This window comes from Sycon ciliatum, chromosome 8, assembly GCF_964019385.1.
Source record: "Sycon ciliatum chromosome 8, ocSycCili1.1, whole genome shotgun sequence".
Classification (NCBI taxonomy): Eukaryota; Metazoa; Porifera; class Calcarea; order Leucosolenida; family Sycettidae; genus Sycon; species Sycon ciliatum.
The window spans coordinates 541,335-606,538 of record NC_088650.1 but is presented as its reverse complement, the minus strand read 5'-3'; the positions used below and the strand labels follow the sequence as shown (position 1 = coordinate 606,538).

The 65,204-nt window shown below is 46.8% G+C and overlaps 2 protein-coding genes across 4 annotated transcripts in view; one reads left to right on the top strand and one right to left on the bottom strand.

Annotated features, from left to right (window-relative positions):
- LOC135823065 (polyamine-modulated factor 1-binding protein 1-like) overlaps positions 1 to 3,275 on the top strand; it is a 19,013-nt gene extending 15,738 nt beyond the window's left edge. Inside the window, exons 10-11 of the mRNA XM_065335895.1 lie at positions 39 to 356; positions 2,039 to 3,275. Of these exons, the coding sequence (XP_065191967.1) occupies positions 39 to 356; positions 2,039 to 2,161 (441 nt within the window). The 3' untranslated portion in view covers positions 2,162 to 3,275. The remainder of the gene's footprint in view (positions 1 to 38; positions 357 to 2,038) is intronic.
- A 1,443-nt stretch (positions 3,276 to 4,718) lies between these two features.
- LOC135823345 (sushi, von Willebrand factor type A, EGF and pentraxin domain-containing protein 1-like) lies at positions 4,719 to 44,740 on the bottom strand. 3 transcript variants are annotated; one of them, XM_065336197.1, is made up of 8 exons: positions 44,441 to 44,740; positions 35,494 to 35,647; positions 30,429 to 31,034; positions 26,247 to 26,630; positions 21,026 to 21,400; positions 19,668 to 20,042; positions 15,774 to 16,154; positions 4,719 to 6,105 (listed from the first exon to the last, which is right to left on the bottom strand). In XM_065336197.1, exons 2-8 carry the CDS (start codon positions 35,570 to 35,572, stop codon positions 5,783 to 5,785), a joined length of 2,523 nt encoding a protein of 840 aa, XP_065192269.1. In that variant the 5' UTR covers positions 35,573 to 35,647; positions 44,441 to 44,740; the 3' UTR covers positions 4,719 to 5,782. The 3 variants fall into 3 exon arrangements, with proteins under 3 accessions (XP_065192269.1, XP_065192270.1, XP_065192271.1); XM_065336198.1 differs by having other exon boundaries at positions 35,494 to 35,624; XM_065336199.1 differs by lacking the exon at positions 21,026 to 21,400.
- Positions 44,741 to 65,204: the final 20,464 nt, after the last annotated feature.

Genomic DNA, 65,204 nt, shown 5'->3' with positions numbered 1-65,204 from the left:
AGATAATCATTCTGCTGTGTAATATTCATCACACTCAGGAAGCATCACCGACCTCAAGGTCTACTAGCCATACAGGTGGTGAAGGAGCACACACTGCTTACTCCTCTCCAGCGGGAACATGGACTCATGGAGACTTCCACTCCAATCCTGTTAGTCTTCCTACACATAGTCATGGTGCTGAAGCTAGTGCTGGTGCACAACGTGCAGCCGGCTTGGCTGCCTCCTCTTCTAGACAGCTTTCTGCGAGCTCGGATTCAGCAGCAGCAGCACCAGCAGTAAGTCAGTTACCACAGCCTCAGCTGCAGCACAAGCACCAGCAGCAGCAACGCCATGTTCCTCTGGATGAGCCCACACAGGTACTGTTGTTGCTCCTGTGTCTCTAGCCGTGTGTGTGTGTGTGTGTGTGTGTGTGTGTGTGTGTGTGTGTGTGTGTGTGTGTGTGTGTGTGTGTGCGTGTGTGTAAATCGTCATTTTACTTAAAGGGGAAGTTAAGGCAAAAATTAAAATTTCACCAGTTGTAGTCTTCGGGGTGCTGAGTCGAATGGTCGTGGTCCGAGGAAGCTGAGATGCTCCCTTCCTACTTGAATCCCAATCGAACTCGCGCACTTCCACCGAAACTGGGTGACTGCGCCCTACTAGATGGGGATTTGTATGCAAAATGTCACTAAAAGCACCATTTCGTTCTTATAAAAGCATGAATGACCGCGATTGGCCAATATGTTGTAGTCTTTTGGACGCTGAGTCGATTGGTTTTGGTCCGAAAAGGCTGCGATGCAGCATTCCTCCTTTATTCCCAATCGAACATGGTTGAACAAGCGGTCACGTGCTCCTGCGTACGCCAGTCACCTGGTCACCGTGCCTGCAGGGTGCAACTATTACTTACTAGCCTGTTTGACCTTTTTTGGGTGCAGTCCTGTCACTCGAGTTGAACCTTGGTGTGAAAGTTGTCGCCTGCTGGCGTGGTGACCAGGTGATTTGGGCACCCAGGAGCACGTGACCGCTTGTTCAACCATGTTCGATTGGGAATAAAGGAGGAACGCTGCATCGCAGCCTTTTCGGACCAAAACCAGTCGACTCGGCGTCCAAAAGAGTACAACATGTGGGCCAGTCGCGGTCATCCGTGCTTTTATAAGAACGAAATGGCGCTTTTAGTGACATTTTGCATACAAATCATCTAGTAGGGCGCAGTCACCCAGTTTCGGTGGAAGTGCGCGAGTTCGATTAGGATTCAAGTAGGAAGGGAGCGTCTAAGCTTTCTCGGATTAAGACCATTCGACTCAGCACCCCGAAGACTACAACTGGTGAAATTTTAATTTTTGCCTTAACTTCCCCTTTAAGGACGGAAACCCTTACACCCACACCATCTTCAATCCAAGTGGTCTCTTCGCTGCAAATTACAATAATTCTCAATCAAATTTTTGGCCAGGAGCCGAAAATTTGATTGAGAATTATTGTAATGTGCAGCTAAGCGACCACTTGGATTGAAGATGGTGTGGGCGTAAGGGTTTCCATTTGATGAAGTGGCTGCAGTGGCACTTGCGCACATTGAGAAATGTATTACTTAAGGACATTGCTACAATTGTTGTGTCCCCGGCGTTTGTTTAAGGAACAAACTGTGAAGCTTATAGTGCAATGAAAGAGCTTTTAAAGCAGGCCATAAAACAGTCACTGTTCCTGTAATACGTAATCAGACAGAGTCTCTTCATTACGAAAACAGCCTTTTTTAAATACCATTTTTGGATTCTTAAAACTCAACACTTGTTCTTTCAGCAGTGTGGATCTCCACATTTTGCAGTAGCTTCATCGTGTGTTGAACGCTCGCTCTCCTGGGTCTTCTTCAACTGATTATGTGACACATTTTTCTTCATTGTTATCTCTCTTTCTCTATTTCTCTCTCTCTCTCTCTCTCTCTCTCTCTCTCTTTCTACTGTGTGAAAAGCTCTGATCCACACTTTAATTGAGATTGTGATTCAGCCAGTGGATGGCTCTACTTGCCAGCTAATCTCTGTCCCCTTACTCCGCACTGTGGTTTGTACAGGATGGTCGCTTTTACAGGAACATTCTGCCAACGGATAGTCCAGAGTTCACCTGTCCAAAGTGTGGCAGTGATTACCCCGATCTCAATACCCTACAGATACATGTACTGGATTGTATCAGGTAAATAGGTGCTGGCACTTACACGGAGTTGCTCCACGGTTCACAATGGAGTGTTCAGTGGAGTGTTCAATGGCGTGTTCAGTGGACATAAGCAAGTGTGTGTGTAGTTGCTTACCCCGTACCTATTTGTAGCTGGTTAAGCTGAGCACTTAGTGTCCATATCTCTGCTGAAACCTGTATCTACTTGCTACCCGTACGCAGGTGGGGACGCTCTGAGATGAGTGCTCGCCGCAGAATATTCCTTGTCAGTGTTAGTTAGCTTGCTTGCCAATTGCCATTGCTCTCTCATTAGACCGCCATGTTCAGAGCATGTATAGCCAGGATCTTTGGTTTACTACACTACAAATTCTCAGTTTTTTATCGCCTTGCGAAGACTTTTGTTGTCTGTTGGCCATTGCATCATCAGATCATGCTGTTCTACTGTCTAGGGTGGTATAGCTAGAGGCGGGCCTGACGAGTTCTCTTCAGATCTGAGAATGGGGGATGAAAACGTTCTCTTTTTTTCCTTACTCAATTTTTTACTGTTTCTACCTTTTCTAAGTGCTCTCATACTCCATTGCTGCTATATACATGCTTTTTATCTTGTATACAATACTTGTAATTATATTCATTGTTTACTGTGGGCGCATGCCTGACTACATGAATCACATGTCAATCATACTCTGCTAATACTGGCAATGTTTGATGTCTTCCGTTGTCATGTTTCTCTATCTGATACACAACATACACAAGTACACACGCACGCACCCCAGTGCACACACAACACTAACACACACACACACACAACACTAACACACACACGCACACGCACACACACACACACACACACACACGTACGCAAATACACGCACGCAGCAGGTGTGCGTTGGCTGGCTCTGCCGCTACAGTTTACGTGCTGTGACGTGAAGGGCATGTAGACAATAACAGTATTGCATGGCACTGGGAGAAATGTTTACTTCTAGCTTTGCTATGCGCCACTTCTGCAAGAGAATTCTTTGCTTTGATATTATATCCCTTTATCGATGTATTTTCCATTTTTTTTGCTAGAGCATTAAATTAGACTGATTATTGGTGTTTATCAGTGATTTGTGAATGAAGGCTTCGCCCATCCAATTATATTCTGGTGAAAACTGTGGGCATTGTATGGGATCTCCGTGTGTGGAAAGCTTTGGACGTAGAGTCTATGGCACATCTATGTACAGGTAGGCTAGCCTGTGGAGTGGTTTGCCACATCCCTGCAGGATTGTGTGGAATCGTTTGCGACTGGGATCTTCATCCCTGACGTCTTGTATGGAATGGTGTCATGGGGATCCCCGGACATTGTTGACGCAGTGCCGTCTTAGTCTTACATCGGTGGAAAGCTGTAGGACTGGAATTACTATCCCGGCATTCTTGTGTGGAAAGCTGTAGGACTGGAGTTACTATCCCGGCATTCTTGTGTGGAAAGCTGTAGGACTGGAATTACTATCCCGGCCTTCTTGGGTGGAAAGCTGTCTGACTGGAATTACTATCCCGGCATTCTAGTGTGGAAAGGTCTGACTGGAGTTACTATCCCGGCATTCTAGTGTGGAAAGCTGTCTGACTGGAGTTACTATCCCGGCATTCTAGTGTGGAAAGCTGTCTGACTGGAGTTACTATCCCGGCATTCTTGTGTGGAAAGCTGTAGGACTGGAATTACTATCCCGGCATTCTAGTGTGGAAAGCTGTCTGACTGGAGTTACTATCCCGGCAGTCTTGTGTGGAAAGCTGTAGGACTGGACTGGGATCCCCGTCCCGTTATGCTGCAATCCTGCATGGGACGCTGTGCGACTGGTAGGTTTAATTAATTCGTGTAATGCTACCAGGGTAACACGGTACTGAAACCTCCCGTGGGTGTTATTCCGATCGCCAGCGGTTAATCCTATGTTTTATCTTTGCCTCTTCGCACACCCTGAACTCGGCCGTAGCACAGGAATTTCAGCTGGTCTGGCCAAATGGAATTCTTTCACCGGAAATAAATATTATTCATAACCCCCCCCCCCCCCTAGTTTTCACTCAACGGGTGGGTGACGTTTGTTCAACATAAGGTCCAACCATGGCCTGACCGGGTGCTACACCCCTGAGTCCTGAACAGCTGGTCCGGGTGCTACGGCCCTAGCCTTGGTGCTAAGGCCCTAGCCTTGGTGCTACGTCCCTAGCCTGCGTGCTACGGCCCTAGCCTGGGTGGTACGGCCCTAACCTTGGTGCAACGGCCTTAGCCTGGGTGCTACGGCCCTAACCTAGGTGCTACGACCCTAGCCTGGGTGCAACGGCCCTAGCCTGGGTGCTACGGCCCTAGCATGGGTGCAACGGCCCTAGCCTGGGTGCAATGGCCCAAGCCTGGGTGCAACGGCCCTAGCATGGGTGCAATGGCCCTACCCTGGGTGCTAAGGCCATGGCCTGAACAGCTGGACCGGGGACTACGACCCTAAGTCTAAGACCTGCTGACATTCTACCTGAATGTGCTTTAACAAGCCGTATGAAATGAACGAAATGTTTGGTTTTGACCCTCCCTACCCATCCACACACCTGAACGAAACATATAATGACTTGACAGCTAGAATGGATTGACCCTTCAGCTATCAATAATTTCAGAATGAAGCAAACTCTCCTCAACCCACCTACCCGCAAATGAAACTTTTGCGTTTCGCATAAGAGATCGATAGCTATGGAGGGCATTTGCCTTGAAAAAGTGTGCAATGCAAAAAGGATCTGCTTTATGACGTTGTCGTCAAAATAATAAACTGACCCTGTAAAAGCATGAATAAGTACATGTACATGTACATGTATTCGCATGTGCGTGTGTGCAAGTGTGCGTGTGTGCAAGTGTGCGTGTGTATGTGTGTGTGTTTGTGTGTATGTGTGCATGGGTGTGTGGTGAGTGTGTGTATGTTTGTTTGGGTTGTGTGTGTTTGCAAGAACCTAGGCATATTTAGACTCGGGTGGAGAGCCAAGCATTGATTAATAAGAAGAAAGAGGACCAAAGAGCGACAAGTTGCGCATAACATCCGCTAACAGCGCCAGCCACTTTACAATCAGCTCATGCGATAACATTGCACGACACGAGAGCAGCTAGAGCTGATTGCAAGTTAGGTTAGAACGCCAGTACCGTCAATTCGTCGGGTTTCACCTAGGAACAGCCCAGGTTTCACCTAGCAACAGACCTAGCAACATGCCTAGCAACAGATCTAGCACAGCTCAGCAAGGTACATATAAGGTACGAGTAAGCACAGTTGAGACATGCGGTGTAACGCCGGTATTCAGTGCTCTAAGCAAGCAACGGTGTAACGCCGGTATTCAGTGCTCTAAGCAAGCAATTTAGAAGTACAATATTTAAAAAAAAAACATCTCAAAGCCTATAATTATATAATTAACGATTCGGGATCTTAGTTTATGCAAAGAAGATCTCTGTGTCGCTCCCTACGTGGGAGATGGTGCCATTCCTGCCCGCTCAAAGAAGATCTCACAGCCTAATTCTAACTGAACTGGATATGTGTGTATGAGAGGCTGTAAATCTGAAACAAAAACAAAACAACAAATGCTGACAAGGTTAGGAGATGACCGCCCCTAGGCCTGAGGTATGAAGTAAGCGGCAATCTTCGCCAGGTCACCCATCGGTAGAGGGGTTCATTTGTACTACATCCTCTCCAGCAGATGACTGTTGGCCAGTGTTGGTAGTGCTGTGCCGACCGTCGTCTCTGCCACCGTCTGATGTGTTATTGTCAATTCTGGTCTCAGTGTACCCCTGTTGCATGACGCTGAGTTGCGGCATGCTCTGGCGAGAGACAAGACGCGATTTGCGACTATTGCGCTGTATCACAGATCGGTGAACGAGAATCGAAACCAGCACGATGGCAAGAAGTGCAAGGATCAACAAGACGACGAGTAGAGTGAGATAGATTGGATTGGACAGTGCACCTTTGAATGTACCTGCAACACACACACACACACACACACACACACACACACACAAACACATCAATGCGCAACACCAATCATCACATACCGTCATGTACACCAGGGGCGTAGGAAGCAGTTTAATATTGGTGCGGCGAAATTGTGAGAGGGGGGGGGGGGGGGTCCGGGGGTCGTCCCGCGGGATGTTTTTGAAAATTGGGCCTAAAAGGCTATATTTTAATGCTACAGAATAATATGAGAAATAAGAATATGCATGCTGATGATACACCGCATTGTCGATGTAAAACTTGGTACCTGTACAAGAGTCGACAAGCCATCAACAAGGTTGAAATGTTTTAAAAAAAATTGAAAATTATTGGTCCGGCGACCGCCGGGCCTGCCGGACCGGTTCCTACGCCCATGTACACACATAAGCTCAAACAAGTAGTTAAATAACTACTCCGCACAATATGAATGTGCAGTTAGAAGAAACAGTCAGGCATAGTGGGATGGTCTAAGACCATGATTGAGAAACGAGAGGTACTAGGTTCAAGTCCTGCTTGGAAGCGGAAGGATTTTTCCAACCATGCTGCGACCCACAGTTATTTGCGAACTCGTGGCTTGGCATGAGTAATACACGGATGTGGCAAATGGGATTGAGGCCTTTGACCTCTGGTTGGTGGATCTGACCTATCCTCCCCCACCGTTTAGGAGCCGCATCTGACGCTTGATCATGGGGTGGTGGCGTCCCACGGAAGCGGAAAGGTGGTTCTTGACCAGGGAGTTGTACGACTCCTTGTTCTTGACCTGCCCGGTACGCGAACCCGTCGAATTTATTACTTTTAGTTAGAAGAAAGAGTTGGCAGCTGTGAGCACAGTGCCTCGCTGTCACTATTGATGAACATGTGACAGCCATTGTCCCAAAGGTCTCCCGGAAGGTTGGTGGTGCTCTTTGACGAGCCTGACCCGTGTCTGACTCTCACTGTCTGAATGGCCCTCATACTGGCAATGATAATGCCTGCCCTACTCTATGGCTTGAGCTGGCAATGATAATGCCTACCCTACTCTATGGCTTGAACTGGCAATGATAATGCCTACCCTACTCTATGGCTTGAACTGGCAATGATAATGCCTGCCCTACTCTATGGCTTGAACTGGCAATGATAATGCCTACCCTACTCTATGGCTTGAACTGGCAATGATAATGCCTGCCCTACTCTATGGCTTGAACTGGCAATGATAATGCCTGCCCTACTCTATGGCTTGAACTGGCAATGATAATGCCTGCCCTACTCTATGGCTTGAGCTGGCAATGATAATGCCTACCCTACTCTATGGCTTGAACTGGCAATGATAATGCCTACCCTACTCTATGGCTTGAACTGGCAATGATAATGCCTGCCCTACTCTATGGCTTGAACTGGCAATGATAATGCCTACCCTACTCTATGGCTTGAACTGGCAATGATAATGCCTGCCCTACTCTATGGCTTGAACTGGCAATGATAATGCCTGCCCTACTCTATGGCTTGAACTGGCAATGATAATGCCTGCCCTACTCTATGGCTTGAGCTGGCAATGATAATGCCTACCCTACTCTATGGCTTGAACTGGCAATGATAATGCCTACCCTACTCTATGGCTTGAACTGGCAATGATAATGCCTACCCTACTCTATGGCTTGAATTGCACTTAACCTGCACCAAGAGTACATGTACATGAAGCGAAGTGTGTGTGCAGTTATGATGGGTTGATGTCATACCAAATTCTGGGATTACATCATTTTAGCGAAGTAGTGTGGACAAGCAGGATTCAAGCGGACATCTATATGTATGTACTCTTGTTAGCAACGCTCTACAGTTCATAGCAACCCTGGACAGTCCATAGCAACCCTGGACAGTCCATAGCAACCCTGGACAGTCCATAGCAACCCTGGACAGTCCATAGCAACCCTGGACAGTCCATAGCAACCATATTCAGTCCATAGTTCATGTACTCATCAGGCGCGTACGCAGGGGAGGGGAGGGGGAGGGGGGGGGGAGGGGTTGGGGAGGGGAGAGGGGGGTTCCTGTAACAGTTTTCCCCTGTTCTCTATAACTTTACACTCCCTCGCACCTCGTGCGTCTTACGCCTGTCTATTAGCACCTTCATTGGCGCCATTGCCACATGTATACTATCACATTTTGCATATAACTGGTCGAGGCACGCTCAACCAGGTCTCTTACTTTTCAAGTTTGATTAAACCTGTTACACTGGTAGCAGAGGATGGTTACTACTCTGCTTTTGGCAGGTGTTCTGGTCGCTCTGCTTACGCTCCTCGTACTCGTCGTTCGGCTGATAAACGATATCAAGACCGCTCAGCGCGTTAGCCAAGGACACCGAACGATACATCCGAACTCGGAACCGTGGGAGCCAACACCCCGCCTTACGAAAGAGCCGCCTGTGTTTGGAGGAGATTCCGCTACATTCAAAGAATGGACGTTTGCAATGGACATGGCCCTACGGTCGTTGGCACTCCCAAATGCGGCACAGAGGGTCGACTACGCGGCAGGATTTTTGACTGGAAACGCTCGTCTTTGGTTGATAGCGGCATTGGAAGCTAACCAAGTGTTTTCCGACTGGCCTGCTCTGAAAGCGGCACTTGGCGATGTGTACGGACCACGGCACAACGAGGAAACATCGCGTATGGGACTAATTTCCGCAGCGCAGCGCGGGTCGCTGGACGCATACATTGCTGCTTTCACTCGCCTCAGCCTGCAAGTGCCGGAAATCGACCACCACACCAGAGCGCTGCTGTTCGTCAGGGGTCTAGTGCCGCACATCCAGCGACAGGTCATGCGTGAGCATCCACGTACCCTGGAGCAAGCTGTCATGGCAGCAAACACCGTGGAGCAGTCGTCAGGGCCACCGGCGTCGGGGCCACCAGCCAGTAGAGAGTCGCGTTCCGTGCCCAGCTTCCGTGGTCAGGGCCTCCGCAAGCTGACGGACCAAGAGCGTGTCCAACTGCGAGCAATGGGACACTGCTTTGCTTGCAGGAAGCCAGGCCACCTCGCTAAAGACTGTACTGAGGGTGGACAGCGCTACCCAAACGCTGGTCGCCAGTAAGAAAGGGGGTGCGCTTACTGGCGACGACCCAAGCGCCCACGCCGGTACCAGTCGCTAACCGGTTCGGAGCTCTGGAGGTTGAAGACGTTGCTCTCCAGGAACCTACGGAGCCGGAGACACCCATAGCTGTAGGAAATTGTCCCGTTGCAGAAAGGTGTCATGTCAGCAACGTCAGCGTCGGCAATGAACCTGAACACGACCTACTGCGCATACAGGGAAAGATCGGCGGTCGCCGTGCAGTGATGCTGATAGATTCCGGTTCGACGCATGACTTCATTGCAGACAGTTTTGTTCGAAAGCATCATCTTGACACGGATGCAAGCTCAGCAGTGCTGAGCGTAACATTGGCGGACGGCTCGACCAGCGAGGTCCCGCAGATTTCCACACGCACGCTAAGGGTGACAGTCGGGGGCTTCAGTGAGGAACAGCACTTTACTGTGTATCCCCTGACTCGCTACGACGCTATTCTTGGCAAGCCGTGGCTTACAAGGAACAACCCCAGCATCAACTTCCGTACGAACGAAGTTCAGTTGGACGGTGAGCCCTTTGTTGCCAAATTGCCTTCAGCTAACCCGCCGACAGCCGACCGGCCATCTGTGGAAAGCATGTTTATCAGTGGCCGACAAGCTCGTCATGCCCTGAGGAGTGGAGCCGAGGGGTTTCTTGCATGGGTCACTGCTGCAAACGAGGAGAATCGTTCCGGGCCACAACTCCAGGAATCAGAGCAACAAGACATCCAGAACCTGCTCAAGAGGTACCAGGATTTATTTCCAGACGAGCTGCCGAATGAGCTTCCACCGAAGAGACCAGTCGACCATGAAATCCAGATAGAAGATGGAGCCAGACCACCGTCTCGACCCGCCTACCGCCTGCCGAAACCAGAGATGGACGAGCTCCAGTCACAGCTATCAGAATTACTTGAGAAGGGATTCATTGAGCCAAGTAAGTCGCCATACGGTGCACCTGTGTTTTTTGTGAAAAAGTCGGATGGTACTCTGAGAATGGTGTGCGATTGGCGAGAATTGAATAGAATTACGATCAAAAACAAAGCTTGTCTTCCTAATATTGATGACTTATTCGACACGATCCAGGGCAGTGCATATTTCTCCAAGTTGGACTTGCGGTCAGGCTACAATCAAATCAGAATTCAAGACTCGGATGTTTCTAAGACGGCCATTAATACGCCGTTCGGCCACTTCCAATTTAGAGTCATGGGATTCGGGCTGACTAATGCCCCGGCCACCTTTCAGTCTCTCATGAACTCTATTCTGCAACCGCATCTCCGAAAATTCGTTGTAGTATTCTTGGATGACATTCTAGTTTTCAGCAAGACCTGGGAAGATCATCAGCATCATCTTCAAACAGTTCTAGAAACACTTAGAAATAGTGAGCTGTATTGCAAACAGTCTAAATGCGAATTCGGCGTGAGAGAAGTTCTCTTCTTGGGGCATAAAATCAACGGCACATCAATTTCCCCTGATCCCAAGAAGATAAGTGCTGTGGAAACATGGCCAACTCCGTCGTCAGTAACTGATGTGAGGAAGTTTCTTGGCTTTGCAAACTATTTCCGAAGGTTCATAGATCGACACTCGACCATCTCTCGTCCATTAGAAGAAATCACCGGAAAAAATTCACGCTTTGAATGGAGCGCTGCTAGACAGAAGGCATTCGAGTCTCTAAAATCAGCATTACTCGAGGCGCCAGTGTTGCAACTGGCCGATGTTGAGAAAAGCTTCATGGTAGAAACTGACGCAAGTGACTTTGCCGTGGCGGGTGTGCTCCTGCAGCAGGGAGAAGATATGGATTTGCATCCCGTAGCCTATTGTAGTCGGAAACTGTCAGCTGCAGAACGCAACTATACTGCGGCCGAGAGGGAAACGTTGGCTGTGGTATTTGCATTAAAGTGCTGGAGAATCTATCTATTCCGCCACTTTGACCTGATGACTGATAATATGGGTGTTGTCTATTTACGAACCAAACCGACTCTCACCAAGCGTGAGGCAAGATGGGTAGAGTTTTTAGCTGACTATGACTTTACGGTCTTTCACAAACCAGGAAAGAAAAACATTGCCGACCCGCTTTCACGCCGTCCAGATCTGTTCAGTGATTCTGAAATAGGCGGGTCATCCTATCCTCCTAACATTCAGTTGAATGCCATAGAGCATACCCTAGAGATTAATCCAGACTTAGCGCAGTTAATTGTCAACGGTTACAAGTGCGACAAGGATCTTGCTCCCATTATCAGGAGACTGAAAAATTCAAGCCATGACAATCTGCACGACCGTTACCTTCTAAATGAAACACCCGGTTATCTTTATCTCAGATCTTCACCACAGAACAGGTTATGCATTCCAAAGAGTAGCAAACTCCGACTCGCCCTGCTTCAAGAATACCATGACTGTGTGACTGCGGGGCATCCCGGTCGAGATCGCACCTATTTCAGACTCTCTAGATATTTCTATTGGCCCAGAATGGGACTGGATGTAAAGGCGTTTGTCAAGTCATGTGACGTCTGCCAACGAGTTAAAGGCGGCCAGCTAAAAACTGGTCTCTTGCAGAATTTACCAGTGCCCAGTCAGCCGTGGGCAGATATCTCGATGGATTTTATCATGGGTTTGCCTAGGACCGATACAGGTCATGATGCTATATATGTATTTGTAGACCGCTTGACAAAGTGTGTACATTTAGCACCTACTTCCTCTACTATTGACGCTAAAGGAAGTGCTGATCTGTATATTCAACATGTATTTCGACTTCATGGTTTGAGTTCTAGTATTGTATGTGATCGTGATCCAAGATTTACGGCAGCATTTTTTCAGGAATTGTTTGATCGCTTAGGAACGAAACTAGCATTTAGTACTGCCAATCACCCTCAGACAGATGGCCTAACTGAACGAGTAAACAGAATAGTAGAGGATGTGCTGAGGGCTTTTGTAAATCATAAACAAGATAACTGGGATATGCTCCTACCTCTCTGTGAGTTTTCTATCAACAGCGCTACTCAATCATCTACAGGAAACACACCGTTCTTCTTAAATTACGGTCTAAATCCCAGAGCGCCACCCGACTTCCTCAACCCTATTCAGGGAGGCAGAGATTCAGCTGATTGGTTGCAAGCAAGACAAGACGCGGTCAAGATCTCACAAGATGCGCTAGTGGCAGCTCAAGCTCGTCAGGCCTTCTATGCAGATCGGACAAGGGTCGAGGGAAAGCTGAAGGTGGGAGATTTGGTAATGGTCTACCGGGATTTCCTCCTGACTCCTGAAGCTCGGGACCGACCATCCCATAAATTACGCCCCAAGTGGTTTGGCCCCTTTCCTATAACCCATGTGGTCGGCCCGAATGCCTACAAGCTCAAGTTGCCTCATACCAGCCGCTGTCACCCGGTATTTAATGTGTCGGCACTCCGTGCCTACGAGAAGAACGCTATTCCTAATAGGAGACAGCCTACGCCTCCGCCTATCACGGACCTTGATGGTCATGCCCGCTATGTGGTGGAGAACATTCTCAGTCACCGCCGTCGGCAGAATCAGCTTCAGTACCTAGTCAAGTGGCAAGGCTACTCTGATGCCACTTGGGAGCCTGAACATTATTTGTTGGATGAATCTGGTAATGACATTGTTCCACTTCAGAAGTACAAAACCTTGGCTTCTGCCCGCTGAGTTTTGCAGTTGAACTTCTAGTTTCACCTTACACATTTGTTGAGCTTATTACACTTTATTTGCATGGAGTTTCAGTCGTCTTATTGTGTTACTTCAGTGCGAAGCCTTTTTTCGTCTCGCACGTGTTTGCGCTTATTGTACTCTATTCCACTTGAGCATTTGGGTTATAAGCTCCTTCCTCTCCATAGGAGGGGGATGATGTAACAGTTTTCCCCTGTTCTCTATAACTTTACACTCCCTCGCACCTCGTGCGTCTTACGCCTGTCTATTAGCACCTTCATTGGCGCCATTGCCACATGTATACTATCACATTTTGCATATAACTGGTCGAGGCACGCTCAACCAGGTCTCTTACTTTTCAAGTTTGATTAAACCTGTTACAGTTCCTGTCGTTGTGTAATTAATGGCCGGCGTGTTTTTACAGCCATATTGCCAAGTGCGTGTTTACCACCATAATTATGAATAAAGTTTTGTGTCCCGTTGCCCGGAAACTCCCCAAATGTTGCAAACGAGCAACGTTTTGGGCATTTTTTGGTAGGGTGCGCGATCGGTCTGACAAGAATGCAAAACTTCCACAGATCATTACGCAGTCAAACTCAGTCAAATCTCGCTCAAATGCAACGATCCAAATATCCAGGTCGAATAGAAAACAGCTGCCTCGAAGCGCTGCGAGCAATGTTTCTTGAGTTAAATCATTCGTAAGTTGAGCCGCGATCTCGGCAATTTCAAAAGTGCACAGTGCGACTTGAGTATCGAGAATTTGAGACTTTTCGTCACTCTGACTTACTCAAATTTGCACGGGCTTCACGTGTGATATTCGCAAAAGAACACAGCAACAATTCGAAACCCTGAGATCGAGAAAAACGAAATCGCTCTGGCAGGACGCTTTTGGGCCTTTGGGGCATTTTTCGCACCATCGCTGCACTCTAGCGCTGGATACTCATATACAGTGTCCTGGCTATCATGGTCCGCCTCATTCTCTTCCTCTCCCAGGTACCTTTCCACTTCAAGGAAGCCAAAGATTGTGAGTATTGAGTGAGTAGAACTGAAGTTATGATCCAAAACAAAATTCACGGTTCGCGTGAGACTACGCCAAAAGCCGAGTTTTCCGCATCCGCAGGAACGCCACCAACTTCTTGGATTATAGCGCAGATGCAGCTCCTAAGCGGTGGGATCCAAGGAACACGAAAAATTGCATAATTTTCCAAAAATCGTAGAGCTCTTTAAAAAAAAGAAAGGGTCATGTTTTTTAGGGTTAAAACTAATGGTTTGTGATTCGTTTGGAAGCCCCCCCCCCAGAGGTGACCCTGCGTACGCGCCTGCTCATACCCCTTTACCCTGGCCACGAGTTCCCAGTTCACAGTGAGTAGCGACACAGACAGATAGCCGATCCCACACTAATGATAAATTTGGTATAGCAGTGCTGCCAACCAACTGGGTTTGTTTTGCATGCTTCAATTTCTGATTTTCTGTACAAGTAGTTTACAGTGAACTGCCAATGTACTGCCAGTGTACTGGCAATGTACTGCTGTGTGCATTGATTTTTTTGACACTCACATGCCTGTCGGTGGCTGGATTAGGTAGTGCAAAACATGTGGGACTCGTATCACAACATGATATTGTGTTCCACGTATAATCATGTAGTCGAAGCATGGAATGCACTCTCTTTGGCATGGGGACATACATAGCTCAGCTTGCACTTGCCATGCTTCTACATACATGTACATATCTGTAGCTGATCAATACCCTTAAATTTTCCGCCTTTTTTTCTCAAATTCCGTACTGCGGACGAAAGTTTGGCAGCATTGTTATACAGTCAAATCTGCCGTTAGCGACCTCTGCTGTAGGCGACCATCTACCGTTAGCGACCGATTTTCCGTGCACCAACGGTTTCACACACAAACTGATCTGTCCAGAGCGACCATCTGCTGTGCGCGACCAGCGACCGCGATTTCATGCACGGTGGCTGCATTCAAATCTGCTGTAAGCGACCGCGACCCAGCAGGCCCAGGTTCAGTATGGTGCGAAACTGTACTTGCCAGTGCGCTGTCAACTGCAAAGTGTGAAAATGCGCTGTCTTGCAAGTGCGATCGACTGGCGCCTGGCCTGTACCATGTGTACTGAGGCTGTGCTGTAGCTCTCAAGTCCAGGCGGTAGTGTCGATCTACTGCCGTGTCGCATACGCGTAATAGTATACGGGTATGGTCGTCGTTGAATATCCAATAAAATGATATTAAAAATTACATTATTCTCGTCGATTTGAGTACATGGAAGCATATACCTGGTATGCCGGATTTACCATACATCTGCCGTAAGAGACCATCTGCCGTAAGCGACCGCTTTTTCTTGCACCAAGGGGCGGTCGCTTACGACAGATTTGACTGTAGTGTAATTCCGCCACCTGTCATGTGTAGGCACGTTTATAAACACACACGGTATACACACACACACACACACACACACACACACACACACACACAGATACAAGGACAAAGCCTACACGCATAAAGTGCCGTAAATACGCCCCGGGCATAAACAGAACAAGGGTCTGAAAACTGGGCGTATACTTGGGCATGGGCATTATTTCAGGACCGGGCCTATGCAAGGTGCATATTGCATCGCTTGCGTTTTCATATGCATGCATAACATTTTGCACACATACACATACGCATACACAGGTACAGCATCACCCTGGGCGGTTTTCGGGCATGGGCGAACTCACAGGCGTTGAGTGTGGATGTCGATTCGATGGGCGTTTTTTCGGGCATGGGCGTTATTTCGAGTGGGCGTATACACGGAACTTTACAGTATGCAAAAACACATACACACACACATAAGCACACACATGTGCACGCACACATGTACACTCATGTGACAAGAGCTATGCCTATGTGCAGTATCGGTGACATCAGCAACAGCACTACCAGAACCTACCTCTGCACTCCACGGCTGTAGACCAATGGCCAGTTTCAGTACACATGATCTGGTAAGTACTGGGTGATTTGCCAAATCCAGAATCACAGGTCAGTGAACGTATTGATCCAACCGATGTGTTGTGTGCTAGTCCAACCTCGCCATTCTCTATCTCAATCTTGCCACTGTTGCAAGTGATGACGTCACACCTTGAACTGGCACTGATATTGCTCCAAACAGAGCCGATTTCACACGTGACATTGGTCCTGGATGACAACTTGTACCCACGTTGGCAGGATATGGGGACGTTGTCACCAACAGCCAAAGTGTCTGTCTGCTGATGTATTTCAAACTTGCCCGGAGATATCTTTGTCTTCAATTCGTCCAACTTGCAAGGAATCGCTGAATATACATACAAAAATAAATTTAAATAATACAACAAAAATACAGGACACAAAATATACTCTAAACTTCTAACAACAGCTAATGTGATGAAAATTTCTATTTTTACTAGAACAAAAGCTCAATTCACAGGAAAAGGAAGAAGGTTGTAGCATTCATTCGACTTCTCCTACTTTGCCGTGATTTAGTCAACTCAACACTTCAGGGACAGCCAGGCGCATGCACAGATGCCTCTCAACCGAACTTGCAATTTCAAAGGTATGCTCTTTGGCCCCAAACCTCTTGTCAAAGATGTGGTTCATTACCTAGTATAGATGTTGCAGTATGCCAATCTATGGCATTTCCGGAGAAAACACTGCCTACTTTTGAAGTACAACAATGGCTATCTCTAAACTTCACTTCTCAACTCCAAAAACGGCTTCTTCACTGCGATTCAAACCAAAATTAAAATTAACATTACACAATGGCTATCAATGTTTTTAATCCCTCCAAGTCTCTACCATCGCTTTGTAAATGAGTTTCTTTGCCTTTGATATGAGTTAGTGCTAAAACAGCACCAGCATCAACATCTTAACCTCTTGAGCGCGGATGATGTGCCACTATAGCGGACATGGAAATCCAGTCGATAGACCGGGGCCAGCGCCGTCAGCGCTTACAGAACGCTGCGTCCAGTGCACATGTTGATCCGATGCGACCAGCGCGCTGCAGCGCATAAATGCATGTGTGTGCCGCTTATCCACTGCTGCATGGCCAGCGCCCTGGGGCTAGGCTTTCCCCAAATCGCCTGGCTGAAAAATTTGCCGAAAATGAGACTTATCGAAAATCGCTAAACTTTTCGTCGATTTTGGAGGGTTCCTTTGAGAATCGCCGAAAATCTAACAAAATATTGTTGCAATGTGCGTTTACAAACGAAAGATGTTGCTGTATGTAAGCATGACCGCTCGATAGGCTTTCCCCAAATCGGCCGGTAGCCCTTTCCCAAAAGGTGTTCGCCCTTTTTCGCCCTTTTTGGCCCTTTTTTGCAAAAGCCCGTTTCTTTTGCCCTTTATTGCGTTTTTGGTGAATATCGCCCTTTTTTGAGCTTTTTGAGCTGAAAAAGTGCTAAAATCTGTTTGCTCATGCATGCAATGACAGTTTCCGAGTGCTCGATGGACCTCGGCACGCCGCTTTTTTGGGGGGGGGGGGGGGAAGGGGCAACAAGTTGGTGAAGCTTGTACACAATGCTGTAAAAAGTGAGGTTTTTGAACTTTACTTCCTGTTTTGCCTTTCGTGGACCCATAAATGGAAGAGTGCGTATTCAGTTCTCAGCTTGGGTTCATATCTGAACATGTATCATGGCTATGCTTCATTGAAAAAAGAGCACTTTTTGCCTATTTTCACTGAAAAACGAGCACTTTTCAGCATATTTTGAGGGACGCGAAAAGCACTAAGTGGGAATTAAAAGAGCACCTGTGGGAAAGGGCTATCGGCCGGCCAAACAAAATTTGCCGAAAACGAGCCCGGAAGGAAAAATGCTCATCCAAACACAGGGCGAAAAATTGACCCGAGGAGAGAGTGTCCGCGACTCAAGGTCGCATAAAGTAGCAAATCTAGCATATTGTACCAAATGTAGCATATTTTGCCACAAGGAGCAAAGAATTCGCATAATTATCACTGATATCAGTTCATAATTCGAGCATATTTCGCGCATATTTCGAGCATATTTTTCTGCTTTTGTGTGATTTCGAAGCATATTTTGAAGCGAGTGGCCAATATGCGAAAAGAATAATATGCGAAATTTTTGAGCATGTTTGGGCCCTCCTAAGGGCGCGTTCAGACTACCGATAAAAAGTGACCGATTGGGAAAGTCGCCAAGGTGATTTGATCACGTGATGTTACTGGCACGTTACCGGTGGGAAAGTTTTACTGCCGCGGCTGCTGCGGCAGTAAACTTTTACCGGCAGTAAAAAAAGTGCTCAGGCTGCATGCGCGCTGCGAAAAAAGGGAAAATCCCTTGTCAGTGCCGCGGTGAGAGCTGAAAACTTCACGGTCACGTTAGTTTGTTATCGGTAGTGTGAATGTCCTTCACGGTTTATCGGCATTCACGGTTTGACGGGGTTCACGGTAGTCTGAACGCGCCCTTAGCGAAAAGCCGAACAGGCGAAAAAAACGGGCCGATTTGTGGAAAACCTACATGTACCTGGGGCCGCTAGACGTGCGACCGGATTTCCATGTCCACGACAGTAGTACGTCATAAGACCCACACAGTGCCTCACGGATGACGTGCTAGTATGTCATGAGCTTATAATTATGCAAACTAATGGCCTATAGCTTCAGTCTTCTTTTTTTCTCGTTTCAAAACTCTTGTTTTTTGAAAACGTAAAAATGTTTGGCACCTATGAAATCAGGGGATGGCCCACGCCTGGTAAAAACATAAATATGTACATGAATACATAATGATCTTCACTAGTTTGAATACATATAACTTTCTAATAAGGGAACTGCACAGTTCCAACAATGATGTACATGTACATAATTATACACGGAAATGTATTTCATTGCGAAGAGCTGCGCTTCGGTCCTCTGAGCTGTGCTGAGGAGCTCTAACAGAGCGAAACAGTTGCTGTCCACAGATTTGAGTAATTCTACATAATACATGTACAAAGGTCAACATTGTTGTTGAATATCACAGCAACCACCAAGGTAGGAGGTGACCTGGAGTCCAACTGCATCGGTTGCAGATTCCGAGATCCGCGCAAGCACATAACACTTGACCGCAGAAGGGCAAAACTCAAATTGCACCTGATGCAAGCCATAACAGAGCTGTACGCTTCCCCGCTCTTCGCCGCTTGGAGCGATTCAATCTGCTTGTAGAGCGCATCAGCGTGTTTACCCAAACCACCAGTGGTAGAGAAAACGGCGGGAACAAATGACGAGTGCTCAATATCGCGGATGCGCTGCTCATAGCGACGCTTCTTCTCCTTCTCATGCTTCACGTAGCAAGAAGCCGTGGAGTCTTCAGGCTTGTTAGCCGAGTGGTAGTGTTTATGCCTAGTGTACGAGAGGTCTAGGGTACAGTTCCCAGCTGTCGATGTTCAGCAAACAGTACACCTCCTTTTTTCTCTTTTTTACGCTCGCATACCACGCAATTGGAGCAATTTCTCAAAAAAGGACCTGAGTATGCCGCTCGGCCTGGCGTGCCTTGGCCGATTTTGACTTTTGTTCTCGTTGTCGAGTGCTGGTCTGGGTGATACGTACCACTGCCTGTGGTTGTGGCTCCAAAAGATTTCACGACTTGACATGTTCAGGAATGGCGAAAGTTTGAAAATTTTCAAAAAGATGACCATTTTCTTACGTGGTGCACTGACAAACAGCCCCGCGCTCAAGGGGATAAAAATAATACAAAAATCATCACTAGTAACAGTAGCATCAACAGCAGCAGTAGCAGAAGCAGCGGGAGCACTACCACCAGCAGTAGCAGCAGCAGAAGCAGCAGAAAGAAAAGCAATGTTAAAATCAGTGCCGTCCCCATACCTTTACAGATCAGTAGCTCTCCGTCCCATTTTCCCTCATTGCCATTCACACCACATGTCCTAGTTGTCTGACCTCCTGCTATCTCGTACGCCTCATTACAGGAATACATCACGGTGGAATTATAGGTAAAATTCGTTCCATTGTAGCTACCGTTGGAGATGTTTGAAGGTTGTCCACAGGAGATAATGTCACATGTTATATTAGTGGTCTGCCAAATCTCGCCAAGAAGACACTGCACTGATTCGTTGGCAGTGCTTGGTGTGTAACCATAGCGACAGGTGATGGGCAGAGACTTGTTTACCTCGACCGTGTGATGAACCCTAATAATTTGACCATTAACAGGTGTTGGAAAGCTGGATGTATTGCACGGAATAGCTGGAACAAGAAAATAAGAACGGATGTTCAGGAATGGATAAAAAGAAGGACAACACATTACGAGTTCTGACTAACTGGGTGTACTCGAATAGAATGTAGCCCAAAAGAAACTGTGATTCCCTTTGAAAGTCTGCTACAGAAGCCCAGGAATGCTGTATTTACGCCTTATTTCCAAATTACCCCCCCCCCCCCCTCCCGGACCTTTCTCCTAGTAACATTTGGCCGTTGTCGTACCAATTTTAAAATCTCTCCTACGCACCTGTCTTCTGAGCTGATTTCATCTACAGATGCGTTAAGCCCGTGAATTGTACCTTGAGTGACGTGTGAACCGGATTTACTCTTATCATTGTTGAGCTGGTTTTGCTCGCGGCTGCAACGCACGGGGTAGTGAACCCAGGACAGAAGCGGACCAGGCATCATGACTTTGCACATCTATCGTTATGCTGCTTCATTACGCGACCTGTTTTATTATTATTATTATTATTGTTATTCGAATTTAGAAATGTGAAGTGAAACATGGATGCAAGTTATGAGGAATATCACACTTCATTTCTAGGACACTATGATGGACGAGTTGACTACAATAACAAGTAGTTTCACAGCGATTTGGAAATGCGTTAGAGCTAGGTACTGTATCAGGTTGTTTGACGTCTCAGTACTCTGTCAGGTTTGTGACTACAAATGTAGCTTTTGTACTAAGGTCAAAGCCTCGTAACATTTTGTCCCTCTCCTTTTTTACAATAATCAAAAATAATGTTGTCCCCATGTGAGTTCAATTCTGTTGTCTGAGTAACTTATTTCCCTTGGTCATTTCACATGTTTACAATATACTAGTTGTGTGCTGACGTTCACAGGCTGGACTAGCAGCAGCAGCAGCAGCAGCAGCAGCAGCAGCAGCAGCAGCAGCAGCAGCAGCGGCGGCGGCGGCAGCAGCAGCAGCAGCAGAAAGAAAATCAATGTCCAAATCAGTGCCGTCCCCATACCTTTACAGATAAGTGGCTCTCCTTCCCATTTTCCCTCATTGCCATTCACACCACATGTCCTAGTTGTCTGACCTCCTGCTATCTCGTACGCATCATCACAGGAATACGTCACGGTGGAATTATAGGTAAAATTCGTTCCATTGTAGCTACCGTTGGAGATGTTTGAAGGTTGTCCACATGAGATAATTTCACATGTTATGTTATTGGTCTGCCAAATCTCGCCAAGAAGACATTGCACTGATGCGTTGGCAGTGCTTGGTGTGTAACCATAGCGACAGGTGATGGGCAGAGACTTGTTTACCTCGACCGTGTGATGAACCCTAACAATTTGACCATTAACAGGTGTTCGAAAGCTGGATGTATTGCACGGAATAGCTGGAACAAGAATACAAGAATGGATGTTCAGGAATGGATAAAAAGAAGGACAACACGTTACGAGTTCTGACTAACTGGATGTGCTCGAATAGAATGTAGCTCAAAAGAAACTTTAATTCCCCTTGAAACTCTGCTACAGAAGCCCAAGAATGCTGTATTTATGCCTTATTTCCAAATTACCCCCCCCCCCCCCCCCCGCCTCCTGGCCCTTTCTCATAGTAACATTTGGCCGGTGTTGCACCAATTTTAAAAGCTCATTAAATGCCCCTGTCTTCTGACCTGATTTCATGGACAGATGCGTTAAGCCCGTGAGTTGTTGCATGAGTGACATGTGAACCAAATTTACTTTTATCATTGTTATTCGAGTTTAGAAATGTGAAGTGAAACTTGGATGCAAGTTATGAGGAATGTCACACTTCATTTCTAGGATACTATGATGGACGAGTTGACTTCAATAACAAGTAGTGTTGAAACGATCTCACCGGATACTCGTTAGCTCGCTCGCCAGAAAATCGGCTCGTTTGTGCGACCAGCTCGTTTGCACTAACGAACACCGTACACCGTACTCCGTACACATGGCAGTACATGTCGACCGGGGAGTCGTAAAATATTTTACGACTCCCTGGCCCTGGTCGATCGAGAGTCCAGTCCCGCGCAAAGTGAAAATCACTCGCAGTTACAGTGACTGTATGCCTGCACGACACTTGAGTTGTTTCAGTTGTCGTTGCAGCTTTGGTGGACTCTACTGATGTCTTGTTCCGCATCTGCTGACCTGTCGCAGGATATGCTTCGGTCACCTCTCCATTCGAGTGAAAGTTACGCTCAGTCGTTTGGAAGTGTTCTCCCGCGATGCAGCGAAGACCAGGGCTACTTGCAATCTTTCCAAAACGGTCTATCCTTACAAAGGCTGATCGACGACGGCGCTGAAAAGACATCTCGACACCAAACAGCAGTCCGAAGTGAAGCAGCAGCAACCCCGAATGCCGGCGGTGATAATTTGAACCAGCTGAAAAAAATCGAACTTAGAAAAAAATTGCACTTGAAAACACCGCCATTCCGGCAACAGGCTCTCAGCTGCACCAAATAAAAAAATTAGAAAAAAATTATTCAAAAAAATCATATTTGCCACATCAATGAAACTCGTTAGCTCGCTCGATAGCTTGCTCGATAGCTTGCTCGTTAGTGGAACTGATCGCTCGTTTGTTATAGATACGCTCGTTTCAACACTAATAACAAGTAGTTTCACAGCGATTTGGAAATGCGTATGAGCTAGGTACTGTATCAGGTTATTTGATGTGTCAGTACTCTGTCAGGTTTGTGCCTACAAAATTAATGTAGTTGTTGCACTACCTACCTGTACACTAGTATCTCGTTACAGTGTTAGACAGTTACTCTTAACCCTTTGTGGACGGACTGTACGAGTTTCGATCTAATAAGATCGAAAGTCTGCAGGCGGTAAAATCTTCGTAACTCCATCGTTTCTTGAGCAAATTCCACAATCGAAGGGTCTACGTGGTAGCGGAAACTCCAAGCTGTCCAATGCAACAATCGCCGAAGAGTTACGATGTCGGACGCCAGAGATATCGCACGCCGTATTCTTACCTCGGCAAATTCAAATTTTTGATCGATCATTTCGCCATTTTGGGGGAAAACCCCTTTTCGTGTGCTCTTTGAGCGACTGAGCACATGATAATGACGTAGCCGGCTGAAGTTTGAATCGTCTCAAACAGATTTGAGCGTTCTGCGATGAAGGAGAGTGGAATGGCGTTGATGGGACGAATTTGCTTGCATATCAGGCTTGGAGACGACTTTGCTGTATTACCGCGCCTGATTTGTGGCGGCTGGATAATGGAGATTGGTACCCTGGCGTTGCTCTCGTCAAGAGCTTTCCAATGAGCCCTTGATTGTGAAAATCAAGTGAAGGACACCAAAGTTTTGACATGGTAAAGTTGAAAATTGTACTGACATTTTGTAATTCTGGTGCGTACTGTGCTAGTAATCCGTCCATAAAGGGTTAACTCGTGTCCATGCATGTGTTCCACTCCTTCTCTGTTTTACATATTTTTCTTAGGGCTGAAACAATTATACCGATAACTCGCATATCGATCGTTAAGATTGCAATCAATAGTCGTTAGTGTTTAAAACGAGTGCTAACGATTTATTATGCATGCATATCAGTGACCGTATTCTAGCCCTTGCACTCCATCCAATAGTGAATACGAGTACAATCATGTACTTCCAAGTGCGGTAAAATTGATTTGTGGCTTTGAAAGAGATCGGGAGAGAAGACTTTGTCTTTTTGGTTCATTTGTGTGAGAGGTTGGAGATAAGAGCAGTTGCCAGAGGGTGATGACAAGATTCTTTGCTGTAGAAACAACATGAAATTCTCTAGTTCATGTTGATAAACCAGCCAGATTTCCACAGATGTCAACAGTGCGGTGCCACAAATTTCTAATGTACCAAAGGTATTATGGGAGGGGGGGGGGGGGGGGTGGGGGGTTCTTCATAAACTGGTGTGCGAGGTACACGAGTAGAGCCGACAAGAATCGATAAAATCAATATATCGATCGTTAATGATATTGGTTGATCGTCAGGAGTTATTGAATGATCGTTTCAGCCCTAATTTTTTTATATTAGGAGCTCAACATCCGGGGGTCCAATTATTAGAGAAGATAATTATTGTGTTGAATAGTTTGCAGGTAACCTGCCTACTCTCAAGAGAGTACGGCATTTCACACAAATCCATTAGAGGTATCGTTTCAACGTTTCAGTCTTCATGACCACCATCAAGAATGAAGTGAACATAGACAAAACAGCAGTATAAAACAAGGAAACAAAGCACGGTACCTAGTGAGAGCACACATAGAGAAGTGCAAACGGCACGTCATGGTGGCTGCATTACTACAAAGTCATGTACATGACAACACAGACACATAAGACGAAGAAAGTAGATATTGCACTACAGCAGTGATACAAGCACAACTCCAGTCTCACACATCCAATGAGGTGTGTAGAACCCCGCGGCACTCGCAGTAAATGACAGTGATATTGATACGGGCAGAACGCACGGGTTAGTTCCACAACATCCCATGCATGATGGTGTAGGTAACTGAGTATTGTAGACCATGGTAGAATGTGGTGGGGAATACCCCATAAGAGTGGTAGCCTAGGTACGTGAAGTCATGCATTGCCCACACACATGTACCGAGTGTATCACCCAGAACGCATGCTAGAAGCTAATAATAATGGCCGCACAGGAAGGGTCATAGCAGGTCCCAGCCCCTGTTGTTGTTGATTTCTGGGGATCGCTCCCTGATCTTGATGGCCTCTCGGATCCTCCTCCTAGGGTGGTCACGCTCAGAACCAAGAACCCGGATACCCGAGAAGACTGTTGTTCCCAATGGTAATGTCTCTGATAAATGCTTGGCTGCAAAATGGTCACCCAGCGCGGTGCCCATCACTGCGTTGCGTGAGTCAGCAATGTGTTCTTTTGTTCTGGTGCCGAGGCTGCGGTAAGTCTCCCCGACATATCTATCACCACATTTGCACTCGAGGTGGTATATTAGTACCGTGTCACTCTCAATCTACCGTTTCTCACCGAATTTGTCCACAACAAAATTCATAAATTACTCCGTAAGCACAAGATAAATGCCCAGCTCATCTACAGAAACCGCCGTCTAAGTTCGATGATTTGCATAGCTGCCCTCAGCAAGCCACCATGCCGCAGGTATGTAGACCCGTCCAAGCCCCGTAAACGGGGGCGGCCCAAAGCAGCTTGTGTCGCCTGCATGTCTGGTTCAGAAGCATGCACAAAGCGAAACGTCATAATTATACCACCTCGAGTGCAAATGTGATGATAGATATGTCGGGGAGACTTACCGCAGCCTCGCCACCAGAACAAAAGAACACAACGACGACTCGCGCAAGGCAGTGAGTGGTACCGCGCTGGGTGACCATTTTATAGCCAAGCATTCATCAGAGACATTACCATTGGGAGCAACAGCCTTCTCGGGTATCCAAGTTCTTGGTTCTGAGCGTGACCGCCCCAGGAGGAGGATCCGAGAGGCCATCAAGATCAGGGAGCGATCCCCGGAAATCAACAACAACAGAGGCTGGGACCTGCTATGACCCTTCCTGTGCTGCCATTATTATTAGCTTCTAGCATGCGTTCTGGGTGATACACTCGGCACATGTGTGTGGGCAATGCATGACTTCACGTACCTAGGCTACCACTCTTATGGGGTATTCCCCACCACATTCTACCATGGTCTACAATACTCAGTTACCTACAGCATCATGCATGGGATGTTATGATACTGACTGTGCGTTCTGTGCGTTCTGCCCGCATCAATAATTATCACTGTTATTATTTTACTGCGAGTGGCACGGGGTTCTACACACCTCACTGGATGTATCTGACTGGAGTTGTGCTTGTATCACTGCTGTAGTGTAATATCTACTTTCCTCGTCGTTTGCGTCTGTGTTGTCAGGTACATGTACATGTAGCATTGTACCCGCCATGATGTGCTTTGCACTTTTCTACCCGCACTCTCACTTAACACTAGGTACCGCGCTTTGTTTCCTTGTTTTGTACTGTTGTTTTTTCCATGTCTACTTTATTCTGGATGATGGTCATGAAGACCGAAACGTTGACGCGATGCTTCTAATGGATTGGTGTGAAATGCAGTGCTCTCTTCAGTGTAGGCAGGTTGCCTGCAAACTATTCAAGTGCAATGAAGCTGCTTAAAGAGTCCTTCAAAATTTTGTATTATTTTGTTTCTGAGTAAATTATTTCCCTCGATCATTTTACATGTTTACAATCTATTAGTTGTGTGCTGGTACGTACGTTGACAGACTGGACAATGGGTAGATGAGGTTGCATTGGCATTGCAAGTTAGATAACCAGGTTTAAGCAAATTGTATTCTGGTTGACAAGACAGCGACACATTTGTTCCATAGTCAAACGAAACTGCTGGATCTGGAGGCGTAGATCCTCGGCATTCTGTATCCGAGGACACGTTACACTGTACCAAGGCACATGAGGGTGGTGATGGAGGTCGAAACGTTTCATTGGCAATGCACAACTGCAGGGCTGTTCCATTCAAGACGTATCCCTCGGAGCATTCATACGCCATACCGAGTAAGTAGGACGCTGAGTTGACGATTGCTTGCAACTCCTTAATACTCATTGCAGTATTGTCAGAGATGACCGGTCTTTGGCAAATTGGTTCTGAAAAAGACAAGACCACAAGCATCATAAAATAACTCTGCATAAAATTGAATTCACGGCCACTTGGAAGTATGACTGCAAGAGAAAGAGGGAGAGGGACAGAGAGGGAGAGATACAGAGAGAGAGAGAGAGAGAGAGAGAGAGAGAGAGAGAGAGAGAGAGAGAGAGAGAGAGAGAGAGAGAGAGAGAGAGAGAGAGAGAGAGAGAGAGAGAGAGAGAGAGAGAGAGAGAGAGAGAGAGAGAGAGAGAGAGAGAGAGAGAGAGAGAGAGACAGAGAGAGACAGAGACAGAGACAGAGACAGAGACAGAGACAGAGAGAGACAGAGACAGAGACAGAGACAGAGAGAGAGACAGAGACAGAGACAGAGAGAGAGACAGAGACAGAGACAGAGACAGAGACAGAGAGAGAGAGAGAGAGAGAGAGAGAGAGAGAGAGAGAGAGAGAGAGAGAGAGAGAGAGAGAGAGAGAGCCAGAGAGAGACAGAGCCACACACAGAGAGAGAGAGAGAGAGAGAGAGAGAGAGAGAGAGAGAGAGTGAGAGAGGGATACAGAGAGAAACAGAGAGAAGCAGAGAGAGAGAGAGAGAGAGAGACAGACAGACAGACAGACAGACAGACAGACAGACAGAGCGAGAGGGAGAGAGAAAGAGAGAGAGAGAGAGAGAGAGAGAGAGAGAGAGAGAGAGAGAGAGAGAGAGAGAGCGAGAGAGAAAGAGAGAGAGAGAGAGAGATAGAGAGAGATAGAGACAGAGAGACAGAGAGAGAGACAGTGAGAGAGACAGAGACACAAGGAGACATCAGGATACAGAGGCACAGAGAGACACAGAGAGAAACATTGAGGACAGACAGCCACAGACAGAGACAGAGACACAGAGAGACACAGAGGCAGAGAGAGGGACACAGAGAGAGAAAGAAAGAGAGAGAGACAGAGAGAGAGAGAGAGAGAGAGAGAGAGAGAGAGAGAGAGAGAGAGAGAGAGAGAGAGAGAGAGAGAGAGAGAGAGAGAGAGAGAGAGAGAGAGAGAGAGAGGGAGAGAGAGAGAAAGAGAGAAAGAGAGAGAGAGAGAGACAGAGAGAGACAAAGAGAGACAGAGAGAGAGACAGAGAGAGAGAAAGCGAGAAAGTAAGTTACATTTATAAAGACAGGTAAGTCTAACAAATGAGGACTGAGACCTCTACAACAGGGTTTTTACGCCTGAAAGCAGGTGCATGATTTAACAAGCAGGTTGTCAGTCTAGATTTTATGCGCAGATGGAGAAAAAAATGCGCAGAATTTTTTAATGAGATAAAAAGCAGAAATAATAAGAAATAATAAGAAAAGATGAAATGAAAGCCTGCTCACAACCCCGCCCAGCCTTGCGAACTGGGTATGGTGGATTAAGAACCCGGTTCAACACTCGAGCAAGCGCTCTCCACTCAAGGTGTTCACAGCAACTGATAGGAACTCATATGGGGAAATTATAGAAAAGAAATAATAAGATAAAGAGAATAAATTTCAACGCACCTCAATAAACGGAGCCCCACATACAGTACCTCAGAAAAGTGGATCTTCCGACCAGTGTTTTTGTTGACGTCGCAACCAGATGATGTAGCTGCTTCGCAGAGACGTCTTACTGCACAAATTACAAATAAATTTTATTCTTCGATTAGAAAACCCAAGCGCTTTCAGAGCCCTCCGAAGAGAGTCCGGGATGAAACCACGCACACCTACCTCAACCGAAAAAGAAACGACCTGCCACCCGTTTGCTCGGCATTGATCGGCCAGATCCGCATACCGCCTGTCCTTCCGCGAGTTACTGACACTGAATCTGTCCTCAGCACAAACTGTCAACTCCATCCAGAATACAATCCTACGACTCGTAGAGTACAGAACTATATCTGGTCTTAGGGTGGTAAGTGCAACACAGCTAGGGAAAGAAATCTTTGCACTAACTGAGTCGACAAGAAGTTTCCAGTCTGAGGCCGCTGACAGGAGATCAGTCGTAACCAACTTCCGTCTGGGCTGAACGCGAACTGGCTTCTCTCCCGCCTTGCAAAACGAGATGAAGTCAAGCTCATTTGAATTTTCGGTTTGTACGGAGAGAGAGAGAGAGAGAGAGAGAGAGAGAGAGAGAGAGAGAGAGAGAGAGAAAGAGAGGAAGAGAGAGAGAGAAAAAGAAAGAGGGAGAGAGACAGAGAGAGAGAGTCAGAGGGAGAGAGAGAGAGAGAGAGAGAGAGAGAGAGAGAGAGAGAGAAAGAGAAAGAGAGATAAAGAGAAAGGGAGAGAGAGAGACAGACAGAAAGGCAGAGAGAGAGAGACAGAGAGAGACAGATTGACATGGCCAGCAATCGAGCATATCTGGGAGTTGTAATTCTTGTACCACTCCGAGGTGTGATTATGGACCTAGGCCAAGCACAAGGAAAAGCTTTCTTCCGAAAAAACTGAAGAAAATGGTTCTTGTTTGATCCTTTGATGTAAACTTTGTAGCTAGTCAAAGTTAGTTGCTGTTCGGAGCAGAAACACTGAAATTGACTATTTACTGCATGACTCCACTCATGTGCTCATGTACTCAGGCATGCAGGTTTACTTGTATTTTAGCTGTTTGGCCGGAATGGATGATGCTCTGTGGCCCTTGGTGAACATTGCCTGCGCTCGTGGAGCAGCTGAAAGGGACCACTAGTATGTCTTGTTCCCGGTTTGAAAGTGGAGAGACGACTTTCGTGCCTTGAAAAAGGAGTAAAGGTACGTCTGTAGCTGATTTTTAAGTGCTCCTGGTACATTTTGATGGGAAAAGAAAATTTTCAGGCCAAAGTCAGCGCGGCGGCAGGCGTACAGTTTTCTTGTGTATTTTTTAGTTGACTCAGATGGAGAGCCAAGGATTAATTTATAGGAACTAAAAAAGGACCAAGGAACTACAAGTTATGCTATAAAGTCCACTAACACCACTAGTTGGACATAATAGCGTAACTTGTAGGTCCTTGGTCCTTTTTCTTTTCAATTTTTTTAGTTGTTTCGTGTTGTACCTATGTCAGTATCATGATGTTGAAGTGGAGAGGATGATCCTCTTCCTCTAGGCTCCGTTTGGCCGACTTTGCTTTGTTCTCGTTGAAAAGTGATACTGAAGAAAGGTCGATTCGCAAAATTGTGTTGATTTTCAATGTACATTTACATCAAGAGTAGATAAACAAGAGTGTGCAACTCCGGATCTCTCCTGCACAATCTGCAGATACCCCGCGCCCACGGCGGAATTTTTTGTTTACGTCACCTTTTTTCAGAGAAACGCGGCTTTGCCGCAGAGCAGTGTGAGAGCACGTGCTGGGCACCGACCTTGTAGTGTAAAGCCCAGCCAAGTGCACGAGGGAAAACTCTCCAAAAGGCTCGCAGCGCGTGCGTCGTCGAAAAGATTACGTCAACAAAAAATTCCGCCGTGGGCCAATCCATCCGGAGTTGCACACTCTTGTTTATCTACTCTTGTTTACATGTAATTTGATGCATATTCTGTGTTCATCAGAAAACATGGTGTTGGGGCGGGGGCGAGGGCGGGGAGGGAGGAGGAGAGATGTGGTCCGCATGCTGGAATGTGTACATGAGGAAGTCGCAGCAAACGTATACAACACGGATAACTGTTACACTCAATCATGTGGGTTATTTCTCCTGAGCATGGTGTGTCAGTTAAACTTGGTGCAGGGCTGATCTTTTGATTTGTACATAAGGCATCGCTGTCTAGTTATCATTGGATTAAAGCTGCCATCACAAGTTGCATAGACCATGAGCCATTCTTCCGTGTTCTAAGAATTGCCCCTGTTGTTCTGAACTCACCTTCCACAAAGACGGTGACATTTGATGAGGACACTCCATTACGAAGGGCAGTGATGTTATACATGCCAGTGCTATCAGGAAACCTTAGTCCTTCAGCATTATCCTCAACAATTACGTTGACAGTGAACGGATTGTCCAGTTGTAGGTCAGCACTTGGTAGCTCCCACTTCATCTTGACATCCTTTCCCATGGCTGTTACTGTTACATTTTGAAGTGCTGGGTTGCTAAGCAACACACTCACGTTACGAATGAGTGTTGCCGGCTTGGATAGATTTGTGCTGATGGAAATCCCATCAAGGAAAAGCTGAGACAGGGTTACGGACAATCTCTCTTGTGTCACAATAGGTGCAGCTCGGGAAATCAAGTCGAGTCGAAAGGTGTAGCTAGTGCGCTCTGCATCCTCTACCACTGCTATAATGGTTATCTTGCTGTTCACAGCAACATCCTTAGTCGTAACAAAGTCAACCATGTTTGGATGGCCTGTCTGTTGTATAGCATAACCCGCTGCTACGAATGGTGTTGCCATGTGGGCCTTTTCCAGTGTAAATGTTGACAACACGGTCCCACTTTCCACGAAGGTAGGGGTAGCAATGTGCCTATTGACATCTGAACGGGAAGGTGCACGCATACATACACTGAGATGAAGAGCGATTGACAGATAGAGAAATTGAGAGGGAGAAAATGTGAGAGAGAATGAGAGAGACTGAGAAAGACAGAGAGGCAGTCTAAAATTCCTCCGCCATTGATACCAGAGTGTGAACAAGGCCCTTTCTGACACTGCATTTCGCTTCGTGCAGACACGTTAGTGTCTTTTCAACCCCGCATACACACACATGTACACACACAAATACACACACCAACATATTGCCCCGCCATTCTTCCACCCTCTGTACATGGTGCTACTCAACCAAACCGTACCCCCCTCCTCCCCCATAGATGCAGTTTATGGGATTTCAGTCTTTGTCCACTTTGTGGTGGGTCTGATCTATTCACCTCCCACCGCTTAGGAGCTGCATCTGCGCCTTGATCCATTGAGGGTGGTGGCATTCCTACGAATGCGGGAAACTCGACTTCCAGCCCAGTCTCACGAGAACCATGAAAATAAATTTAGGATGTTTAGGCCCCTTGCACACTACGTACATGTAGAATGCAACCAACTTGCGCATGCGCAGCCTATGCGTAAACCTGTTCATGTGCAGTGGCACTCTGACAAAGGATGTGCTTTTTACGTGTTCATTGACTGAAGAAAACGACTGAAAATTCAAAAGATTCGATACAAAAACGAGATGCTTTCTGTTTGTTGTCTTTTACTTCGTTAAGTGTCGTTCATGTTGTACCCATACTCATGAACCTCAGGTTGACTCCGGCAAGGAGATGGAGGCAACGTAGAATTGTTGCCGCCATGATCACTGATGTTGCAGAACCTCCAGAAGCTACTAATATCGTTAAATGGCGGTCTATTTCCCTGTCCTTGACATTTGAAATTTTCAAGGCGATCGATCACAGATGATCAAGTTTCAAGCTACCGACAATGTTCGCCATGCTGTTGCAGAACGGTACTGTTACATACAGCTGTGGATTGCTTTGCATCGTGTCACACTCAGCAAAGAAGAACTACAGTACAGTCTTCTACGGTCTGAACAAAAAGAGTTTGCACCCAAAAATTCCCATGGAAAGCTGAAGCAGGAAACAGGACGCCGACAGACATCCACACACCGCCAAAACAGCAAAAGGTATGAAAACACAGAAAGAAGTTGCTACATGTGTATCCGAAAGAGTAGGACTGGCTAAAAGCTAAAAAGCAACCTTGTATCTCTTTGTCCGTCACCAGTTAATCCTAGATATAGGATTAAACTTCAAGACGCATTTGCAGCCTCGAAAAAGGTCGAAGTGGAAGCAATGATATTGAAGATGCATTTCGGATCTTTCCTACTTGTACAATGCATCTCCTTCTTTAACATGAATGAATAGAGGTTACCCAATGGCTAAGAACCCCAGGAAAGGTCTGTGTGTGCAATTATTGCTGGCGAATTGCAATTACAAGTCGTATAAATAGACTGGGAGTGGAATAGATGAATATTAGCACCATCGTAGCATTGGAGTCGTGTTGCAAAGTGCTCGCAGATCAATATGAACTAGAGACACTACATGTATGGGGCATCTACTAAATCAGTTGTGTTAAAATATGTACACATACTAATAGTGGAATACTCTTGGGGTACTAGCCTAGGAGGTGCATAGAATTGTTTTGTTAACTCCATATGGGCCACGTCTAGGCTTGGATATTACCAACTAGGGTTTTTATTGGCGGGGGAAACTAGGAAGTACAAAACCAAATTTTGAAGAGGCCAACTCCTTATACGATTTTGAAAATTCCGGACACCTTTGCACAAGAGGGCCTGTTACAGAAAAAGTAAAGCCCTTGTGCTGGTGAAACTTCGCAGACATCATCTGTGATAAACACAGAATGCACACTCAAACAGGTTTTGAAGAAAGAATTTTACTTTGGAAGGTGTGATCTACCCTTTCCCAAAAATTGGGAAATCCTTTAAAGAGGATTTGACTGACAAAGAGATACCCGTCCGCGGTCTGCTGAATACGTTTTCGATACATGTATTTTTTACTTTTTCCGCCAAATGACGTCAGTTGACATGACAACTTAAAAGTCTTTTATAACAAGCGGTTCTCTACGCAGTGTGCAAGGGGCCTAACACCACTTCGCCATGCAACCACATCCCCCACTACTCCCTTCTATCAATAAACTGTCGCTCCATAACCAACACGGTACTGCTACATGAACTCAGCATCTTTGCACAAACTTTGGTACCAGACATCATTATGCCATTTGTCCTCCCCACGTTCCGTCAAGTCTGGAGTACCCCAGGGTTCCCACCTCGGGCCATTGCTTTTCCTGGTACACATCAACAGCCTACCCAGTGCCTCGAAACGCAACCAGCAGGGGGATGTTTACCTGTTCGCGGATGATCCCGCCGTCGGCAAAGCACGAACCAAAGGTACCAGCCCAATGGAGACTGCCCTGCAGGCCACATTTTCCTGAGCTGACCGAGTAGGCGGAACCTTCAACCCATCGAAAACCGTTGTTATCTCATTTGCTGAGGAAGGAGCTGCAGAGACCATCCGTGGTATCCATCGGTCAACCAGTCACCGTCACCTGGGAGTGTTGTTGAGTGAAACACTTAGCTTCCAGGAGCATATTGAACAGACAATAAGCAAGTTTAGAAAGCGCTGTGCTCTTGTGTGCCATATGGCTGACCATTTAACAGGAGACATCATCAGGAAGCTGTACCTTACTTATGTCCGCCTCACAGCAGAATACGCCGCCCCAGTTTGGGAGTCCACCCTCTCTGCTGCACAGCGGCTCACCCTTGATTGGCTGCAAGCCAGAGTAGCTCGCACAGTCATGCGGCTTGAGAGATGCCCTTGCCCATCAGACGAGCCCCAGTCATCATTGTTTAAATTAAACAGCTGGGGTGGCCAAGTCTATCCTGGCGTAGGAAGATCGCCTGCCTTATGGAATTCTTCCGTCTAGTCCCCACCCAACCAGAACATTTTGAAGCAGCAGGATACTGCCCTACTCGTAGTCGCCGCCGCCAAGTTGCATTCACTCTGCCACGGGTTGGGAAACACGCCAGGAGGTCATTTCTCTTCCGCATAGCTACTGTCTGGGATGCCTTGCCCGCAGAGTGAGAGCCACAGTCTCGCAGTCCCTGTTTCACAGTCACATTTGCACGCACTTCTCTGACACCAAACACGATGCCACTCCTCACTGACATGCCTCTGTCCTCCTCCTTTGAGCCCTGCACATATTCTTATTTTGTGTTTCTGTTTCGGTATATTTCGTCCTTCAAAGTATTTCAACGCATACCCGAGGCTATAGGTATTATTGAGTAAAGGACCATTCTGGAACATTCACCGGAATAATAATATTATATGTATTTTTCTAGCTAGGCTGTTCATTAGCCATCCACTTTCTGCTATCTCAACCCTACAGCCTCCCATTATAATGGAACTCCCTTCAATTTAGACTAAGTCTTTGGGAAATCCTCAAATATATATAATAAAAAATAATAATGCCTCCGTGACAGTCCGTTATCCCCATTCTTCATCACCAGGTATACATGCTTCCCGCGGTACTGGCCACAAACTTCCTGCTAGCAGTGCAGTCATGGCAGCATTGCTGTCCTTGCTAGGAAAATCCAGCTACGTGCAAACTTCATTAGCCCCACTGAAGAGTCCAATTGCTTGAGCTCCCTTCTCTCGGAGCCACTGATTGTCTGCTCCACATATCGACCGCCCTATTCTTCCATCGCAGACATCACTGCATCCTGCAGTGAATTTCCAGTCACCTATGAATAAATCAAACGAAGCTGAGTAGGGGTAAGCGGATTATGCCGGCATAATTTTTGGCATAATCAGCTCCTTTTTGAAAAGAGCATAAAATAGCATTCGGAAAACAAGGGCAGATGCCCACTGAGGCTGTTATACACACCTTTTATTCAAGGCATAATTGAAGTCATAAATTTTGGCATAATCAGGTCCCTTTTGAGAAGGAGAATAAAGCCACTACAGGACATGTCCCAAAAGTGCGTTTGCTTTTGAATTTTGGCATTCCTCTTGCATATAATTGTCTTGTACTTCCACAAAGCTCCCAGTCCACATCATGACAGTGCTCTGAGTCCTTTTTTCATGACGATTACCTGTTCTTTTGGTCGTTTTGGTGAAGCATATACCGTATTTTCCGGAGTATAGTGCGCACTTTAGATGTGCTATTTTAGGCCCGAAATCGCAGGTGTGCACTATGCTCCGAATATGAAATGCATGTACATCAATGAATATTGAAGTGCGCACCCCCAATGAAGATTGGGGGTGCGCGTTATACAAAGGTGCGCACTATACTCCAAAAACTACGGTAATAGCATAATTGGCTGTTTTCTCGAGCATCCTGCGAGCATCTGCTAGAGCATAATCTAATCACTTTCCGAGCGGAGTGAGGCGTCCCTCAGAATTTTGAAATAAAATTAACATAATAACACATGTAGCTTACCAACACCGGCAATGCATATCACACTTCCCAGTAGACACAGAGAGAAAAGCAAGAGACTAGTAGCAGATGATGTCTTCATGTTGCCTGGGTAACAATTCCGTCGTTTCCTTGGGTAACAGTTTCGGTGTTGCCTAGGTAACAGTTTCGGTGTTGCCTGGTTAATTGAACATCAGCCGACACAAAGATACACACATGTATCCTATTAAGAATATTAGTGACATGAACAGAGAGTGTAAACACGTCACTGGTTCTGTTTTTGTCTTTCTTAGGGACCATTGCAAAACTTCACAGAATTCCAGAAGCCTACAAAATGAACAAAATTGGTTCTGGGATGGGGAGGGAGGGGCTTGCACTTGAAAATTGCAAAGCACAAATGTACACATGCATGCAGGGTGCAAAACTTGAATTGCAAAAATATGTTCATTGGGGGGGGGGGAAGGGGGTTAAGGGGTGATCTTGCCCGAAAATCACTCTGTTAGTTTCGTGGGCTTCTGCAAACTTTTTCCATGGTCCCATTTTGTTATTAGTTTTGCTTGAATAGCTCAGAGAATACTGTTATGGAGAACACAATGCAAGCATGTGAACACAATATTCAAACAAACGAGTTCACGCACATGCATACATATGTGTACCATGGGCCCATACACACACGCATTCACACACAAGTATATGCACAGAAACAAATCTACCTACATATACACGTAGCAATGCTTGTCGTTATTAGTAACGCAGACTTTGAGAGGGTAAAGTGGGTTTAGTGGAATACTAGCAGATAGGGTCCAGCGGATAATGCTCCGGAAATGTTCGCTTCTTACATGACACGTGATCATTGCCGGGGCCATGGCCAATAGGCGATCTTCCCGCCGCGGGCATAATCAGGCCATCAGGACCGTTTGACGTCATTTCGGGAGTTTCAGGACCGTTTGACGTCATTTCAGGAATGTTCGGACCGTTTGACGTCATTTCAGGAATAATTTTTCGACCTTTCGACCTTTGACCTTCCCTAATATGTTGCTTCGCGATGTAAGAAAAATCAAGCACGCTCTGTCTGTCATGATGGCTGAATCCTGCCCTTGCCTGCAGCCCTCGGGCCTACGGCCCTTGGGCTGCAGGCTAGGGCAAGATTCAGCCATCATGACCTCCTGAGCGTGCTTGATTACATACTTCTTACATGACACGTGATCGTTGCCGGGGACATGGCCAATACTGAATAGGTGACAGGCGGGCATAATCAGGCCATCAGGACCGTTTGACGTCATTTCGGGAGTTCAGGACCGTTTGACATCATTTCGGTAATGTCACGACCGTTTGACGTCATTTCGGGAATCATTTTTTGACCTTTGACCTTCCCTAATACGTTGCTTCGCGCTGTAAGAAATCAAATCAAGCACGCTCTGTCTGTCATGATGGCTGAATCTTGCCCTTGCCTGCAGCCCTCGGGCCTACGCCCTTGGGCTGCATGCTCAGCAAGATTCAGCCATTATGATCTCCTGAGCATGCTTGATTACATACATAACGCTAATCATAATGCTCCCAAAACTACCTCATAATGCTGATTATAATGCTTCTACAAGGGCTATGATGCTCTTGGTTTGGGTTAGAAAGGAAAAAAAGACTGTACATGTTAAATCTGCCGCTGAATCCGGTGCAATATTTTCCACAAGCTACACCACCTTGTAGCACTATAAGACATAATTTGCCAGTGGCTGCTCGCCACTGCAGCTTTGACGCAGGACTATGGCTGAATCCAGTGTAGTGTGTATCATATAATATCCCGGCATTACCCAGGGAGTGACTGGTATAAACTATGCTAGGAATCATTCGGATGAGGGTTATCATGGCAACTGGTAGTCCTGCCTACAGGCAAGCTGCTACTGCATTGGCTCTGTGAATAGTCTTTCACCTGAAACAGCAGGTATTAGGCTGATCTTGGATGCACATCCCTTCTATTTGCGATTATTATTATTATAAGCACTATCGCGCTGTAAGCGGGGATGCCTACTTCACTTGTGCCATTCAGGATGATGATAAAGAGAAAGACAAACAGAAAGCTCACCATCTTGAGGAACAATGCTGTAGAGCAGAATAGCTGGGATCGATTGGATGCACTACAGAAAGGTGAAAATTATTAGTTCATTGATAATAGCTGGTGAGTTGTCTCGTCATTTCTGAATATTCGGTCTGGAGTGGTTTGAACAGTTTGGTTTTGGCAAGTTGCCTTCAGGGTGCGCCAGCCTTTTCTGTCTTGGGCTCTGGTGCGCCAGGTCTCAAGATCGGTCTGCGTCCGGGTGGGGATACCATGGCTGGTCAGGTCGGCGATGACGGTGGTTGCAAGGGTGGTACGCGGCCGGCCGCGGAAGCGTTGTGCAGCCGGGTCACTGGCCCGGCGGAAGTACGCACCCATAGCGAGTTGTGCCGGGGTGTCGACTGGTGAGCGCAGAACGTGCCCAAGGAGTTCGATCCGCAGGCGGTTGATGGTGACGCTTAATGGCTGGGTTTTGCACCTCCTGTACAGGGTCTCATTCGATATGTGCCGGGGATGATGCATGTCAATGATTGAGCGTAGCTGTCGTCGGTGGAAACTGTCCATTCACACCATTTCAGTTTTGCAAAGACCCCAGGTGCCACTGTTGTACGTGAGGACAGGTATGATGTACGCCTCATACAGTCGCAGCCTGAGACGCTCGCTGATTTCGCCTCGTCGGAACTAGATGAGGTACATGGACCGGAATGCGCAGCCAGCAAGTTGTCTCCGTCTCGCAGCGTCTTCAGCATCCCCTAGCTCTATTTGCGATGAGCGTTAAAAAATGTGGCCTGATTATTTTGCTGCTCTACTTCCTTTACTTTTATAGTCCTCTTCTCCTTGTGATGTTGCATAGACAACTGGGTGGCAATACTCTTCTTTGTTGATAGCACTTGATTCAGTCACTGCTGTCTTGGGAGTACAGCTCTCCACCTCCACATCTATCTGTACTTCGAAGTACGTGTTTCACCAGGAAACTCAGACACGCGCTGCTGCGGAATGCTCATAACGACTTGGTGCTGAATCCATGAGTAATTCTAGCTCCTTTCGACTAAGAAATTTCGAGCCAGTTCGGCTGGACTCCGAAAAGGCAGTTCGTCGGAACAACATGCATATTTTCTGCTTGTAGCTGCTCTTTCAGCCTGGTCCAAATTTATCAAAGGATCGGCATCTACGTCAGTATTGCTACTAGCCTAGTCACGCTATCTTCAGAGCCTGAGGCACAACGAAAATCTTCTCTTCGGCTTTTCGATATTTACTTCGTCTCCATGCCTCTCTGCGTTTTCGAAAAAAACATTTTCCTCCTTGCAAATCTTTGTTGCGATTTTTGCAACAGCTTTGGTTGGGCGGACGTAGATACCGTAGTCATGGCTACTGTACATCACGTGCTAAACAGTGCTACGTGTCTACGCAAAGGGATCCACGATCAGGTAACCTGGTAACATGAGGAGGGTTGCACCTACCTCATGAGTGTAGCCGACTGTTGCCAAAAAGCTGGGATTTCCCGATATTATCCACTATGAAGCCCCCAAAGCCGTTCAAATCTCATAATATTCTCGTTTTGTTCCTTTCTAATGCTCCACAATACTCTGATTTTCCGATAGACCCATAATGCCGAATAAAATGCCGATCCGCTCGACCCTACTAGCAGACAATGAATCTGCAGTTCCCATTGGAATTATATTTAAATAGCAGTTTCAATAGTTAGTTTGTTTGGAGAAGTAACGTTTCTCCGTGCTCTCCTTTGGGAGAGTGAACATTTTATCAAATGGAGAGAAGGGGGGAAGGGAGCGAGGGATGAGAGCGCAAGGACGGCCAGTGTTGAGTCGCGACGTGCAGCTGTTCGGCTGGTTGGGCACCCGGAGCTCCGTCAACGCGGGCATGGAGCTGATGCGAGCGCGTGGCCGAGGTTGCGCATACTAGTACATGTAATATTATGTAGTTGGCGGTGGCTAGCCGAGCTCGACGACGTGTACTGTACAGCCTCAGTAACGAAACTGCCACCCCGACACCAGCAACGCAATGGCTGCAGAAAGTTGAAGTCTGGCTTGTTCGTCCAGTCCTGCCAATGTGTCATGCAAGTAATGTCTTTTTCCTGAACATTCGAACCTTTTTGCATCTGTACATGCGAAAATAGTTAACCGGTACCCATGTTGTGTAGCTTTCGATTACTTGGTTCTCGGTCGTAGTCTATACAGTAAGTAGAATTGTACTCTCATGTATGCTCTCGTGTTATGACGCTTTGCCACTCAGTGCTGTCAGCTGTTATGATAGCTGTATTCATCCGTTTCCAGTTTTTTTTGTTGAAGTTGACATTTCGTGTGTTTTTAGGATGGTCTTATTTATTCCTTTTGCCTTTTCTGCCGTTGCACGCGTGTGTTCACCTCATTGGCCTCGTTCAGTACTCTTTTCTTTAGTTCATTTGGCTTATGCGAAGACTAGCCAAGCTTGCTTGGTGATGTCAACGCGAACAAGCAAACTAATCAGTTACCAAATCAGAGTTCCTGGAGCACAACAGTTACCATGGTTACCACCGAAAGATCTGACGCATTCAGGAACAGTGAAAGCAATATTCCGCTTCAACATTTGTATCAACTATTATCAAGAGGGCATACACAAGAATATGCAACTGTGGTTATGGGTCAGTGCACGACGCACTGCCTTCATTACGTAACTTGCATTATACACGAGTCACAGAAAACCACGCGTTTTGATTGTCGTAACTTAAAGTTTCATGCCATATAGCAATCTTCAGACAACTGATTACAGTGATGCACAGCTAGTATGGTATTTATACAGCAGCATAGGAAGGAATCTGTGAAGGTTTGAGGTCTGGTGGGTGCAAAAAATGCCAAACTCGCATGGTGGGAGGACTCAGCTCTCTGTAACTTGCATTATATAATATTGCTGGGATTGTCACCCAGTTCAGCACCATCAATATCAGCCGACCGTTTCAGCACTCTTAGTTCAGCGCACCCCATTTCACCCTTGTCCTAAGGCCGATTCCACACTACGCCGAAAGTGGCTTTGCCTTGAAGGCATAAAGTGGCTTATAAAGTGAAGCTGCATTCACACCTACAAGTGTCGATCACGGGACTTTGCTTTGAAGGTTAGACTGTGAGGCTTTCCTGTGCTTGATCTAGCAACGGCGGTAGTGGAGAGGCTCTTTGTTGGGCCAAATCCTCGAATATCACCCATTTTCGCGTGCCCAATCTTGAAATTTGACCACGCTAGCGCGCGCTGTGTAGGCGGATTCCAGATCATAGGTCGAATATTTGTCAACCTCGCCAACAGACATTCCGGTGGCAGTTTTCGTTGTGTATATCTCGTACAGTCCTTTCGCCTTCGTTTTCATGTTGTCGATTTTGGAATGGACGATCGACGCAGTATATTGCCTTCTCCCGGAGCTGTTCAGCAAACAAATTCAGCTTGATGGCGATCTCCTCCGGCGTAGCTCCTGCGAACTGTACCGGCCGGAGGTCGCCTCAAATATCCGCTCCAAAGCTCGATCAGCTTGCCCTCAAGCTCCTGGCTAAACATGACCCTAGGCATTATTGACAGCTCACAACTCACCACAACTGAAACACATACATGTACGACAGGGAACACATTCGGAAAAAAATCGAAAGGCTGAAGAAAAGTCAGAAAGTGTCCTGAAAAGGTAAAAAGTTGCCTTGAAAGAGGGTGCTGGTGTTGCTTTGTAGACAACAAGCACTTTTCACTTTCGCGCGTTTCTCAAAGTGATCGCCATGGCAACTTGCCTGAAAAGTGCCTGAAAAATGGCTTTTAGGCAGGATTTGGTGTAGTGTGGAATCGGCCTAACACAGCGCCCGCCATTTCAGGTCTGTGCTAACATAGCGCAACCTATTTCATACATTACACAATATAACCGGCTCAATTCCTTGAAAATGGCTGCTGAGAACATTGAAGACATAGAGTGGGCGTTATTGACGGTAACCATGGTGACGCAATGAGGAGACAGCAGAACAATATACATGATGGATTTGCGTACGGGATGGACGAGAGGAAGTGGTCTACTCTCTTGATCTTGTACCAAAGTACCTACACTGTAATTTCTTACGTTCGGGCTAGTCTTCTTGTTCTACAGTGTACAATGTACATGTACATGTATTACGGGACGATGTGTTCGCAGCTCGAAGTCTAAGTCTAAGGCATGGTTTTTCACGTAACTTAAACAAAAGGAAGGCGGAGGGTTTGTTTGTTTGTTTGAAGTTTTATTTTACATCGCAAACCGAAGGGGCATTGATGCCAATATTATGATGGCAATAGAATGGGGCCGTATGTCTTGTGTCGGGTTGTATCAGGCGTTTGGAATCGTGGCTGCTGTTCTCGTTGATGGATAGGATGTTCCACAATCTGAGACAAGAACAGCACCAGAATTTGGCGCTACTGAACGTAGAGGTTCAGTACTTTGCAACGAATTGGATCGATGGGTGTCCATTGTCTCGATGGAACGTCCGACATCTTGGAACCCGAACGAACAACCACGTCGAAGGATGGCACACACGGTTCGCCTCAGTAGTTAGACGTTTCCATCCGGACTTGTGGCGACTCAATGAAGGGCTGCAAAAAGAGCAAGCATCATCGGAAACTGCTCTTCACCAAATAGCAGCGGGCCAACAGACACACCGGATTGTACGGAAATATGCGCATCTGAACGCCCGAGTCTCAACGCTACAGCGTAGACTCGAAGATCAAGAGATCACTGTGCGGGAGTTCCTCAACGGTGTTGGGCATAACTTGCTTCAGTAGCGTAATAATGTTATTTTGTTTATTCTCTGCCTCATGAGATTTTGAGTTTGAGTTGAAATAAGTGGAGTTGAGTCAGGAGCTATTTGAGTCACGCTTTAATAGGAGACATTCGATTCGGGTCATGCCGAATTGAGTCCGGTGCGACGTGGGGTATGCTCATGAGAGGGGCGCTGGTGTCAACCTCGCTGAAATAGGTTTCGCTGATATAGGAGCACACCATTGCTGGGTGCATTGCTTGTACAATACCGGTATTGTGGTTTTCCACACTCACATGCTTGTGGGGGGCTGGGTTTGCCAGTTCAAAAAATGTGTGACTTGTACCATGACATAATTAATTTTGTTGTGTTACATGTACATCCACTCGCTTTGGCACAGGGTTATTCATCACTCGCAGGGTTATTCATCACTCAGCTTGCCCTTGCCATGCTTCTACGCACATAACTGTAGCTGATCGATAGGCCTCTTCAATTTTCCGTACCATTCGTCTCGAATTCCGTAGTGCGGACGAAGGAGTGATTTTCCGTACCAATACGGAAAAATATGGAAAGTTGGCAGCACCGGTGATAGGTAGAACAATACACGTTCAAGCAGCCGAGCCCTTTGGGAACAAACCCAACACTATCTGACTTTTTAGAGTGTACATACCAACCGAACTAGGTGACACACACACAAACCATGTACATGTACCATGTACAGTCGAATGTCACTTATCCGACCATTTCGGGAATCAGGCATGTTGGATAACTGATATCATTTTTTATGTGCATACAGTGTATATGGCTGGATTTCACTAATTAATGTACACAATACCCAAATATATTCATGCATATTCCATGTACACATACATGTTAGCATACTTGACCACATCTACTTCAAGTAAATGCATATTACACCGTATAATATACAAAAAACAAAAAAAGAAGTTTCTTTTCATTTATTTTTTAGAATTTTACTGTTGAGAGTCTGGTCTGCAGAACACGGAGTACATCGGAATAGGACGGCCAAGACAGTTACCTATGCACATCCTACACTTGCTGGGGTAACCAGTGTAGACAGCACGCTGCTTTGATAGAAGCAGACACTAGATTCACTGGGACAGTGTACAGAACCTTGAAGTGGCATTGGACAGCCACACCCACACACATCACACACACACATCACACCCACACACATCACACACACATCACACCCACACACATCACACACACACACACACACACACACACACACACACACACACACACACACACACACACACACACACACACACACACACACACACACACACACACCATGTGCCATGTATACGCCTGTTGCAAGAGAAGCAAGCAAATCAGCAAATGCACTGGATGTGCACCCACAGATTTTCTCTTATACTTATAGCAACGATTGAGGATCTGATTCTGAATGAAACCGATCAAGTCTAGCGCCAGATAACTGCCTAATACACACATCTGGCGAAGTCATGTCAACCCCCAATGCACACCTGGTCTACACCACACGGCGCACGGAGTACATGGTAATAGGACGGCCAGGACAGGTACCTATGCACACCTGGTCTACACCACACGGCACACGGAGTACATGGTAATAGGACGGCCAGGACAGGTACCTATGCACAGCCTACACTGGACTAGGTAGCCAGTATATACAGCACGCTGGTTTGATAGCGGCACACACTAGATATGCTGGTACATTGAAGCTAAATTGGAGTTACTTTACCAACCAGCCTCGGCTGCTGAGTACTGGGAACCCAGGGCTGACAGGCGTACCTACAACCTCCATGGCCATAAACGCCTCATCAGTACAGCTACGAGCTAAATAGACCGAGCTGCCAGCCATAGTGCAAAGGAGGCATCGTAGACATTAATATAGCTCGCCGCTCTAGCGCCAGAGTGCTCAAACTACAAGTACGAAAAGTAGCGGGCAATGCGTGATGCCGCAGCACTAGAGCAGTCTACCAAGAGTGCTCAGCAAGACGAAAGCCGAGGAGCGTAATACCCACTGCTGTAGACAGCAAGCTGTTTCGGCCATAACGGCCTCATCAGTACAGCTATGAGCTAAATAGGCCATGATATGTATTATACACCCACCCATGAGGGAGGTGATCAATGCCCTATGGCTCACTCCAAGTCACACACTTCTTCTTACCTCTATCCAATTCGCTTGTCTTCTTGCTTTGCGTAACTGCGAAGAACTGCAACTCCGGAGGGACAACTATATGAGTAGCTCTTCTATTTTGCCGACGGAGAGAAGTCTTCCCGACAATGAGCAAACAGGTGCATTCCCTCTGCGACACCAACTCTAGAAACGCACTGTCCGTACTAGTCTAAGTAGTAGTGAGAGTAAGGAACTTACTTGCACGGAGGACCTGTAGCACCATGCGGACTACAAACTAACTTGCTTGGACCACTGTGGACGCTCAGACGCAAAGTGCGGCGAAGTGCCAAACCACTGTGTGTGTGTGTGTGACTTTGCGTGCCTGGGACTGATATGGCTTGATGTTTGCAAGAAGTACGGGATGCACTGGGTGGTGTGCGGAGGCTGCGCTTCGCGTGTATAGGAACGGATCTGACGTACGTGCACTTCCTTCCATTCAAATGTTCGCCCTGGCCTAGGCCTGTGTGTTTTGTTTGGCCCGGAACCTTGCGACGGTTGACGAGTACTCGTACTCGGAGTAGCTAGCTGGCTTGAGCTGATCAACACTCGCTCGCCAACCGTCGGTGTCACTCAGGAATTGTCAAATAATTCCGAGTAGCCGTCAACCTGTCAGAGTTGGACTGGCTGCTACTATAACGAACTCCCCGATCCACCTGCCGGCGTACTCCTTCAAACCGTCATGTCATACCTCATGGCATCCGACAGCGATTTATCCATCAGCACTCGGCCGAAGTCCGGCGATTGGCACCCAATGGGCTAGCATCCAGCAGCCAAAGGTGGAGCCATGCATCATATCATAGAGAAGGGCCTCTTTTACGGGCAATCCAGAGAAAACTAAAATAGATTCAGTGTCTGCTCCAGCGCCGGGTGAGCCGGGTAATCTACCCGGTTGGGCGGCGCTTGGACCCGGTTGAAAATATAGTACCGGGTCACCTGTGACCCGGTTGGTACTTTACAGTTTCGAACTTTGAAAGGACTGACTACATGGCTTGTATGTGACAGATACTTCTTCTTCTTTCCTAATTTTCTAATTCCTGTCCTCTCTTTTCTAAATTCGGCTTATCCATTCGCCTTTATAATAAGTTTATATCATTCGGCCTAGTTCCCGTTTATTGTCCGAATTAAAATAAAGCAACCAACCAGTTAAATCATGTGACTCGGCTGGTGAGACAGCGCCAGGTACATGTACATGTGTACCCGGCTCGGACCCGGTTGAAATGGTTGCGCCAGGTACACGTGTACCCGGCTGTCCTACAATCCTAGAGCAGACACTGAGATTATCATCAAGTATTATGCTCCCTAGGCCTAGCGTCAGCAATGTCGTTAGGTTAAGCACTCTTACCTTAGCGCGAACCCTTGCCGCTCGCCTTGTGCAGCGCTCACTGCTCTTGAAGCATTTCGAGCACTCTTGACGGGGTTTGCAGCTCTTTATAAGAATGCTTTGCTTCGCGGAAATGTATTTCATTGCGAAGAGCTGCGCTTCGGTCCTCTGAGCTGTGCTGAGGAGCTCTATTAACAGAGCGAAACAGTTGCTGTCCACAGATTTTAGTATTATGCTCCCTAGCGTCAGCAATGTCGTTAGGTTGAGTACTCTTACCTTAGCGCGAGCCCTTGCCGCTCGCCTTGTGCAACGCTCACTGCTCTTGGAGCATTTCGAGCACTCTTGGCGGGGTTTGCAGCTCGTTATAAAAATGCTTTGCTTCACGGAAACGTATTTTCACTGCGAAGAGCTGCGCTTCGGTCCTCTGAGCTGTGCTGAGGAGCTCTAACAGAGCGAAACAGTTGCTGTCCACAGATTTGAGTAGATTATCATCAATGAATATGTCAATTAGTCGGGAAACCATTGGATTGAGTTAAATTTAAAAGAATAATATTGTTTAGGAATGGGTTTGCTCCCACACTGGAGCTCGCGCTATTCCGCCGACGACTTGACACTTGACTGACTCACGACTGCCATCCAGAGAACACGAGAAGCCCATCGAACCTTCGACTCGGCAAACCTGCAAGAAAGCACCACTCCCTGCTCAATACACAGTGTTTCGGGGAATTTACCCCTCATCAGTTGAGCTTGAATAGGCTGAGGAAGATTGTGCAGCGTAGTGAATGACCGAGGGCCTCTACGTCTGTTCTCACCGTCCAGGAGCGATAACTGACTCACGCTGCTATCTGGTGTTCACGAAGTGTTTGTCGCGCTGGAAACGGAATGTCTCTGTAAGTTTGTATCCGTGGTGATGTTTGTGCCTGGACAGCACTATATAAATGGTGCTCTTCAGGCACAATCTTCCTCAGCCTACTCAAGCTCAACTGATGAGGGGTGAATTCCCCGAAACACTGTGTATTGAGCAGGGAGTGGTGCTTTCTTGCAGGTTTGCCGAGTGGAAGGTGCGAAGTGCTCCACGTGTGCTCCGGATGGCAGTCGTGAGTCTGTCAAGTGTCAAGTCGTCGGCGGAATAGCGCGAGCCACAGTGTGGGAGCAAACCCATTCCTAAACAAAATCATCGCCGAAGTCGCAACCTCTACTTAATATTATTGTGCCAGATAAATATTGGATGATTGCTGATATTGTACGAAAAAGATATTGTAGGGTACCCTGTCAAAAGGCCTTAGGCCTGTGGGGATTGCCCTATCAAAATTTAATAATAATAATAATAATTGTCTAATGTTATTTATTAATCCCACATAATTATTAAAGTGACAGGTGATATTCTGCCCAGGTCAAGTGCCTATATCGCCAGAAACTGCTCGTGCTGGTATGGCGGTGCGTTCATAACCGTGCCAGTCTTGCTCTGCAGGCACTGTTTGTTCGCAACTGTGGAGCAACTCGCCTTCAGCGCAGTCTGGGCCTGCAACAACCAATAGCCAGAAGCCGAGCAGGCCAATGCCGACCGGCATCTCGCGGCTGCCTGTTATGGAACCATTGACCACCCTTTTCAGGTGATCTACGGATATATCTCCTCGTTTGAGGGGATTATGGCTCATAAATTCAGTCATAATCCCCTCATACGAGGGGATCTCATATCCACAGGAAATCCTGTGGATCCCCTCGGACGGTGGGTCGAACCCAGTCCTTCTACCAGCATAACCAAGAGAGCTAGCTCCCTTGGCTGCGGTTTGAATATGCAAGAATGGGCCTTCCAGATAAGGTCTAAAAAGGGGAATTGGCTATAGTTATCAAAAGAAAAGCATATTGGTGAAACAAAACTAGGGAAGTGGCAATCTTTCTATCAGCAACAAACAAGAGCATCTTAATTTACAACATGCTACATGAACCGGGTGTGCCGAACACCGGTAACCATAGAGACGGACCACACTCGCATATAGATACAGGTGATACTGGTCATAAATAGACCGGATAAGGAAAATAATCCGATAGCCTATGAAGAGTAAAAGAAATTGAACCAATCACAACAAAAATACTCGTCCAGCACACGAGTTGTCATAGAAACATTGCACAAAATGACAAAGACGCATAGTAATGAGCATCGCCGTTCAATGCAAACTTTGGTTTCTAGTACAGTATTTGGAATTTATTTCTTTCACAGACCTGAAAGATAAACCGTTGCAACAGTTACTGTAGCCTACTACTAACTCAATGTCATTGGTTCTACATGTGGCATTCACGCTTTACTGGTCTTGTCAACATTTTAATTTGATCCACACGATCACAAACAATCCATCTTATTTCGGGTACTCTTACAACATTAGACTAAGCCATAGGACGCACATCAGTGTCTGAAAAATGGTTAATTGTAGTCTTTGATTTGTACCGGGAATAAATCGCCTCCACGCAGCATGTGTTAGACGATTAAAGCACCTCAAATTATTTTTAAATGATTACAATAATACTATTTCGTCGTCTTGACTTGATCACTATCAGCACCGCCTTTTCTCACGGTCTTGTCAGCTACCAACATGCAGCGGACTTCATGAGGCTTCGTCTTGGGAGACAAACCAAAGAAAGTGTGTGACATTCCGCACTCGCCTCAGTCAAACCAATAAGTGGATCTACATGTAAACCCGGAGAGGCGACGAGCGAATGACTATGTCATGTATGTCAGAACTTACTTCAGTGTTCCATTCGCGCTGCTGATCACCCGAAAAGTGTGGTCTATACAGGATATTGCACAGTGTCCGCTAGGATTATTTTTCATAATCCCCAAGGCGCGCATTTTTTGAAAAATAATCCCCTCGGAACCGTGCAATATCCTATACATATACCTGACACGGTGCGAGCCATGGGCAACATCCCAGCATTCCGCCGAGCTGCCATTCCCTACACGTTGTAGACTGCTACACAGTTGGTCATACCATGGTATTCAGTACCCACGAACTTTGCAAAGCCGATAATATGATAATGTACCGTGGTGCATGCACCGATGGTACCACCACTTCGTAGACTGCCTTCCGTTCATTTCTGTGCTCCTGTCTCTATTCTCGTCAGCTGTGTACTTCAGCAGTTCAATTCTGTGCTCCAGTCCTCTTTATTCTCGTGAGCTGTGTACTTGTTTTGCTGCTTGTTTGGTTTATTTGAATTCGCACAGTAACCGTGTACTTCAGCTATTCTCTCCTCCCTGCATTTGACTCTCCGCTGGCCTTCTCTCCTCCCACCCCCTTACATTGTATTGGGCCTCCGCAGCTCCCCCCCCCCCCCCACCACCACCACCACCCCACGCACACACTACATTGTCATTGTCACATAGCACAACTCAACCATTCGCTACCCTGTTATTGAGCACTCCTGCTCGTTTGGTCTCGCGAATCCAAATAAAATCAATCAATCAATCAAGCCTGACGGCACTGAGCAACAAATGGATTCAAACGTCTTTTATTATACGAGCCACGGCATCCACGGAAGCAAGTAATTGCCAACCACAAAAGGCAAAATGATAATCGGGTACGCAGCATACCCATGACAACGGGGTATTTGAGATCAATATGGCGCTCTACAAAAAGGGAGGCCAAAGACTTCAAGAACTGATTGGCCTCAGGTCCACTGAATCCATATGTAGAAAACACCAGTGGGGTGAATGAGCCACGCTAAACGTTAACAATCTGCCTGTCATATTGATTTTTTCTTTGCTCGCTTTTGGGATTTGAGGTGGCTCAGGGCTTGTGATCGAGACAACACGAACGCTGCGGGGTGAGTAATCCGCACATCAAAAAAAGCGTCTTGCTGCCACGACCAAAAAACCCGAGCCCGCACATCCAGACGAGCCTCCGCTTTCCTGTTAAGGGATCGCCCTCCTGGAAAATCCTTATTGCTGCAGGGAAGTAGCCTCGGCTCCGTCTCCACATCCACTATGCCAGCCTCCCACAGCAAGCTTGCCACACGGTCCCGTACCTCATTGTGCGGGGCGATTGTGTGCCCGCCAGTGGCACCCTTGAGCGCATGGCTCGGACTGAGAGAAGCACCACATACGCAATCATCAGGCAATCCAATCAGTCTCTGGCCATACCGGATGCACAGAGCATCCCGGAAATCTGATTTTTTCAGTATTGTGCCATGTTGCCACGTAGCAGCTACCGTTAGCCAGGACGATAGGCCCTTTTCAGCAGCTACTTCGATCAGGAATGTCATGTCTTGGGCATTGACATGTCCAAGGCATTCGACACGATCGATAAGTCTAAGCTCCTCCGTGTAATGCAGAACATCATAGGCCCTGAAGAGGTTTTTCTCATCCATCACCTTCTGTACAACACCACTATCCAAGTCGGTTTGGGAAAACTCAGATCCGAGCAGTTTTAGAGTAACATTGGTACGCCATGCAGGAGTGCCGTAGGAGCCTGCCTAACCACCCCTCACAGGATGAGTTGCTACCCCAGGAGACTGGCTACGCTGACGACGTCAACCTGATCTCCTGTGATTTACCATGGCTCCAGGCCGCACTACCAACTATCACCAGTGTTTTGGGAACTTGGAGCCTCAAGGTGAACGAAGCTAAAACAGAATGGATCCATATCTCGTCCACAACCACCACATGGAAAAGTCAAAGAAACTTGGATCGCTGCTCGGTGGAGAAGAAGACATGAACCATCGAATCGACAAGGCATCCAAGGCATTCGGCCAACTTCACAGCGTATGGCTTAGACGGAACAACATATCCGAGTCCCGTCGCCTCCGGCTATACAACACCCTCATTGTGCCCATCCTCCTGTACAACTGTGAGGTATCGGGCCTTACTGCAGCAAACCTATCAACAATCGATGTCTTCCACAGGAGACAGCTCCGAGCGATAATCGGTTTCCGCCACCCGGACCACATCTCTAACGAGAACCTGTATGCAAGGTGCCAAGCGGAGCCAATGTCAAAGACGATCCAGCGCAGACGCAGAAGGATGCTGGGTCATGTGTTGCGCATGCCAGAAGACACCCCCGCAAGCAAAGCCATGTCCTGCTACTTTGCTGCGGACGCCACCGCGCATCGTAGAAGGCCAAAGACAACGCTGCCAACAGTATCCATCAAGGACCCTGCCCAAGCTGGCGTCATGATGAAGTCCGCCAATAGCCTACGTCAGTCCAGATGTCTCGCAATGGATAAGATCAAAAGGAAAGGACTATTTCAGTAACACGACACAAATAGGAGATCCCCCAGATAGGCGTTAGCCTTTGGGTAATCCTGAAATAAAGATTATTATTATTATTACGATGTGTTATGTGACATACCCTATTATCGCGGTACTCAATATGAGACAGAAGCGGAACAGACATACAATTTTCATTATTATGTCTTATTACGCGCGATGTATTATTATTATTATAGTGAAAAGAAGAAGGACGAAATGTTACGAGTTATGACTTACTGTCCACCAACGTACCCAGATCTTATACAGTCAGCGAGTGCGACAAAATGGCACAAAACTGACAAGGAGTACTGAGACATTCGGCGACCTGACACCTAGCTCCAACACAGTCTTACAAGTTTCGTCATCATCCAGTAACTTTCGGCATTCTTTGTTGCCATGATGCGTAGCTCGTGCTCTTCTTCGTTGCGCTTTCCTCCCCTCTTGGACATTTCCGAACCTGAGCCTTCCAAGTTGGAAGGTTGTTGGTTTGCGCCTTGGAGAAGTGCTGGAGCTAGGTGTAGGTTGGCTGAAAGGTCGCCGAATGTCTCAGTAGTCCTTCTCAGTTTTGTGCCATTTTGTCGCACTTGCTGACTGTATAAGATCTGGTTACGTTGGAGGACAGTTAGTCATAACTCGTCACATTTTGTCCTTTTTCTTTTCACAATAGTTTAATTGGCTCACCATCCAAGTTACATTGTTGTTATTTAATAATAAGGACCTGTAGCACCACGTTACAGCGTAGGCCTTTTGACGTACTTGATCACGTCGATCGGGGCGCGCGATACGTGTTTTGCACACTTGGCTAGCCTTTAGCGAGACGTGATTATGGATCGACGTCGTTGCCACAGGAACAGAGCTCGAGCAGAATGGCACGCGTGATGTCAAAGTTCCTCGCGGGAAATGTGGATGAAAAGACTGTTTTTTTAGTAAACTACATGATTGTACTGTACTTCGAAAATTAGTCCGAGTCACCAGCAAATGAGTTCTATCTCGAAGTGTACGGATGGTTACCGACTTCCATTTGGCGTGGTATATAGTTGCCAAATTCAGGAGTACAGTGTTCCAGGCCGGCGAGCCACGAGAGAAGGGCTTTTCGCTCGACGCTGCCACTACTTCTTTCAACAAATTGATGACTGTCCTCCTTGGCTCCAAAACGAAATTTCTGGCACACAGCCTTAGTCTGCGTGTCCTCGGCAGCCATACCGAAACACAAAACAAAGATAGCAAAGAATGAAATTACGCCTCTCGATCGATCGTACCTAGTACCTCGTCGGTTGAATAACAAAAACTACGACATCAAAACATCGATGTTGTTTTGAACTCTTGTCCTCTTGGTGCAAGTGCAAAGGCAAATTCCTACGTTCTTTCACGACGTACAAAAGGCCTTTTCTACGTCGAAAACGTTGCCTGATGAACGTACATCCTACGTCGCGACGTGACCCTGAACCCGGACAAGGCCCTACGTCAGGCTTACGTCGTAAACAACGTGGTGCTAAAGGTCCCTAATACATATTATACTTCGATCAGCGACGAGCGACGAGCTATCTTAATGTCTGTGGTGCCTCCTTTGCACCATGGCTGGTAGCTCGGCCTATTTAGCTCGCAGCTGTACTGATGAGGCCTTTATGGCCGAAACAGCTTGCTGTCTACAGCATTGGGTATCACGCTCCTCGGCTTTCGCCTTGTTGAGCACTCTCAGTAGGCTGCTCTAGTGCTGCTGCATCGCGCAATGCCCGCGACTTTTTTGTAGTTTGAGCACTCTGGCGCTAGAGCGACGAGCTATCTTAATGTTTGCGGTGCCTCCTTTGCACCATGGCTGGTAGCTCGGCCTATTTAGCTCGTAGCTGTACTGATGAGGCCTTTATGGCCGAAGCAGCTTGATGTCTACAGCATTGGGTATACTTCGATCAGGAATTGCTGCTCATGTCCCAGGCTCTCCTTGATGTCCTGCCGTCGGCTGATGATGGGGGGTGGGTCTTAATTCTGGCCATTCTTTCTGCAAGGTCCTCACCTGTGGAGTCCCACAGGGATCGCATCTTACTCCAACCCTCTTCTTATTATTTGTTAATTCCCTGCCCTCATCAATCACCTACTGCACCCCAAACATATTTGCTGACGATGTCACCCTCCTGTATGTACATGATAACAAGAAATCCTTGCAGTGGAACCAATCTCGTCTAGAGAGCGACCTTTCTTCCTGCCAAATATGGGCCAGCAACGTCGGTGGAGAGTTCTCACCAGCCAAAACGACTCAGATCCGTAACTACAGTAACGACCACCCTATCCAGCTCTCTTCCCAACATATCACCATCGTTGAAGCTGCGAAGCATCTTGGAGTGTATTTAACACCCGACCAGTCCAACACCATCCACCTTCAGACCATCCTGACAACCTTCCAACGTCGTGTTAATCTGCTATGCTTCATGGGACGGCATCATGCCCACACAGCCTTTCTACTTCTACAGTCAACTTCGCTAATAACGACTGCGGATATAACGACAATTCGCGAATAACGACAGAATGTCCATGCCCAGAGCAAAGTACCATCCAACTGAAATACATAGCATGAGACTTAGGGTATAACGACACTTCGCGAATAAGGACACTTTTCTGATGCCCCGCCGAGTGTCGTTATAAGCGAAGTTGACTGTATATAAAGGTTTGTCCGACACGCCACCTCGGCCTGGTCCTATGCCATCACCAAAGCTGAGCTAGAGCGTTTAAAATTTTACAAGCCAGAGTAGCTATGAAGTATTTGCTACTTAAAAAGGTCAATGTAGTTAGATGCGAAACGAAGTCCCAGTAAAACGCCCTTTGTGACTTAGAGTCCTTGCACTTTCGCAGACAAGTATCAGCTCTTGTTACTCTATTTAAACTTATCCATATATCTCCAGAGCGCCTCCAACATTTTCACCTTTCACTGTCTCCAAATCCAAGAAGACCAAACAAACTTAACATCACGGTGTGCGTTTTTCCTCCCTCTTTTCCAACAAAGCTGCAATGCTCTGGAATTGCCTACTGCCTTCTCTTACCTCTATAACCAGCCTCCCCGAATTCAAGCATTCTCTCTTTCAGCATTTTCGCCGATATATTCATTACACTGACGGTATCCCAATTCCTTAATTACCAGATTTTGTATGCCTCGATCTATTTCCTTAGCCTATCCTCGATGAACTGCTCCCTCTACATAAAGTTGTCATTTCATTCTTCTTGCAGGAGATCCCCTCGACAGGCCCAAAGCCTTTGGGAAATCCTAAAAATATAAGAAAATACAAATACAATGCTGCTTCTCAAAAAAGGACCGGATTATGCCAAAAATTATGCCAGCATAATTCGGTGACCCCTAATCAGCTTCATCATCAGGCAAGCACAGTGGGTTGGTCTAAGATCATGCACAGTGGGTTGGTCTAAGTACAGTGGGTTGGTCTAAGTACAGTGGGTTGGTCTAAGTACAGTGGGTTGGTCTAAGTACAGTGGGTTGGTCTAAGTACAGTGGGTTGGTCAGGCAGGCACAGTGGATTGGTCTAAGATCATGCACAGTGGATTGGTCTAAGATCATGCACAGTGGATTGGTCTAAGATCATGCACAGTGGGTTGGTCTAAGATCATGCACAGTGGATTGGTCTAAGATCATGCACAGTGGATTGGTCTAAGATCATGCACAGTGGATTGGTCTAAGATCATGCACAGTGGATTGGTCTAAGATCATGCACAGTGGATTGGTCTAAGATCATGCACAGTGGGTTGGTCTAAGATCATGCACAGTGGATTGGTCTAAGATCATGCACAGTGGGTTGGTCTAAGATCATGCACAGTGGGTTGGTCTAAGATCATGCACAGTGGATTGGTCTAAGATCATGCACAGTGGATTGGTCTAAGATCATGCACAGTGGGTTGGTCTAAGATCATGCACAGTGGATTGGTCTAAGATCATGCACAGTGGATTGGTCTAAGATCATGCACAGTGGATTGGTCTAAGATCATGCACAGTGGATTGGTCTAAGATCATGCACAGTGGGTTGGTCTAAGATCATGCACAGTGGATTGGTCTAAGATCATGCACAGTGGATTGGTCTAAGATCATGCACAGTGGATTGGTCTAAGATCATGATTGAGAAAGTAAAGGTACCATGTTCAAGTCCTGCTTGGAAGCGGAAGGAATTTTTCCAACCGTGCTGCGACCCACAGTTATTTGGGAACTCGTGGCCTGGCATGAGTTAAACATTGATGTGGTTGGTTGGTTGGTTGGTATTTTACTCCGCCAGAATGAAAAGGCATTGCTGCCTTCTTGCCTGGACAAGTGGATTGTCCAAGCTCTCACAAAAAGAGGAAGAAAAGAAAGAAATATTACATGAGAGTATGAAGCATGCAATCCTATAAGAGAAAATTCCGTGAGAGTGTGACGCATGCATGCTGAGAGACGAGAGAGACGAGGGAGACGAGGGAGACGAGGGCGACGAGGGCGACGAGGGCGACGAGGGAGACGAGGGAGACGAGAGAGACGCGAGAGACGAGAGAGACGAGAGAGACGCGAGAGACGGGAGAGACGGGAGAGACGAGAGAGACGAGAGAGAGTGTGTGTTCAATGCTGCGGCGCATTCAGGAGTCCACCACATTCTGGGAACTGAGAGTTCGTCGGAAACTATCACGCGGAGGCCTAAGAGACAAGCAATGGTGGTCGGTGCTCAAATCTGCTGCTGGCGCCAGTCACGGCTCGTCTATGCATGCTTGGTGGATGACGCTGGTCACCAACTCCGTATGAATGCTGCCAAAGCGAACTGCCTTGGTCGCTACTTCGCCAATATATGTAACCTTGGAGATGAAGACTTGGCCCCGGGGGTCTCCCTCATGCTCGCCAACCCGGGGTCACCCGACTCAGCCGAATTCACTCCCGCCTGCAAACAGTGAAACGCCTCCTGAACCAGCTCGACGTTGGCAAGGCGTTGGCTCGGTCAACATCCCTGCCCGAGTCCTCAAAGAGTGCTCCCATGATCTTGGATCGCCTCTCACGTCCCTCTTCCCTCTGTGCTTCCGTAAGGGTGTTCAGCCAGAGGCCTGGAAGAGTGCTCGAGTTGGGCCAGTCTACAAGAAGGGCGGCCTATCCAACCCTAAGAATTACCGCCCAGTCTCCTTCCTCCTCATCATCTCCAAAGTGATGGAGCGTATTGTGAACTGTCAAATTGTGAATCCCCTTGAAAAACATCGTCTCTTGTCAACCAAGCAGTAAGGATTTCGCAGTGGCCTTGGAACAGCGGACCTACTAGCAGTACTTGGGCATGACTGGTCGCTGGCAGCTGGTTCTGGTTGCTGTGGCCACGTCCTGGCTGTCGACATCGCTGGTGCGTTTGACCGCGTGTCGCACCCTGGCGTCCTGCACAAAGCGGACACTCTCGGTATTGGCGGTGGCCTGCTGCAGTAGCTACGGGACTATCTACGGAATCGCACACTAAGCGCAATCGTCAATGGACTGATATCTGCTCAATTCCAGATTAAAACTGGCGTACCCCAAGGCAGCATCCTGGACCCACCTTATTCTTGATGGCGGGGCATCAGAAAAGTGTCCTTATTCGCGAAGTGTCGTTATACCCGAAGTCTCATTCTATGTATTTCAGTTGGATGGTACTTTGCTCTGGGCATGGAAATTCTGTCGTTATTCGCGAATTGTCGTTATATCCGCAGTCATTATTAGCGAAGTTGACTGTATGTCGAAGAAGCTGAGACCTGTCTTTCCCCATCAACGCGAATGGGTGTGTACGCAGATGACACCACGCTGTACACCATCATACGATCCAGAGATGACTCTGCTGGCAGTATTGCAGACATGCAATCTAGCCTGGATCGATTGAGTAGCTGGGGAGAACAATGGCGGGTTCGCTTTGAGCCGACAAAGTCTCAGCTGCAGCATATTGGCTACCACCGCAACCCCTGGCAACTCCCAGACCTAACATTCGGAGCCCATGATATTCCCTACGGGGACGAGTTGAAGCTCCTGGGAGTGACCTTCGACAGCAAACTCACCTTCAGACGCCATCTCCGCAATTTTTCTCTTCGTGCTGTAGCCCGGCTAGGATTTCTGCGTCGAGCATCGAGTTTCCTTGGTCGTGAAGAACGCTTGACAACGTACTGGCTTCGAACGCCCTGTACTCGAATACGCACCACTGATATGAATGGGCGCAGCCAACTCTCACCTGCAAAGTCTCAACCGAGTACAGCGGAAGGCCCTTGCTATCATTGGTCCTGACGCCTTGCTGCAGAGCCTAGCTGCCCGCCGCCAAGTGCACGCTCTCACATACACGTACAAGCTAATGTGTCTTCAAGACCATCCAGACCTCTCTGCGCTCGTGCCGCCTCGCCAGGAAGCTAGCCTCGTCCCGCAGACAAGATCTCAGCTCCGTGTCCGCCACCAGCATCAGCTACAGACAGTGCTCCTCCCTACGGCCCCCAACTTTCTCCAGAGTTCGTTACCATAATATCATGGTGTAGTGGATGAATGGAACAGGCTTCCGCAAGACATGTTTCCGGATCCGATGCCCCAGTTGATGTCTCTCCAATCCTTCAAGACGAAGGTCCATCGCCACTTGCGTTAAAATAATTTGCTCTGGGCTACGGACTCCCTGTGAGGCTATGTCACCCGTCAATGAGCAACTACCCTCGTCTACCCTCGTCCATCATCTCGTGGCTCTCTCTCCCTTCTCTCTCTCTCTCTCTCTCTCTCTCTCTCTCTCTCTCTCTCTCTCTCTCCCTCCCTAGCTGCATTCCTCTCGATGCCTGGTCGTAGGCTATGATTCCGAGACCTCCGGTCGGATGAGCCTCGCCAACCACATCGGCACATCGCCCCTACTCCCCTTTGTCTTGTTGTCCAGTGTCATTTCAGTTGTCCTCTTCCCTGATTATCAGTAGAGCTGTGCTTGCTAGTACATGTAAAAAAATCATATGACTCCACCGTACTTAAACGCACCTGCTTGGTATTATTTTCGGCAAAATGTGTAGAAACGTAAGTCCTTGGAGTAAAGGGTACCTTTTAAAGGAAGAACCCATTACAGGAGCACTATCTTGGAGATCAGCAGCTGGCATTGCGCAAAGCGAGAGGGCGACCTCTTAGTTTACGGAAAAATAAAAGAGCATTTGCTTGCCATGCTCATCCTGCAAACTCTACATTTCAGTCCATTACCCCGGAAATGGCTGCTGATTCGCCAAATTGCTGGATTTCCTCAGCCAGGTTGGTCATTCTTTGACTGCTGTGTCATTTACGAGCGAAAGGAGAAAGTGGTGTCGCGACTCATAGCAAACAAATATGTTCCGTTCGCCGTCGTGTCCGGATACCATCTTTGTGATCAAACCTCAAGTAGCAGAGTAGTTCCTGGGAACCATTTTTAGGGATTTTACTTGATTATAATTATGGCGTCCATTCCTATCCAGTCGAAGTACCGTCGGCAGATTATTGCGGTAACAGAGGATGCATCTTGCGGAAATTTGCGAAACCAATGCCATGATATTGCCTTCACTCAATGTAGAGTCCTCTCCAATATTCTGTTTTCCTTCCTGCCTTGGCCACTTGATCATGACATGGATCATATTCTCGTCAATAAGTGCGAATAATGCATCTGCCCAATCTTCAAAATTGAATACATGTATCCCGGAAAAGCCCGCAAGCTTCCGACGCAACAACCGGTTGCGTGTGTTCTGGCTTTCGGCTTGGTGCCACAACACATTTTCCACTGCCTACCAAATTTACCAGAGAACAAAATTTCCTGAAGGAAGTCCTGCCCTAGTTTTGGAGGTTGATGTTCTGTTTTGGGTATGGCTCCATAGTTTTATCACCACCGTCATCCGCTGGCTCCCACGAATAGGATCCTGTATCAGACTCATTGAGAAGCCGGGGCAATAAGTATTCACTCATCTTCATCGTGAGCATAGCTATGTATATGTGTGTTCGGTCCCTTCTAATTCCATGCCCTTAATGATCCAGTCACTCTCCTCGAATTCATCCCCAAACTCCTGCACAGATTTTGTTTCAAAATCAAATGAAATTCTTTATCGGCAGCGACACTACGAATGCCGAACATTGCTTTCGCCAGACCAACCTAAACTCAGAGGACGTTCCAAGAATATTCTAATTGCGCTGGCATTCCATATCGTTCTATGCTGCAGATGATATAGTGGATCACTTTCCAAACTCCGGGCGAACAAATTTGTCTATTTCGACAGGATTCAGGATTACCATATCGACCATAACTACACGTGAAATATGCATGTTAGCGTTTCCATGTGTACAAATTACCACCTTCATGGTCTCCTATCTCCTTGCTTCTAAAGGTATTCCTCTTTACGTCATTCACGTGTGGGCTTAAGCCAAATTCGTCCTCTTATTGATGCCTGTAGAATGTGGAGTCATATGATGCTGCGCGGTAGTTCTAGGTAGCACCCCCCCCCCCCCGGTATTTCGTAACTTAACTCAAATTTTGGGGATACAGCCCACTGCCGGTAACAAAATACAAAAATAAATAAAATTCACAAAATTTGGGGAGATTCTAACCCACCAGATCACAGCAATCCCATTTTGAAATTCGCAAATGCATCATAATAATGACAACTCCTGCAGTTCTAGGGTTAATGCAAATAGCACAGCCAACGTTTCTCTCTCGCCCGCAGTATAATTGCGTTCTGCAGCTGACAGTTTCCCACTACAAATGGGGAGTGGACAGAGCTGGGTCGATCTGTAGACAGAATTGACGATCGCTGAAGGACATCCCGAAACTTGGCGAAAGCTGGGCTCACTCCTGGGCGACATTGAGGATGTGACACGTCGCAGGCAATTGGCCGAGGCTGCCTTCCGATCCATGTGGTCTCTTTGGAAGCGCCGAGGACTGATCCGAGAGCCTCTGCGTATGAGGTTGTACTGCGCCTTTATCATGCCGATACTTCTGGACAACTACTTCCGTCGAGATGTCACCGGTGTGCGTGGACGCCCGAAATCTAACCTGGCCACGGCAGTCAAGGCAAGCACAGCTGCCAGAGACATGCCACTGAAGACCATGACTGATCTGAGTGGGCTCAGAATACGCGCTTTGGACAAGCAATCATGGTGGGAACTGCTATCTCAACCCTACAGCCTCCCATTATAATGGAACTCCCTTCAATTTAGACTACGTCTTTGGGAAATCCTCAAACATATATAATATAAACTATAATAATAATAACTCTCAGCCTGAGCTGGTTTTGCTCGCGGCTGCAACGCACGGGGTAGTGAACCCAGGACAGAAGCGGACCAGGCATCATGACTTTGCACATCTATCGTTATGCTGCTTCATTACGCGACCTGTTTTATTATTATTATTATTATTATTGAAGAAAGAAAAAATGTGATATGGAGAAAATGATGAACAAAAAATCGTACTTCGAACTAGTTTTCGCATAACACTCCTCAGGAAGCTACGTTGTACTAATGAAAAACAATCCAGAAAGATACTAATAAAGAGAAATGGAGAGAGAAGAAACAACACCTATGAAAATGATAATCCTAGCACTAAGGTAATAACAGGAAAAAACTGCGAAAGCACTTAACGAACTTGTAAAGACTACTACTATACTGTGACACAAGATATGACACCATGGCCAACCAGGGCCAAACAGACAGAACAAGCTGCTACTAGAACAATTTCAAACGAATAATGCTGTCCTTCTGGACACACAGATTAGGCTTATGAATACGTTGACAAACAGCTTCTAACACACTCAACTGCGACTTATAACCATGACGAGCACGGCACAAAACAGAAAAAGAAGAATCAGAATACACCTTGCAGCAATCACGACGAGATACAAGATGCTTATACACTGATGACTTCCTACTAGAAAACACACGCTCGCACCCACTCTTACTCACACAATCATTCTCGCTCTCACACTCACCGGACTTTTTTTCCTGTTATTACCTTAGTGCTAGGATTATCATTTTCATAGGTGTTGTTTCTTCTCACTCCAGTTCTCTTTATTAGTATCTTTCTGGATTGTTTTTCATTAGTACAACGTAGCTTCCTGAGGAGTGTTGTGCGAAAACTAGTTCGAAGTTGTTTCCCTTCTTCCCATGCTTCATCTTACACTCTCCTCTCCCCATTTCCCCCATTTTTCTTGCGATATTCATGTGGGAGACTTCCGTGATAAGCATCCATTTGCTTTTGGAGAATCCTTTTAAATAAATACAATACAATACAATACAATACAATACAAGTACGATTTTTTGTTCATTATTATTATTACTTCTCTATAATTCAGGTACCTGGGGCCTGACAGTTGCTAGCGAACGCTCCCTGGACGCTTTCCATAGAAGGCAGCTCAGGTTACTTCTCGGCATCACATGGCCACAGAAGATTAGTAATTTGGCGTTGTATGCCTGATGTGGAGTGGAGCCAGTGTCGGACTTGATCCGAAATTCACGCTGGAGTCTATTCGGGCATGTGCTTCGCCTGGGTAAGGACACGCCAGCACGATTGAGCATGGAGCAATACTTTCAGGCACCCGAGGGGAGGTACCGTGGGAGCCCGAGGGTGACACTGCCAATAAAGCTCCACACCGATCTGTCCCAGTCGAACAATGGGCACCTGCGGAGTGTTGAGGACTTGCGCCGTCTGGAGCGGATTGCTGTGGACCGTCCAGCATGGAACGCGCTGGTGAAGAGTGTTTGTGCACACCCTCTTTACGAGTAGAAACAGCCATGGCACCCTTATAAGCTCTTAGAATCAACTAAAAAATCTCCAATTGACACAAACCTCGTTTATTCAACATAATCATATCCTATCCAATAAACACAGTTTATAAAAACAGTTCATAAAAACAGTTCATAAAAACAGTTTATAAAAACAGCTTGTTAGGTTTGGACCCAGTCCGCATAACCAAGAGAGCTAGCTCCCTTGACTGCTGTTGGAATATGCAAGAATGGGCCTTCCAGATAAGGTCTAACAAGGAGAAGTGGCTATAGTTATGAAAAGAACACCGGTAACCATGGAGACAGACCACACTCTCATATAGATACTGGTTATATATAGACCGAATAAGGGAAATGATCTGATAGCCTATGAAGAGTAAAAGAAATTGAACCAATGACAACAAATACTCGTCCAGCACACGAGTTGTCATAGAAACACAAATAACAGCTGTCCACTAATTTTGTTGTTGGAGATTGAGTAGAAGTTTTTACTGGTTGATTCTAAATACAATAAATGCTCCGGCCTTGGGTTATGACCAATACAAACTAATTATAAAACCACAGTCCCTGTATAATAATATTACTATTTGAATCTTTTAATAATTACCTGGCAACTCAACCTCATACGTATAATTATCTGGCCACCCATTGACCATGATGCTACGTGAGGAGACAATAATAATGACATTTTTCCCAACGAGACCAGTTTATGACACTCCATGTTACTGAAGGACTAACTTCGATCACTGGTTTTATAGAGCCCCAGTCTCTAGGAGCTGTCTACATCTGCTTTGTATCAATGTCCAGCATAAGCGAACGTGTGGATCAAGCATAACTGCTTGGTTGACACTGCCGCGGGAATGCGTATAGTAATAATAATAGTTATTTGAAACTCACACATGAGACCCAGACCTGCCCATCGCGGAAGCGATGATAGCCAACAGCTATGTTAGACATAGAAACTTGTGCTTTGATTACACCATTCAACAGCTGGCAAGGCTGATGAACACACACACACAGACACACACACATAGCCACACACACACACACACACGCACACATGAGACCCAGACCTGCCTATCGCGGAAGCGATGATAGCCAACAGCTATGTTAGACATAGAAACTTGTGCTTTGATTACACCATTCAACAGCTTGCAAGGCTGATGAACACACACACATACACACACACACACACACACACACACACACACATACTCTCACGGTGCATAATCCAAATTCGTTGCGACTGCAATTGCAATTCGTTGCACACAAACACACACACACACACACGCATGCACACACACAGACACACAAACACACGCATGCACACACACCCAAATACATGCACACACACCCACACACTCAGACTCAGACATGCCCATCGCGGAAGCGATGATAACGAACAGCTATGTTAGACATAGCAACTTGTGCTGGGATTACACCATTCAACAGCTTGCAAGGCTGATGAATTGATCGCCACTAATTTTAGCCTGGTATCCGCCACACGGCTGATTGAAATGGCTTTTTCTGGCCAGTGAATCCCTACTAGAGTACTTTTATTTTCCATTTTTTCGACACACACACGCACTGTGAGTTTCATGTGACTGTCAATCTTCATGCAACTGGAAACAAAACAAAAATAAATATAATGGGATATGAGCTGAAGCGTATTTTTTTATTTTATTTTTTATATACTATGTGCACATCCCTACAAAGTAATAGGGGTAATAAAAGAGACAAAGACAACAAAGAAGTAGTAGGTGCTACAAGAGCTGTGCTGGTCAGGCGCAGTGCACTCCTCCGACCATTTCGGTCTCGGAATCGACATGGACTGTGCGGGCCAAGGGGGCATACTATGAATGATAGACTTATGGGAGCATCTGAGAATGCAACAGAAATGAGAAAGAGAAGATCAGAAAAAAACACAAATGCAAATAATATAGGTTGATCATGCTTCAGCTTACGTAGGTCCCTGACAGAGAGAGAGAGAGAGAGAGAGAGAGAGAGAGAGAGAGAGAGAGAGAGAGAGAGAGAGAGAGAGAGAGAGAGAGTGAGAGAGAGAGAGAGAGAGAGAGCGAGAGAGCGAGAGAGAGAGAGTATTAGATATACAACTGGTTTTGTAGTTTTTTTTGCTTTCAGGGGAGGATCAAACTGAAGGAGAGCCAGCACCCAAGAGAGAAAGAGATTGAATGTTGCAGAAGAGATGAAGAACAGGAGACAACAAAAGTATAGGGAGTTAAATCTGAAAGAGAAGGAGTTGGAGTTGAGGCAGATTAAAGAAGACAGGTAAGCAGAGGAGAGGAAGATGTTCATGCATTTCATCATGCAAAATAGCATTAACTGACAAATGAAATTGAAAAACAGAAAGGATGTGTCTGTGGTGTGTCTGTGTCTGTGTCTGTGCTTACAAGCTGCATGCCTTCTATGGCAGCAGTTACTTCACCTCACTCAAGGGCAGTCAATCATTTCTCACCCATGATTTGCTACTTATCTCAAATATTCCCGTAGAGAAGGTGGGGTGAGGTTGAAGTGTGATGCTGTCTGATTCCCATACAAGCAAGCATGGCAGTTGTTCAGGATTGCTGCCACCGTGTAGTGCTTGCCAACTGCTTGGAGAAGTAACCGCTGTTTCTTCTTGTAGTCCATGAACGAAAATCTGGAGCTGATAGCCCCAAATTCCCACTCAACACAGATACGGACATTGCTCATGGAAGTGTTATGCTCTTGCTGGGCTGGGGTGATGTTCAGGCCAGAGAACGGAACTTGCAAGTGGATGCCCAGAGGATACGCGGCATCACCATAGATGGCGAAAACCTCGCCCGGATTCTGACCTTGGGCAGGAACGTGTTCTAGTTGATTGACATGTAAGAGGCCACTCATGTGCAAGATCCGGGCATCATGACGTGATCCTTCCACAGGTCCAAACATGTGCACAAGGGTGCCATAAGCTGTCATGACAGCTAGGCATTTTTGACAGTGCATCATCTTGTGCCCGCTGTAACAGAGCCTCTGGCCTCGTTTGGGACGGCAAATTGGTCGGACTGTTCTATCGATGTATCCAATGATGTTAGATAGGGCTGCTTTTTGATGAACGGCTGCAGCAGCTTCGTGAAGCTTAGCTTCTGTTAGCCATCGACCCTGTTGGATGTGCTCACGCAAGTTCTGGAAAAGTCAGAACCATCTATCCACGATTAATGACATCATGGTGTTCACAACACATTGACATTGAAACCTCATGTAGAGCACTATCGCCCTGCATGCATTCCCCCGATGAACATCGCATACATACTTATTCTTCCAAATTTCTTCACGTTATGATCTTGCATATGAAAGTCCTATTTGTATATTGTGGCCAGCTAGCAGCTGTCTTTGATGGTGCGGTACGGGACAGGTACGGGATTGCTTATGGTTTCCAACACGTTAGAACTGTAGGCTTTTCATTTACACTAGACGTCCTTAGCATTCACCGTTTTACGCTAACGCTATA

Excerpts from the sequence above, each read along its gene's own strand:
- LOC135823345 (XM_065336197.1), bottom strand. The coding sequence starts at position 35,572 with ATGAAGACATCATCTGCTACTAGTCTCTTGCTTTTCTCTCTGTGTCTA. Across the intron at positions 21,401-26,246 it reads CCATTGTCCAGTCTGTCAAC|CTATTCCGTGCAATACATCC; the intron begins GTACGTACCAGC and ends TTCTTGTTCCAG. Across the intron at positions 16,155-19,667 it reads AGAGCTACTGATCTGTAAAG|CGATTCCTTGCAAGTTGGAC; the intron begins GTATGGGGACGG and ends ATGTATATTCAG.